Consider the following 69,589-nt stretch of genomic DNA (forward strand, 5'->3'; position numbering starts at 1 on the left):
CTGCATTTTATTCAGAAACAAGCATGCACTTAGAAAGCAGAATTGAGGATGTCCTATAGTTAATTAGTTAGGGTACAATAGATCAATATGAGACCAAGATATGCTATACTTGACATTGCCTACGTAGTGTTTTCCAATTAATTCTTGCACAGGGCTATTGTTTCATCTAACATATCCTCTCTTTCTCCCTCTTAATAAGTAGTATAGTTGGTGACATATGTGAATGGATAATCATGTAGTATGTACCTCAGGTCAAACGAAGTTCCACGGATGATGGAGTATGTGCAGACGGATTTCGGCGAATTCAACGGTGTACAACCACGGCGCTGTCGGAAACTTGAGGCACGACAATGAGCCAAATAACTACAGATTATCCCAAAAAGTTAGAACACATAAAACTGTTTGACCTTGCAATAGAATAGAAAGGATTCAGTAATGTGCGCCTCTCTTTCTGTTCTCTCTCTCTTCCTCAACTATCTCTGTTTTTTCTCCACAAGATCAGATCAGTAGGAATTGAACCCTGTCTCAGCCTATTTGTTCTCTCTCTCTCGCTCTCTTTCTAGCGGCAGCGGCCAATAGTAGCTCCATCAAGCCATCTATCTAAATGTGCAGCAATCAACGCATCTCTCTGCTCTCTCTATCTCTCATCTCTCTGCACTCTCTCATTCTCACATATTTCTCCAGCAGAAGTGCCCAGCATGCCCTCTGCTATTTCCCTAGAGCAGAAACTCAGCAGAAACCATCTGTATCCACTTGCCGCGGCGTCATCTCTACCTCCCCTAGATTCTCTATTTACTCGGATGTTAAAAAACTCGAGGGTGGAACAAACCTGTGCCGCCGTGGCGGATGTCAGGAACTTACGACACGACGATGCGGGAGCAACTTGCGATGCAATTAACGATGCCGGCAGCAACTTGCGATGTAACTGATTTGCTTTGGGTTGAGTTGTTCCTCTATGCATAGCAGCAATGTTCGGCCCGCGCTCCAGAAGATTTCCTCCTCCGCCTCGGTGTCCCGCTCCTCGACGACGATGAGGGCACGGAGGTGGTCGATCCCGACGGCGAAGCGCTGGAGCTCCATATGGACCTCAACCTTCTCCTTCTATAGGCGCCGCATCATGACTATGGCCTTGCTGGAGGCGCTGGCCGCGGCGAGGCGCGCCTCCTCCATCTCGCCCCACGGCGCCCGTGGTCTCCTCCTCCGCCTCCACCCTCGCCGCCTCTCTTCCTCCCCTTCTCCACCCCCACCCCTCTTCCTCCCCGTCCCCGCCCTGCCCCTCTCCCTCCCCGTCCCTGCCCCCGCCCCTCTTCTCCCCGCCGTGCATCCACCTCACGGAGCGGCCCCGCCCCTCTTCTCCCTGCTTCCGCTTCACTGAGCGCCGCCGGAGGGGGGAGGGGGGCGGCCGGCAGGAGTTGGCGACGAGCTGGAGGTCGAGATGAGATCGGGAGGCAGTTTTTTCTTTCTTTTATCTCGACCATACCGGTTGACTTATTAGATGTACTGCGGGTTTAATTATCAAAAGCACAGGGACCTTTTGGCAAAAAGCCTGCGACGGTGAACCCGGAGATTCAATCCGTGTTTTATTATTAGGGAGAGATAATGTGGATTTCTACAACTATTTATTCCGTATTTTTTGGAGGGTAAAGCCATGAGATCCTCGGAACGATATGCGGACTACTACTCGCGTAAGAGAAACCTACTTGGCCAATGTGTTTGAATATCCTCCAAAGGCAGATGCGCCACCAGACGATAGGCCAAGGATTCCATTTGGTAGGAGTTACTCGTACACAATTTGTTTCATTTTAGTTGACAAAAGTTGATAAGAAATTTTCTATAAGCTATTTTGCAATACGTTCGTGGCGGCGCTTCGGTGCTACCCTAGACGATGTCGAAGAGCTGACAACCTCGTGTTCTCCTTGGCTCTTTAGATCGACAAGTTTAGGGTTTGGTCGATGGTATCATCATTTTGGGAAGGTGAAGGCAATGTGTTGGCTGTTTGGTTCTCTGGCAGCACCTCTGACATAGTTAGTCGTCGATGCTTTAGGCGGGGTTCCACGGGGGCAGCTCATGAGCTTCCGTCTCATGGATGTGCACATCAGGATCCATGCAGTTTTACGGTGGCCTTCATCGGCAAATCTAGTGTCTGGACCGTCGATCCTTCTAGATCAACGTTGTCGACCTTTCTTCATAGAGTTTCGGGAACGGTGCAGAACTCCAGTTGCGACAACAATTGGCGTGCCATCGGCATGTCGAGCCCGAAGAGGACGGATAAATCCCCAAGGACCACAGTGCAATTTTCCTTTTTGAGGGCTTTCTTTGCAATGCTGTTTTTTCATTACGGAGAAAAAAATATATTCTAAATTGAATTGTGTTCTACGGAAGGAGCAACAAGAGCAACAGCAAGTGGGCCGGCGTCAGGCGTCGTCCACTACTACACACAAGTGAGCGGTTGAATGCTGTCATTAGTGTGCACCGTGAAGTATTATTCATGTTCGAGGAGCACGTTTGTTGAACAAATCTCACAGACAGGCTAATCACAAATCCCCCACACTCGGCGCTCGTATTCCGTGCCGTCTGCGCGCCCGTACTCCCCTTTTGTTTGCGCATGCCTCCACACACGCAACTTCACGGTCTAGCATTCGCACGACCGCGATCCCCATTGATTTGATTAGCTCTCTCACGTGAAAAGATGGGGAGGGTAATAAGTGGAGGCATGTTAAAATCAGTTTTTTTGAAAAGAAGATATTCCTACGCCCGTTCCAACAGAATTCCATAGCGCAAGTCATCGGGCCCGCTAAAAAGTTTTCAAAGACAATTGTGAAAATTCAGAGGAAAATGAAGGAGTTTACTCCTACGCGCCCGAGCGCTACAACGCTCGATCCTAATCTTTTCAGCCCCCCTGATTTCAACGGGTGAGGGGCCGGTGCGCCAAACCTTCTCCCCTCAATTACTTAAACAGGAAAGTTTTGACGCTGTCTGAAACCGGCCGCTCCAACGCGCGCCGCGTCAGATAGCCAAGCCCGAAAATGAAAGGGAAGAAGGAGATCAAACATGATTTTTGAGGCCCGCTGGAAAAAGAAGTGATCGGGCACAAGGGGTTGAAAACCCCAATCAATCAACCAAATCCAATGGGCTGCCGCTGCATCTTCGAGATAAAGAATGAGGGCGAGGCAACGAGCGATGATGATTAAAAACCTTCTTGTTTTATTGGCTAGGAACCGGTTGTGGTGGTGGTGGTGGTAGCGGTAGTCGGATCCAACCCAAAATTCTACTAGTACCGAGTATCCCTTGCGCCCCTCAATTCCTCGATTTAATGATTGGTTCATGGACGCCGTCGGCTCCATCATCAGGGACCATCGCCTTCTCACACCTCTCGGTTGGAAGCTTGGAAATATCCCCGGGTTCGGAAAAACGGGGCGCAAACAACCGTGTAAAATGATTTGTTATGTCCAAATGCTGCCATGTTTGTTTGCACTACTAGGCATTTTTTTTATGTTTGCATGCATCAATCAGGTCAACTCCATCGCACGGCCTTAAACGGACGTCCCTCTGTCCGTTGTGTCGTGAATACGTCCAACACGCGTCCAACACGCGGGCGCACCCTAATTGATGTCCTGGATGGACGTGATTAAAAGACATAAAACTAAAATAAAATGTCGAAAAAGTAAATAAAAAATATAAAAACATAAAACATAAACGGTCACAAAACGGCTCAGTTCCATGGTTCACATTCTCATAATTAACATTAAAAAAACGCCGCTCGCGCGCTTCTGCCATGTCCGTCGATGCCGTGGCCGTCGCCGTCTTCAGTGCCCGCCGATGTCATCGTTGTCGCTGACGAGACAAACATAGTCCGGTGGCGTCCAGAGGTGGGACGACGGTCCATGGTACACGGGGGCGGGTTGGAAGGTGGCAGGTACCTGCACCACCTCCTCCCGTGGCGACGCGTCCCGCTCCGGTGACCGCGGCGGCGTGGGGCACCAGTTCACGCCCCCCCACGGCGTCGGCCATCTCCGGAGCCATGCACGATCAGCTCCGGTGCTGGCCCACCAGGCCCGGGTGAAACGCGGCCACCGGCTCCTCCTCCATCACCTCCTCCGCCCTCACCATCTCCAGCTCGGGGAAGGCGACGTCGCCGATCGCAGAGAGGGCCATTGTCTCCTCGAGGCCCGGCCATTGGCGCTCATCGTGCGTGTTCATGGAGTCCTCCATGACACATTGCATGAGCCGGGCCTCCTCCTCCGCTGTCATGCGAGGAGGTGGAGGTGGCGATGTAGATGGTGAAGGCGATGGCGTGGGCATGAGGCCGCGCACCCGCGTACGCCCACACACCTCTCGACGTGGCCGCCGCGGCCCCGACGATGTGCCGGCGAAGAAAGAGGCGCGCTGCACGTTGTGCTCGTCCCTTAGCCATGTGTCCTAGAGCACGAAGTCGGGGGCGTATCTATCATCGTGGAAGAGGTCGTCGGGAAGGAGGAGGCGGCGGCGCTCGATCTCCTCGCACGCGCACGGCTGCTCGTCGAGACCGACGGGATCGGGACCCGGTTGGCGGAGAGGTGCCAGTTGTTGGGGAGGTGGACATTGCTCCACGGGACCGGCGTCCTCGTCTCCCAATAATGCCGGCATACATCCGCGTTGATATACTGCCGGTTGCGCTCGCCGCCGGCCCTAGGGCCGATGGTGAATGGGGCAAGCGCGGGGCCCCGACGCGGTGGCGATGCGGCCTCCTCTTTCACGGAGCCGCGACGACGTCCCGGGGAGGAGCCGGTCTCACGGTCATACTTCCCCTTGCAGCCGTGGTTCCATAGCCCCATGGCTGCGAGGCGGCTGGCCGGCGAGTTGAGGACAGGGAGAGGCTAGGGTTTGGAGTGGGGCGTGTCGGGTTTTGAGGAGGCAGCGTGCTGGAATGGGGAGTGTGGATGACGACCGGTTCACGGCCTCCCCATTTAAGAAGGACGGCGACCGTTTGCATGGGCGGATGACAGGTGGGGCCGGCCGCACGTGCGCATTGATGTTGGCGGGTGGGAGGTAGATAGCCGCCTGCCACGCGGCCCCGATGCAGACGAGCATCGTGTTTGTTTACTGTGCGCCGTGACCCAAACCCAGCGTATGTTTATGCTCGAAATGGGTCGGCTTGGACACAAAACAAACTAAATGGGCTCAGGCCGTCGCGCGTTGGGCCATCTGATTTATCCTTTTTACCCCAAACGAATCGGGACGGGTGGTGCGGTGGAGTTGGCCTCACCAAATGCAACGCACCCTTTTATTACCCCCGCGGTGAGCTGACCTCTCTCCGTCCGGTGCTTGTGTCTCCAGCCGGCTTCTTCCTCCCCTCCTTGTTTCATGGCGGGGAAGGGTGGGGCGATGATGCCCATAGCCCGTCCAATTTGACCCATGCCGTCCTGGACCTATATCATACGCACACGCGCGCTCTCTACCGCTCCCACCACGCTCTCCCGCAACCTCGGCTCGTCCCGTCTTCTGCTTTTTGCTCGCCTGCGGTGGGAGGGAGCTTTTCGCTTTGGTTTAGGTGCTTCTTTCCCACTCACCACTTTCCCCCCTCTCTCCTCCGCCCTGCGTGCGGTGTCACGCACACCAAAAGCTCCTGCCTTTGCCTTATCTCAGCACCGGCACCACCCTGCCCCCGCCCCTAGTGGGATTTGGTGGGAGCTGCTCTGCTCACTCCAGCTACTTGCCTCCCTCGCGCGCTTCTTTGCTCCGCTGGTGTCACTCTCGCCTCGTCACCGCACCTCACCTCGCCGCACCGCACCGCACGCACGCGCGCGCGCGCGGCGCTCTTCCCTTCTCCTCTCTTCCCGGTGGGCTCGGAATTCGGACGATTTCTTGGTTGCGTCTGCTTGGGGCGCGGCGAGCGGCGGATCTTTTGCGGAATTCCGGCGGGGAAAGGGCGGGGGATGAACTGCGGGCAGCCGGACCAGCTGCCGCCGGCCACGGCGGGCTTCCTCAACCTCAACTGGGACAGCTCCATGGACGCCTCCCATCCGATGGCCTCCTCGCCGGCCTCCAACTCCGCGGCGGCCACCGAGGGGCTCGCGCTCCACGGGATCTCGCCGCGGCCGCAGCCGCACTACGGCGCCGGCGGCACGCCGCTCGGCTCGCCCACCAAGCTCAACCTCTCCATGATGGGCCAGTACCGCCACCACCACCACCACAGCCCCTACCCGCCGCCGCCGCCGCAGGTGGGCGGCGCCGGCCTGCCCACCCTGGAGAACCTCATGCCCATGGGCTCCCTCGACCAGTTCCTCGCCGACCCGGGCTTCGCCGAGCGCGCCGCCAGGCTCTCCGGGTTCGGCCCCGCGCAGTTCGGCCTCCCGGACGACGGCCCCGTGGGCGCGCTCAAGGAGCTGGAGCTCGGGAGCGCCCGGGACGACTCGTCGGTGTCCGATCCGGCGTCGGCCGGCGCCGGGATGGCGCTCAAGGGCGCCTCCGACGGCAATGCGAGGAAGCGGAAGGCCGGCGGCGGCGGCAGCAAGGGGAAGGGCAAGGACGCCTCCGTGTCCACCACCTCCGCCAAGGATCTCCTCGCCAAGGTACGCAAGACACATACAGAATTCTGCTCTGTTCTCGAAGGAGCGAGAGGTCGATCTCACCCTGCGAGCACCGCCGTCGCCGTGGCCCTGCAGGAGGACTCGGCGTCGAAGCGCTGCAGGTCCATGTCCATGGAGGAGGCGGAGGAGAATTCCGGCAAGGGGAAGGCCGCGCAGAGCAGCAGCGAGAACGGCGGGAGGAGGCAGGGCAAGGACGGCGCGTCCAAGCTCCCCGAGCCGCCCAAGGACTTCATCCACGTCCGGGCGCGGCGCGGCGAGGCCACGGACAGCCATAGCCTGGCCGAGAGGGTACGTACAATTCTCGGCCTCTCCCTCCCTTGCATTGTGTCAGATCATTTTCACGGCGGAGTAGAATTTCTCATGCCCTGCTTCGTCTTGTGCTGTGCTCAGGTGAGAAGAGAGAAGATCAGCCAGCGGATGAAGCTGCTGCAGGACCTGGTGCCCGGCTGCAACAAGGTACCTGCTCATCATTTCGCAATCGTTGCGATGTGCCTCGGTGTGCCCCCGGATTTGAGACCTGGAGAAATGTTGCCCGTTTCAGGTGGTGGGCAAGGCCGTGATGCTGGACGAGATCATCAACTACGTGCAGTCGCTGCAACGGCAAGTCGAGGTACACGCACGCCCCCATTGCCAACCAAAAACAGATCATGAATTGCCATCTGAAACACTTGTTGCCATTCGTGTCAACTTCTGCCTGCAGTTTCTGTCGATGAAGCTGGCGACGGTGAACCCGCAGCTGGACTTCAACAGCCTGCCCAGCCTCCTTGCCAAAGATGTGAGGACCAAGCATCTACTCCATATGCATGCATACATGCGCGCTCCCGTTGCCACATCCGGCTCAGCTCACTCACTCGTGTGCCGATTTTGGGTTGTGATGATGGCAGATGCAGCAGCAGTCGTGTGGGCAGCTGCAGCAGGGCTCGTCGCATTTCCCGCTGGACGCGTCGGGCGCGCCGCTCCCCTACATGGGGGGCCAGGGGAGCAGCGACCCTCTCGGCTGCGGCATGTCCGACGGCGGCGGCATGGGCGACGACCACGGCGCCATGCACCCGCTCGACCAGGCCTTCTGCCGCCCCATGGGCTCCCAGCAGCAGCACTTCCTCAGCGACGCCGCCTCTCAGGTAACACTTTTTTCTTGAAAAATTCATGTCGCAGCTTTGTTTTTGTAGATGCTGAACAATCTGTGATTGTAAACGTGTGTGCAGGTTGGGGCCTTCTGGCAGGATCTGCAGAGCGTGGTTCAGATGGACATGGGGCAGAGCCAGGAGATCGCCACCTCCTCCAACAGCTACGACGGTGAGTGCAAATCCAGTTTCAATTTCAGCCTGAATTCTGAAGATCGACATCACTTTCAACCAAAGATCCGGATGCTGAATTTTGTTCGGTCCTGCCGATCAGGCTCGTTGCAGACGGTCCACATGAAAATGGAGCTTTGACATGATGATCGCCGGGGAGAAAGCTTGATCCGACTACCACCGACCGCCCTCGACGACCCCCGCTGTACATAGGGAGAAGCAAAGGCAGGCAGGCAGTCAGTCAAGCTTGCCATTGAACCATCCATGGAAGCGCTCTGAGATTCAACCTAACAGTGTTGGGCCCTTCTGGTGTAATGATTCTTTTGAACAAGAAAGGGACCCGGCCGTGCAACAGTAGCTTAGGCTAGCTCAGCGTATCATCATCATCATCATCATCTCCTTTCTTGTGCTAAGCTGCTAGCATGGCTTGCGCATGAATCCATCCTCGGCCACCCTTCGTGCCCATTCCCCCTCAAATGAGAGGGGATCGCATTGGAGATGTGTAATAGTATCATTTGTACTGCCATTATTATATATAATATATATATATTTCTAGCCTATAAATACCATTATTAAGAAGATCCTGCATACCAACCATCAGTATGCTAATCTAATATAAACACGCTGGTTTCGCTAATGAAATCGGAGCCCCTTGGAGAAGGCCAGGAGCCGGGATTGTGGCGGCTTCTTTGGAGCCAGGGCAGGCAAAGAGAGGGTGTGAGAGAGGACATGGACAGAAGGAACAAGCAAGTTGCTGAATGGGGCTGGGATTTGGGATTTGTGGGCGCCTTTCTAGCTGTTGGAATTGGACGGATGAGCAGCCGGACCCGGCGACGGGGACTGCACCGGCTCTGCCCGGCTGGGACACACACACACGCACACGCAGACGGTGGCTGTGCCGTGCCGTGCTGGGTGCTGATGAGGACGGCCTGTAGCTGCCCCATGATTACGAGTAAGTAAAGACGGCGGACTGGACTGATTCTACGCGCGTACTTGCAGTACATCAGACACGCCATTCACTGCGGATTGCCCTGCTCCTGTTCATCTGCGGCTCGCGCCAGTCAGTTAAAATGAGAGAGAGAGAGAGAGAGAGAGAGAGAGAGAGAGAGAGATCATCGGATCACCGCATTTACAACGCGGATCAGATGAGATCGGCACTGTCTCAGCCGACGACGACGACTGAAATGCTCTTCGTTTTGATAAAGCCGACGACGGACACGCAAGTGTTCTCTTTGTTGTTAACAAACATACATGCATCGCGGTCGATCGATCCATCTCGGCGTCGGTGCGTCCAAATCATCCAGGCTGTGTGCGATCGCGCATGCAGCTCGGCCGAGAGACGGGATCTGCCCGTCCCGGGCCGGAGGGGACGGACGGGCGCTCCTTGTCAAACCACACTGTCTGCGCGCGCTGTAGGCTGTAGGCTCCGAGAGAATCATGGCTAATCGGGGCGCCGGATCTCGGAGGCGATCGCAGCAGCAGTGATCGCTGCTCGCTAATTAATCCGAGCACTGCCGCCGCGACGTAATGCAGGCGTACATGACACTCCACGTCCAAATTACGCTTGATCATCACTACGTACCAAATAGCAATGCGGCAGGGGCCGTGGTAGTACAATATATACAGTGTGATGCCTGCTCCTGCTACGCATCATCTCGCAGGTTTAGGCCTCTTTTGGTTCATAGGATAGGATTATCATAGGAATAGGAATTTTGTAGGAAATGAGATGGCATGTATCTTAAATCCTATGAGTAGGAATAGGAAACGAGATGTCATTTGGTTGACATTAAAGGAATTTTTCCTATGAAATGTGAAGGATAGGAACCAATCCTATGTAGGAATAGGAATCTATTCCTATGAACCAAAGGGCTCTAAAGGAAAAAATCCTATAAGAATCCTATCCTCTAAACTTCCTATGAAATTCCTCCAAACCAAAGGAGGCCTTAGCAGGGTCACCATGACGGCTCCGACTCGTACCCGGAAGCCCTTTTTTTAATACTCGATCTGTTCCAAATTACTTGTCGTGGTTTTAGTTCAAATTTGAACTGAAGAACGAAGGGAGTATATAGCAAGTTAAGTGTACTTCATTATGTATCGACCATTATATGGGCGATCAGATTTGGTGCTGCGTGCGCGTGTTGCTCGTGCGCTATTACCTTAATCATTCTTCGTCCGTCCTGTTCTTTTCCGTTTGCAAGGGACGTGCATGCCGGATTGGAGGAAGAGTGGGCTGAAATAATGTCGTGTTAGCTTGGAGGCAAAGGCTCGGAGGGCGTCACATTCGGAGAAAAGTTGTGGATTAGAGAGGAGGGACGACGGCCACGGCAGCAAGGTCACACGTTTCGCTAGCATGGGCTGTTCGTTTCTATGTGTGGTTTCCAAGGACGACCATGCGTTACGTGGCTAGCCATGTCCGTTCAGACAGCCAGCCGATGATAACCTATCCCTGTGGGTATGGCTATACCTTTGCCTGTTGACATCACATCTTTTCATAGTAGTCTTTGAGGCACTTGTGCAATCATCTTTTCTCAAAACGGAATTTCGCCTTCCTTTATAATAAAAAAGACACAAACGGTTGAACCAATACATAACGATGAGAAAACCATCGTATAAGTAGGTCCGAATGAAAAATAAAGAAGCACCGGGCGAGTGGCACAAGTGCCACTAACCGACGCCAAACATGAAAAGCAGTAGAGGCCACCCCTAACACACTACAATCAAGACAACTGAAGAGGACCAGAGCCGTGCTGCCAAGAGAAACCACCGTGCCACGAGGACCCGAACACACCGAGCCATCTCTGGAGAGGGCTCACTCAACATCGAGACAACCCCTCGCCCCGAGACGTGGAGCGCCGCTCCTGCCAAGAGATAACAAGGACCGAGAACGGAGACCACAAGGACACCTCTACAGAATAGGCGATCATCGGAACCACCCCTCGCCAAAGGCAAGGATGCACTACGCCAATGAGAGGGCAAACCTAACGCCATAAGCCATATGCAACCGAGAGGAACCGAGGGTCTACAACGACGGCCTCAAGAGGGTGATGACACCAGGTGTCATCGTCGTCGAGTCGGAGAGATGGACTAGGATTTTCACTTCGGACCCTTGGCACCTTGAGGGGACCCATAGCAATGTCCCCTAAAGGGAAGCGACATCCATAAGTGTCGTCGTTGCTGGTGCCGGAGCACAGAACTTTCGCTCAGACCCACACAAGTATTACCTGCGGACTCAAGTTACCGATCCAACCCATGAGGGGGAGCCGTGGCCTTTCGCGCTAGGCCTCCAGATCCAGACAGGGGATCGCCATTGCCGAAGCCACGACGACACCAGGGCCACCTGCCACCCCTCCCCTTGCTATTCATATAGCCAAGAGAAGGTGCCACCACCGCTGCCACGGTGCCCACCAGAGAGCCACCCGTGTAGCCTCACCCATCCAGGGTCGCCGCCTCATGTTGTTTTTGAAAGTTTAGAAGTGACCTTTTTGAATTTAACATTGGGGCTCGATTAAAGATGCCCTTAGTAACAAAACCAAGAGAGAAAAAACAAATAAAAGGTCAAAGTCACATTTATTTAGGCTGAGCACCCTCCCCCTCTGCTTACTACTTTCCTTACCCGCGCCATCTTGTGTACACGGTTAAGGACGGCAACCCCTTGTTCTCTATTCTCTTTATCTATGAAATGATACGTAATCGTTGCATATTCGTGAAAAAAAACTTTCTTTATCAATGTCAAATCTTGATGCTCTGTGCGTGTTTCACCTCTTCGCCATTTGTGGCTAGGTTGAGCGAGTCAAATCATGTGTCGTCGTAGAAAGTAATGATGGGTGTGGTTGCTGACCCATTAGATTGGCGTTGCAGGTCCAAAGACGTTTTATCGTCCAGCTTCGATCCTTTTATCGGCCATCTTCAATCCTTTTATCGGCCATCTTCAATCTTGTTCTACGAGTAGATCTCAAAAAAAAAATTCTTGTTCTACGAGTAGATCTCAAAAAAAATAATCTTGTTCTACGAGTAGATCTCAAAAAAAAAAATCTTGTTCTACGAGTCTGACAGGTGAGGGAAGCGGATTTTCCTAACTCGTTGCGCGCGCAACGTATATCTGAGCCACCCATCCATCCTTGATGTCAAATCAACAATGCAGCTGGTCCCATGCATGCATGTCAACAGCAATAGGCCCTATGCTAAAAATCTGACACGAGGTACAGAAGCCATCGGTGGGCTACCTCATCATATTTGCTAGCAAAATTAATATGTCACCATAGCTTCTAAATAAACTGTGCAAATTTGAATTTGTTTATGTATTTGAGTTTCTCACGGCTAGCTCTACGAAACAAGTCTAATATCGATATATTTCCAAAAAAGTTTCATAAACTTTTCATCAAAGTTCAGACAAGTTGTTTATAAAGTTCTTCGGTCCCAAATACATTTTCTAGGAAAGTTCTTTAATATTTCTAACAAAGTGCAGAAAACCTATTTATAAAGTTCTCCAGCTCCTGGTCCTGTTTATTTATCACTTGCAAATGAAAATGAAAGTTCTTCACTATGCCCAGCAAAGTTCCTCACTAAAAACACAGATAATCTTCTAAAAAACCATAGTTCAATTCCAGTTAAAAAAATGTGTAACAAAATTATCCAAACCTTATCTTGTTCTGAAGATCTTAGTGTCGGGAGTTCAAATATATATAAAGTTTTAAAAACAAATTTTGATTAAACTGTCAAAAGACAACTAAAAGTAACAAAGTTTTTGAAGAGAGAAAAGACAACCTAGCCATGCATGTGTACTGTAGCCATGCATGTGTCAGTCTTTGGGAAAGAAAAGAGAGGCAGAGAGGCATGGACATGCAAAAGGCCACGATCCATGCGGTTGAACAGCGGCTGTGATTCGGGTTGCGCGCACAACCAGTTAGAGAACGCCTTATTCGACAGGTGAGGTATCTGAATACTAATGAGAATATACCTCTACATGGTATATTCTCAGAAAACTTTGTCAATGTCGAAACTCGGAATATTTGGTCATCCATATGCGCTGCGTGATTCTTCAGTACGCGTGCACATTGAACCCTGCGTTCGTATAATGAACAATGATCAAAACTGAACCAACCAGTACAAAAGTCACTTTGTGCATTTAAATACCGAACCGAAAAACCATACCGAAAATAAACCGATCCGAACCATTTGAACTTTGGCTTTTTATGGTATATACCTAATCGAATAAACCAAAGTAAAAAATAATTTTATATTTCTTGTGATGAACAACCATACAAGTTGTCATTTTTCTTATACATGAGTCAAATTCACTACTAAGAACATAATTTTTTCTTGTAACATAGTCATTTTTTGCTCTTTCTAAAATGCTAAGCAGTAAGCACGTCCATAACCATCAACAGATGAATCAATGCATGCATATAGCAATGCCCTACACTTATATATATAGTTATATACCATTTGTGTAAAACAGTAGTATGTGTTTTGAGTCATAAATTTGCAAATTATTACTACGTCATTTTCAAAGTCGCGTCAACTTTGGTTATCGTGGTATATATTGTAACCATACCGAAATAATTTGGTATATACTGAAACCGAACCGTACTTTAGTTTCATACCATATTTACCAAAATATTAATACCGTACAAACCAAAAACATATAAACCAAACCATGTAAACCGAATAAAGCGAACGCACAGAGTGCAGTACAAGAGAAGAGAAGGATGATTGTCTGCTCAATCAAAGCCATTTTTTGGTGTACCTCAAACACATGATTAGCTGGTACTGCACTGCACCAGATGAGCATCGACCGATCATGCGTTGCGTTGCGTTGGGCCCATCCGGAAGGGAAGGCGACCTCCATTAATCCCCTCCCCGGCCGCTGCTGCTGCTGCTCCACCATACCAACCCGACGCCGCCGCCGCCGATGGCCCCGTTCGTGGCTGGCGTGATGCCGATCCCCCTCCTAACAAGCAATGCGGTGTCTCATCTCTCCGTAAGCAAGCGTGGCGGAGGCGATCCGCGCGCACGTCCCCGTCGTCGGAAGGCAATTCACCATTAGGTTTTACTACTACAGTTTATTACCGCTGCTGCTGCCGCTCTACGCGTGGTGCGGCGGCGCAGGGGAGGTCGACAGGTGGCCATGCATGGCCCGGGCCGGATCGGGAGCCTTGGCGGGGTGGGGGCGGCGGGGAGCCAGGGCTGCCGCTGCGTTCAGGGACGGGGGGGAGGGGGAGGGCCAGCCGCTTCTCCTGTGCCGATCGGCGGACTGTCCCTCCCCAGCGGCGGTCTGCCTGCGCCCGTTCGCTGCTGCGGCGACGTCTCTGCCCGTCGTACGTACGTGGACCAGATACGGCGTGGTGCGCGCAGCTTGCGCCTGTCTCCGTGCGTCTGCGGATTGCAGCTTACGCAGATTCCGCGGCGCTGCCAGTGATGCCGGCCGGCCGGCCGGCCCCTGGTGACAGTGATCATGATGATGTCGCCGATGGCCGGCCCCCGGCCGAGAGCGACGTACGGCGCCGCGGTCCTCGCGTCGCGTGGTACCCCCGCGCCGTGCCTACCTGGCGGCTGGTCCCCGTCCGTGCATGCATGCATCCATCGCTCGGTGTCATCTCCGGATACGACTCCGGGTCGAGACACACGCGCGGGCGCGCTCCCGTCGCCGTCGGCCTCGCCGCCTCGATCGCCGGCCGGCCGGCCACCGCTGCCTGCCCGATCCCGTCGGCGAGGCAGGCCCCGGCTCGTGGGACTCGCTCGGGCAGGGCGCGCGCCGGACGCCGGTACGGTCATGGCCGATGACAACTGTTGGCAACAGGGCGTGGGTGCGTGCATGATATGATGCGTCGCCTCGGCCGGTCTCGGGCCGCGTGACGGACCGACCGACCGACCGATCGCGCCATGCATGGATGGATGGATGAAGGGATATGGCGGTGATTTGAGATTTGAGATGTCGATCACGTATGTGCCGTGTGGGCCGTGGTGGATAGATAGATCATGCAAGTGATAACGTAGTACTCCGGTACGTGATTGGTGCCGTCGCTTCCATGATCGATCGGGGCTCGTCCAGATATGCAGTACGTGGTACGTACCGCCGGGTCTCTCTCTCACTCTCTCACGTGGTCTGCCGCTTGCTACTGCCTCCTCTCCTGCTGCTGCTGCTGAGTGACCTGACCGGGTAGACTGGCACTGGCAGCCGGCCGGGTAACGGACGAACCCATCGTCGTCATGTACAACATGTACAGAGGCATATGCTACAGGAGTTCCACGGAGATGCTGCCAGAGCCTCACGTGCGTGCGCCTGCCCTGCATGTATACGCACGCCTTTTTCCTGTAAGCTGATTAGCCGATATACCAGTGTAAAAATAAACAGGCGCCTCGGACCATGCCCCAAGGGGTGCAACAGGCTTGAAACTGATCCATACAATATGGAGGTAAATCGCAAAATGAAGAATGGAGGCAGATCTTATGGTGTTTGCTTCTGCAATTTTCGATGATTGCTGGCATATGGCTTGCGATTTGGTCGTGTGCTGTTTGAGCACGCGCCTCGTGAAACAAACAGTGTAGCGCATGAATTACCAAAAAGTGCTGCTACACCCTTCGATCAGTATTTCTTGTTTTAGATTTATCTAGATGCGCACGAGTAGTACAGACCCTAGTTTCGTTTGGATTGATGACGAGAAGGCACCTATTCCTTCCATCTCTAATGGTGGACGGAAGCTAGAAAGCATTTGGAAACAGAGGAACGCGAGAGTGTTCGGATCGTGCCAAATCAAAAATGAACGGGAGACTGTGGACTTGATCTTCGACGACTTGGGCTATGGCAGGAGCATTTGGAGGACGACCTATATCTGAGTAGTAGAGTAGCATTAGGAGTGGGGTGGAGGCTTTGGTTGGGGTCAGCTTGTGACTACCAACTAGCACAATGTAAAAACTCTTGTACATATTTTCTCTCTTCTACAATATGGCTTACGATTTTCGATGATTGCTGGCATATGGCTTGCGATTTGGTCGTGCGCTGTTTGAGCACACGCCTCGTGAAACAAACAGTGTAGCGCATGAATTAGCAAAAAGTGCTGCTACTCCCTTCGATCCATATTTTTTGTTTTAGATTTATCTAGATACGCATGAGTAGTACAGACCCTAGTTCCGTTTGGATTGATGACGAGAAGGCACCTATTGCTTATTCTTGTAAGGATGCAAAGTGCAATAAAAAGAAAAAAATTGATACAGCATCTGCTTGACTAGTTATCTACATTATTATCTTGTCATCCTGTAGCCCAATCGCCGTGCTTCAATCAATACAGTACCGAGCGTCATCACGTTTATGCAACAAAAATGCAGTCAGGATTCATTTCTACAACCAACACTCCGTAGACCAAACTAGCCAAAATCAACCCAGGTTTGAAAAATGCATGACGAAATTGGCAGCGCTTTAGCATGAACCCAACAAGGGAATAAAAAACTTCACAACAAGAGGCCACAACATGTCTCTTGCCAATGGCAAACTTACATTTTATTCCGTCCGGTTCTAAAAGGAATTGACAACACAAAAGTATTTTAGCTTTCCAGTGTCCAGTCTACTGTATATGTCCAATATATGGGTAGAATATCAAACATCGACTCGACACGACAGGCCGCCCCCCTCCCTCTCCGAGCTAAACAAAACAACGCTTCTGGACCCTCTGGCCTCATCATGTACAAATTACACATCATGTAATAAACACATGTACACACACACTAGTCTCAACAAGAAAATTTTGCCATGCGAAAAAACGCAACAGGAAAATTACCCCGCAGACACGTCTGCCCATCAACCTGCGCCCAACTAGGAGGGGAAAGGACATGCCTTGCGACTCAAAACCAAATACACCGCTCGCTCCTGTGCTGATCAAGCAGCCCTTCACCGACAAGACCATCTTGGGGGCAGACTCATTTTGCCCCAACTTGTGCACACTGCAAATCTGCGGTATATTCTAGCCTAGAAGGTCCTTGAAAAGATTTGGGTTGTTCCCTGTCGGAGTCACGCCAACCTGCCTGGCGGTGGCGTCCTTCTGCAACGCATCTTGAAGGCTATGGCCCTTTTTCGCCGTCGCTCCTTTTTGTGCGGGTTCTGTGGATGCACTGGTGGCTCCAGTTTGTACATCATCCGAGAAGATGGACATAAGGTCTGGTGTGTTGGAAGCGCTGGGAGCTGAGGTTCCAGAAAGCGCGGGAGAGGCTGATGCTGGTCCAAGGAGCCCATCTAACTGTGAGAAGGGGTCAGCGGATGGAGCACTTGATGAAACAGGCTCTTCACCCAGATCCAACAGATCTGGTGGTGGGGCAGCAGGGGTTACTTGCTCCTTAGCAGGCTGAGGTGTTACTTTCTCAGTCGAGGAACTCTCTTTTGCTGCCTTCCGACCAGCATGTCCCTTGCGATTAGGTTTAGCAGCTGAGGAACCAAAAAGTGAAGCAGCCAGCCGTTGCTTTTCTGCTGAAACTTCTGTTCCCTGCTGCTGACTCTTAGAACCATACGAGGACTCCCTTGCCTGTGAAGTTACCAACCCTCCCCCGTCAGAGTTGGAACCCCCATTGGCTGCTTGTTGGCTAGAGGTCGAGCTTGAAGGTGTAGAAGAGGAGGCATATGATTCCCTTCCCCATTTCTTTTGAACCCCATCAAGACGAAGTTTGGCACCAAATTCACCAGAAACTGCATTGCCTGATTGCTGGGACCTTGCCTGATGATGGTCTTCCCTATAGTGACTTGGTTCTGGAACTGGAACAAGGTCAGTAGTCGGCAGGGAAACACTACTTTGTGAGGTTGCTGTGGGTAGTGAAGGTTTAGGTAGCTCATAGGCTTCAAATCTAAGAGCATGAGCAGATGTCTCATGTTGGTCTTGGGCTCTGTAGTTACCAACACTTACAACGCCTGAGCGTTCACTTTCAGGAATGTAAGGTGTCGCGCCATTTTCCAAGGCTTGCTGCACATAACTGTTCAGAAATGTGAGGTTTTTATCGACCTGCAACATAAATTAATATTCTTAGATTTATATTATTAGATAATTTCAGAACATTGTGCAGAGAAGCTAAATCACAATAAATGCATCTATTTTTCGATGCCAACACTTGCAAATGAGTCGTTTACATTGAGACTAAAGTAAACAAATTCACAACAAAAGCATGTTTATCCTGGTTTCCATGATACCTTAGGTAAAAAAAAATAAGACCACATTTGGGTTAATTACATTTTGTTGCAGTTTTATTTACTCTGGATGCTATATGGTCTGCTTCATCTTTTGGCTAAGGCTTCTTTTGGCATTTTGGTGAATTGCAGTAATCTTGTTTGGTTGAATCATGTTTACATATTTCACTGTTTCGCAACTTGTCAAAGTACTTCATTAAGATGAGACTAATGTGAGTGGAAAACCATTGGATAATGTAATTTATCAAACTTTAGTTTGACTAGTCAACAGAATAAACTTCTAGCAACTTCTTAGCACAAGCCCTTTAAAAAGCTTTGTTTAAAAAATCTACGCCTACTTGCAGTCAAAACATCCAATATATGCCACAACATATCCCAAATTATGCTGCCCAACTGTCCTTGGGTTTTCATAGGAGTCCTCCATCCGAACTTTCAGATGCCCCAAAAATATAGTGCACAGGACACAACTTAAAATCAGGTCGCTTTTTATACTATTAAAAACAAACATTTCCTAATTAAATAAACAGAACAATCGAAGTACCAAGCTTAGTACAAAAAAGCATAACATTACCTCAATATCTTCACAGCTTGCATCTATGGGCATCACACTTTCAACAGCCTGTTTGTCCAAGCCTAGTAAGGCTTGTACCTCATATGCACGCTGCTGCAAGTCTGTTGAATGTGAAGATGATAGTTCATCTACCAATGACTGAAACTGCAAACAGCAATAGGACAGATTTATAAAATATTAGAAATACAAACAAGATAAAGGTACCAAACCTACAAATAAGAGTTCTTTTAACTTATCGAAGAGCTTTAGTCTGAACCAAAGTTGACAATTTCTTTACTGCGCCTTCGCTAAAAGGTGGACAATATTTACATTACATGCATTCCAATGTTTTCTTCTCACATGAAATTATTTCCTTTACATCATTCAGCATTGAATCATGTACCAGACCAAGCAGTGGTTTTACTTCTTTACAACCATACTGTTACCATCACGAGAAAGAATTCAGGGAAAAGGTTGTCATACAGTTACACAAAAAAGGCACTGTACTATGACAACATAGATGACAAACTGACCATACTTCAGTTTTCTTTTAGTTGTTGGTGCTCAAACATCATACTGCAAAATGATCTCACCAAGAATCTGTGCTATGCTCAAATTAATAATAAATGAAAAGCGGAACAACTGCCTGCCCACAAAGGCAAATGCGCCAAGGATGAACCTTGGATATGCATGTCAATGTAATATAACAGAACTCTAGGCAACACAGTTTCTACTAACTTACCAACCATTGTTATACTTGTGAAAACAATATGTATCTCTTTCAGTGCACATGCAAAGCTTTTGTCTGAACCATAATTTGGCTCAAAAACATTCAACAACCAATGACGAGAAATGTTTAAATGAGGCTAAAAGAATGTGCATATTTTCATTTACCTCAGGCAACATATCAGACTTCCTTCCAACAGCAATTTCAAATGCAAATATCTTCAAAATTGCCGAGACTGCATAACCCTTGAAGAAGCGGAAAAGAACACATGTCAAGTAAAAAATATGTATATAAGCAACACAACATAGATTTGTACAACAACGGAAGTGGAAATAATAGCTTGCTTGAATATAAAGCATGCCATAATGTGGTTAGATTAGATGAAGCAGCTTCAATCATGGCATATAAAATTGACGGTCATGCATATTTGTGAAACTCAAAGGGAATACATATTTAACTTGGTACTTGATCAAAGTCGATAGTATTAGTAATACTCCCTCTGTTTTGATTTAGTCTGAATATTAGCTTTGTCTTAAGTCCGACTTTATAAAGTTTAACTATGTTTATAGAAAATAAAAGAAAAAATTAAAATAACGAATATATGGTACGAAAATATGTTCAATGATCAATCCAATAGTATTGATTTGGAATTGTAGATGTCAATACACACTTGGTCAAAATTTACAAAGTTTGAATTCAGCAAATATGCGAAGTAAATAAAAACAGAGGGAGTATTGAATAGCTATGCTGTAAATGTTTTGATTATAACAGATATGTACAACATGAAGTACTTTGTAAATTGCAAAAACTGTTCCTGAATGGTAAATGGACACTACAACCAAATATAACAGGTACTATTTCAGCTTGACCAAAGCAACTACAACTGTGTTAGGCAAAAAAAGAGCATACCCTGACAGTGTCATCAGTTGGGTGGGCCTCTGCCACATCACATAACTTCCCGATGATATAAGAAGCAGGATGCTTCCCATCTGCTGTTCCGTATTCCCCCAAAACCCAGCATATGATCTGAAAGTAAAGGGAAACGATATAAATTACCTCCCAAAACTCACCTTGGGATAGAAAGAAAAAACAAACCAATCAATTACCTGCAAAAATGAGGACGGAAGCTTTGGCTCCCCCAGAATCCGGAGATAGGAATTGACCTGTTAAAGAAGGAGAGAGTTATATAACTGATCAAGCAGTGAGAAAATCCTAAAACAAAGAATCGTGCATCCAGTTGAGGAGGCTCCTAGAGTATTGTTGGCATACTCCACAATATCAAGCACAACAACATAGCAGCAACTGAAGCATAAATAACATTTAATTTCCCTCCAGCACCCAATGTGGCCAATTCAGTGCGAACATTCTTTTTCCATCCCAAGATATATAGCTCATTAGCTGATCATGACAGTTAAAACTGCCCATACTAGCAGTATCACGTTTAGCATTAACAAACTCAGCTGCTAGGGGTTACAGGAATAGTTGAGAGTACATACAGCTGATGATCTCAATTGACTATCAGCACCTTCATCCTCCTCTCCAAATCCTTCAGCGATAAGCCGCATTAAATTGTGTGCAACTCTAATGTTGACAAGGTCCCCAGCATGCTCAAAGACTTTGTTCATGGTCTGGAAAATAATAGAAGGAATTAATGGACCTTCTAAAAAGTAAAAATTAAGCAACCACCGCATGAAAATTACATCAAGTGCTTGACAAGAAATACACAGATACTCATAGATTACCTGAATGAACCACTGATTGCTGGGCGCAAATTGTTCTGCTAGCTCAACACAACGTGATGCAATTTCTGCCTTATAATGGTGATCAGTTATGCTGATCATATACTCGATCATCCGATCAACAATCACTTCAACATTAGTTGATTTTGTCATCTTATAAAGAAGCTCAAAGGTCTTGCGCTTCAGAGTGTCATCAGGGTCCTATTCATAAGAGCATCTAACGGGTGAGAAATCGGAATACTAATGAGAAAATACAAAAACAGAAATGCTGATGCAATTACATGCATCGAACAAGACCACGGATAATAACTGAAATGGATATGACATAATGGCAAATAAACTAGGTAGAGTGGTAACTGGTAAGCACATTGAATCAAACAATTTGATATAGCTTTTACCTCACTATAATTACTTCCTCCTAGAGTTGATACAAGGGAACATGAAAATGAACAGCATGTCACCATTTCCAACAAAATTAAGTTCAGCAGCCGGAACATGATTTTAATGAAGGATTTTACATTAATTTTATTGCACCAAGCAACAAATATATTTGATATGGATGGCATCAGCATAATAGACAGCCTATTAATTGAAATATATTCTTAAGATGATAAGTTTTCACATTCCTCACCTCTAAGCAATCAATAACAGCCAGTTGGTGCTGTTCTGCAATATCAGGATTTATTTTTATTAGTCTTCCAAGAGCATCAATGCCCATGTACTTCAGATTATGGCTATCACTCTGCAAACAGGATTGGGGCAAGCAAGCGTTAGCTTAGTGAGGTAACAATCATAGTATCATGAAAGTATTTATTTTTCCCTAAAAAATGTCAAGACCTTCAAAAATTTCGATGTTGTTTCAGCAGCAGCGTCTAGCATCTTAGAGTTTGGGAAAATGCATGATACACAGCATATGCATTCATACAATATCGCATTGCCAATGTTGCTCGCTGTGTCACCCTTCCTGAATATGTCACCCAAGACAGTGTACATATGACCACTCGCTGACTTGTCACCGCTACCCAGCACAGCAAGTATTTTCAATAGTTTTATCTGAAAATAGCAACAGAAAAATCAGAGGAAATACGATGGTGCCAATTAAAGAACCCCAAATCAGAACCTACCTATTAACCTAGCATCACTGAACACATCGACCAAGTAAAAAGTAAAGCTCACAGACCTGAATAAATGGTGCGGGCATTTGATGGTAATCGTAGGAAGTTGGAAGCCTCCTCTCTGCAACTTGTTTGAGGATGTTAACAAAACTAACAACTAAGTCCTTGTACGCGTTTGGATCTTCCAAAATCAGGTCATAGAGTGGGCACAGAGTTGCACCCATCACCCCAGGATCATTATCACAGAGTCTCTGCAAAACAATAAGCACCACTACTCAAAACCCATCTCATAAATAATAACGCATTTACATCTGCTAAGAGTTCCTAAAAATCCCAAGGAAGCACTCTGGTTGCTTATCAGAGCTCCCTCTATGTCATGGTCTGAGATCAAAAAAATTGCTCTATCCTACATTAAATATAAACGGTAAATTGCATTGAACAGATACAAAAGGTGCATATTCAGGCTTAATGAACCCACATCTTTGCACCAGAATTGCAACACGAGACATGAAAGACCTAAGGTGTGTAGAACTCACATTTAACGTCCAGTTCAAGCTCAATAGATGCAATGGCAATAGCTAGTTGCTGCAACTCAAAATATAAATTGAACATATACAAAACATGAAACTTTAGCACGATTAACAGTAGCGCATGTTCCTTTGAGCACGATAAAATAACAGTACCCCATGCGCCTCTGGGATAATAAGCTACGGCATGAGAGGGACAAATTATTCTACTTCTATTGTAGTTGGGGAAAGAAATTCTAATTTGAACATGAGGTAAAATGTTTGGGGGGACCTTGCGGAAGTTGGAGACGAGGTGGGAAACGGAGGAAGGGGATCGCTGGTAGAAGCGGTGGAGCGCCATGACGGCCTTCTTCCTGACGGCCTCTTTGGGGTGCGCGAGAAGATCGACGACCTGGGGCAGCACGGCGGGGATGGCCTCCTCCCCGATGAGGCGGCTGGCGGCGGTGAGCGCGGCGCAGACGACGAGGTAGTTGTCGGACCTGAGGTCCTTCTGGATGGTGTTGACGACGAGGATGACGAGGTCGTGGCGCTCGTCGATGAAGAGCGCGACGGCGAGGTAGCCGGTGCGCTTGAGCGGGAGGGACTCGTCGTGGGTCATCTTGACGGCGTGGATGTGGCCGAAGGAGGCGTCGTGGCCGAGCATCTCGGCGTAGACGAGGCGGAGGAGGAGCTCCTTCATCTTGCGGCGCGGCACGTCGGGGTCGGCGAGGCGGCGCTTGAGGTGGTCGAGCTCGCGGGAGATGATGCGGTCCTCCTCCGCCTTGGAGCGCGCCTCGCCGATGGACTTGACCAGGTCCAGGAACTCCTTCGACTGCCCCCACCCGCCCTGCGACCCCATCGCCAGCTCCCGCCCGATCGTCCGGAGCTGCTCCATTGCGTGCGTGCGTGCGTGCGTCCGCCCGCCGGGACACGCGGGGGCCGGTGGGTCGCCGCCGGTGAGGGGGCGGGGGGAGTGTGAGATCTGGATCGGGCGGGGGCAGGGGGGAGGTGGGTTTCGTCTCGGGGTAGAAGGGGATCGGCCTGGTTTTCTTTCTTCTTTGCCTTTCTTTTTTGTTTTGTTTTTTTGCCTGGGTTGTTTTGCTTTCTCCAAGGGAGGCCTTGTTCTATTCATCTATTGTGCACCGGTTTGCAAAAAGAAATCATTTTTGGATGGAGAAATTTGTGAACTAGTAGAAATGTGTTTAATAATTGCACATATGACAAGGGTGCAGTTGGCACTTAGTGTGTGCAAGGAGGGGGCTTTTATGATTGTACATGTGACAAGCGTGCAGTTGGTACTCGTGTCGCGGAGGGTGAAGCACCGGCGGTGAGGAGGAGCACGGTCAAGGGGCGGGTATGGGGAAAGGGAACAAGGGCGGCAACAGCCACAGCGTGAGCGAGGGGGAGGGTGTGTGCGCACGCGTTAAGGGGGCAATGTCGGCGGCAACATGCGTGGAGGGGGGGGGGGGGGGGGTAGATAACAAAAGTGTATAATCAATCATATATCACATAAAGCATGTAAAACAAAAGACATAGAACATAGGGCTGCCAAGAGGAAGCCAGGCAAGCCAGAAAGTTACTTGTGATGGAGAGAAAGGGGATAAAGTGGCCAAGTGGCAGCAAACAGCTCTGGTCATTGTATTATTCACGAATGAACACCCTTAGGGCATGGCTAATGCATAGCCCCAGGGTGATGCCTCTCATGCCATGTAGGATCGGATAACAGAAAAAACAGGTTCGGATGGGGAAGCGGGATCCTCTTCATCAGGAGGGTGCTTAGAGACAAAAAATGTGGTCCAGTGTATAAAGTTGAAAAACTTAAAATGGAGAGGAGGGATGCACGTGTAGTGAAAGTCACTTTCCATTTTTTTGATGAGGTCACTAGTAGTAACTTGCATTGGGGAGAAAAATCAACACATATGCTTCAAATTACTTTTTTATCATGAGGCATATGTATCCATATGCCACCATTGTACATGCCCTAATTCAACAGTACAATAGTTTCAGTAAATAATAACATTTGCATGACCAAAAAAAAATTATCTTACAGTTTCCAGTACAAAACTCGCAGAACTCAAGCATGCCATACCATGGACACACTATTTGTAGGCAACAACCATAGTGAGCTACTGAGTTCACAGTGCAGTAGCCTGTCCAGCAGTGAGCTCCCTCATGATATTAGTTTTATCGGCTGATAAGGCGCAAAACCCTCAGGTGACCTCACACTGCACTAGCCTCGCCTCCGGCACTTGACTTGCTACAGGTAATAATTTACAGCTGATAATTTGCTTGTCTTTCTAGCTAGTAAGCTACCGATCGGCCAATGTTTCAACAACTTCCAAAAGGAGCGAAAGCCACCGGGGTATACTGGTTGCGGAGAGACCTCGCTGAGATGCTTAATCCGCTTCCCCGAGCCCATCACTGCCATCCCCTCTTTTGCTGATCGCAGACATACCGCCACGTTTCTTGCCGCCGCCAGATGCCGCCTCCGCATTTTTCCTCAACACGGCGCCGGGTGAGGGATACGGTCTTTGTTGGAACAGAGGTCCCTGTTAATCAAAGCGTAGAAAGAAGACTCGTTATTCTCAGTAGGGGATACTATATTATTAGCGGCTGATCTATATCTGGAATCACATGCATTGTGGTTCTTTAGGGAGATCCCATGTGCGATGACTTAACAGATCAAGAGACATGGGAACTGTGCACTGAAGTACAAACTAACAGTAATTAACAAGCGCTACCCAGTTTCCTTGGCTCAAGTAACCATGCTACATGGAAGCCTGATTCTAACATCTCACATAAGACGTCCTAGATCATTTCATTTGGCAGTCCTACATCATTTGGCACGATGAAGGTGGAGCAGGCGGTAAGGTTTGCTCCCAGAAAAACAGTATGTTATGCTACATCGGGTGTCTATGCACCGAAATAAATACTTAACATTTAAATGAAGTCAGAGGGTACACAAGTATAGTCAAGACTAGATAGAGGGAAGTTGCAAATCAGATGACGTACAGATGCAGTTGTATCCGCTGCTCGCGGCTGTACACCCTTCAGGCCAACAACCCTGACAAAGAAAGAGGATTAAGTTGTTAGTCCAGGGACAGTTAACTTAATATATACCTGCATTCTTCCTTGATTGGCCAAGCTAGACTGAAGCACATCGCAACTAGTAACCACAACTGCCAGGAAGATTATAAATTTAATTGAAATAATAAGCTTCCAGGAAGAGAGAGATCATGTACCAGCCACCCCGTGGAGCATCTGAGTAAGAGCTTGGATCCATTGGGTCAAGCTCATCCTCCTCAGCACGACCTCTTTTTCGGTTATCTTTTTTGTTTGCTTTACCTGAAGGGGGTTTTGAATTTGATCTGCACATATATGACACTCAGTAAATAATATGATGCTTGTGTGCTCAAGTATATGATGGGTGGAAATAGGTTAGCAGTATAAACTAGAAGCATAACCGATTAGGCTACCATTTGATGTGTCAAATGCAAATCTCATTTACCTGTCCTTAGCTGCGATGTTTCCTTGACTTTTGGGAACATTGGTACAACTTGAGGGCACGATATTGTTCGAGTAAGACGGATACTGTTGAAAAGGCAGATTTTGAACCCTGCAACATGAATCACAAGCCAACATTAGCTAGATTTCTTAAATTGTTTATTTGTTACATTTGGCAAGTGTATTGGTTGTTATACTATAATATATACACAGAAAATGGAAATTATGTAGCCGTTGTGTTGTATCATCTGAAAATGAAAATTGGTTCAGGCTTGGCTTTTGCTCGCCATAGTCGCCGTCAAAATATACACAGAAAACAGACATAAGTCAGATCTGATGTTTGATTACAAGTGCATCTGCGATGATATAGCTATTAGTTTGAAAATGCATATGAATCCAAAGTATGTGTGCTTTCAGATAAGATCATGCCATCCACACGATAGAGATAACTCCCACAAGAACTTCAGGATATTTACTCTACCTTACAAGATTAGATTATCAGCAGAGTACCTTGTGCAGTGATTGCAATATCCCCACGGCTGGACAAGACCGACTCCCCAGCCACCACAGCCTGAACATCTTTGTATGTGAGGGTTCCAAAGATCAGTATTTTGAGTGGTCGGCTGAACTGCAACAACGGTGGATGCTTGTGGCACAATAACTGGGTTCACAGAAGTAGGTGGCTCCCACTGTGTTGCCTGTGTCTTTGTGTTATAGTAGTATTTCTGGCCTAAAATAATGCACAAACCATATCAATGTGTCACCAAGAAAGTACTCCTTCCGTTGAGAAATATGTGGGGTTTTAGAAAGCACATAGACAAACTTCTCTAACTTTGACTACTAACACATCTATCAAAATGGCAGTAATAGATCTGTCACAAAATTATTTTCATGACATGACAACTTATAATATCATACTGTGTATTCATATGAAAAGGAAAAGTTATTCAAATAGCATCATATATTGTTGACGAGCATGATTTAAGCCACAGGTGTTTCTCTGGCCAAATGACGGTTGAATTTTACTTAAGCTGCATATTATATGTAACAAGTCAGCTTGAAATTTATAAAATTTGTGTCTTAACTTGTTTTCGTCCTTGGAATAGCAGAAGATTTGTTTTGGAATATTCCAAGAGTTCAGAGACAAAACAGTGACATATTTCATTCTAACAAATATGTTGAACTAAAACTACGACAAGTATTTTGGAACGGAGGGAGTGGTTAATACAATAATAATAATAATAATAATACAACACCTGTTGATTTGTCAAGTGCCTCCTCCCAATTTTCTGGCAATGATGGAGCAGCTTGATGCTGCACGGTATTCACGGTACCACCGGGACGATCCCATTGGGTTACTCCGGTGCTTTGGTTGTAGAAATAAGAAGCACCAGTCGTTGGATCCTTCGTCTCGGCCTAAAATAAAATAAGTTAATGCAGGGGAAAGAACTGTTGCTACTATCAACTCACCATAGATATAGCAAATATACAGCACAGCTGTTGAAAGATACCACATATACTTGCATGTCGAGGTTAGCAAATGAGAAGTAATAAACTGATGTCTCCAGATACACGTTTGTTAAATAACAAATGTACTGTAAATTGACCGAGAAAATTAGCGAGGCTATGTGCATCAGCTAGAAAAATTATTAACCACCTCACAGGAACATGTATGTACAAGAAAAGATTAGCATATACTCACCCAACCAGGAGGCAAATCTTGGGCAGATTTGTTGTGGCCTTCTTGAGAATTTGCCTGGAATCAGTGGTACAAGCACAAAGTGAATGCATGAGATAAGGATCAACTTGTGCATTTGGATTCTCAGAAGAGAAGTTTATACTGCTTAATACCAAAGACAGAAGGCAAGTTTTTATGTGTTTCAATAGACCAATAAGAGAAAAATATCACTGTTGGTACAAAATAGCAAATTTCCAATAAATTTTTTGAATTCATTTATAGGTGGCAGTGTAGTCAGAATATTTTTATTTGCCACATAACTTTGGTATTTCTATGTCTTTACATTTTCTCTCCATCTAAGTGACTCGTGCACACAGACCCAACATGACATCAATTGTTTTCTGTCTATATAATTGAATAATACTAAGATGGTGCTAGTACTAGTTCGAGGTTTTTCCATCTGACAGCATTCAGTTTGTAACATCCATGCATCCTTTCTACCAGAAAGAGAAGGAAAGTAAATGTAACATAAAGAAAAAGTTACGATTGTAAGTTACATTTTGTTTAGCCATGATGTTATCATTTGCTTCCTTGTCTTTAAGAATTCCCCTTGCTTTTAACCTCTGCTTCAGAAACTCGGGGAGACCGTCATCACCTTCTGCTTTCTCAGCATCATCTTTTGGTTTATCTAAAGGGAAAAAAACATTATTTGGCATAGTTGAAAGAAGCAGGTAATATAGAGAAAAGAGGCATGTAATACCACTAAACAGTGAGTAACTTAGAAAGAGGTGGCATACTCATTTGAGCACTTGACAAATTTCCAGCATAATAAGCACCACCTCCTGGTACACCATAGCCATTGCCAATCTCAACATTGCCTGTGAGCATGCTTAATCATCAGCTTTAGCAAAGAGCTGCCTCACTTTGACAATGTAACCAACAATATGTTATACAGAACAGGTACGTAACATAAGGAAATGACACCAAAATGTTAACACAAAATAAAACTGAGACTAATTCTCGATAGAATTAAAAATACTAATCACTGGATTAAAGAGGTACTTACACACTTTAGAAGTGTGAAACTGAAAAGAAGAGGAGAATAAAAATAGACAAATAGAGTATTAATATGGAAGAATAATGACCATTATCTGGATGAAGTGACTTTCCCCTTTTATTTGCCATCTCTGCACGATGGTCAACCGTCATCTTCAGCAAGTGTTCCTAAATAATCAAGATAACAAAGCTGAACTAACTAAAGAAATTCAAATTTCAATGAAGACCAAATTTAGGAGAAAATGACACAAAAAAAAGGATTATAAATTACTCACCTTCAGTGCATTAGGGTCGCGCCGGCTCGAAAGTATGTCCTCCCCATATTCTGCAGGGTCGTTTGTTGATTTTGCTTGCCTAAATGAAAATGTGCACAGAAAACAGCTTCGTCAAGCAGCGGCGGACAAGCAGCACAGAAGGAAACGGTGGAGAAACAAACCTTTGATTTTGTATTACTTGCTGCGTCTCAATGTCCTGGTTATCATATAGACAGCCAAACAGCCAGTTAAAAACAGAAACGTAAGTGCAGGTACAGTCTAGTTCTTCTGGAGGATATATGAATACCTGTTCGTGAAGAACAGCCTCTTGCACAGCAGATTCGATGTTTGCCGCACTTCCATTGTGGTTAGCAACCACATGAGCGCTCTGATGGCCATTGAGATCTGGTTGTCCATTCCCAGCTTCTGCGGTAACACTAGGAGTACTTTGAGCGGGAGCAAAAGGCATTTTAGGCTGTGTAGCATAGAAGGGGCCTGCTGTATTTTGATTGCTGCCATTATTGGGTCTGGTGTCGTATGGTGTTGGATAAGCATGTGGATGTGGACTAGGATGAAAATGTTGTGTTGCATAGTACATGTTTGCTCCATTTTGATTGTTACCACCATTAGGTCTGGTATCATATGGTGCTGGATAAGCATGTGGGCGTGGGGTAGGTTGAAATTGTGGAGGATGCTGAAATTGTGGAGGAGGATTTGGAGGTGGTGGCTGCCATGCTCCAACACCAGGAGGTAATGGCTGACTCTGAGAGTTGTTCATCGGTACGCAGCAGGTAAAGTTGATGCGTGACTTCCCAAATCTCCACCAGCTTAAGTTCGCTAAACAGATCTGCAACACAATGCAATCAGTGTAGCAACATCAGCACACAATTAGCTTCACAGCAATTGCCATTTGGTATTGAAATCGAACTCATGTGTTTCTATGGACCCATACAATCCTAATGTAAATGTAGGAGTATACAATTAGAGGGTGTTCAGTTCATGTACTGACACTGTCAGGCCTATTGCAAGCTTGCTTCACTGCATAATTTCTTTACATCTTTGATTTACTTTTTATCCGTGCACATTGAAACCTATGAACAGAAACCGCACCTGCGCCGATATCACCACGTCTAAGTTACTATTAATCTGTCCCAAAACATAAACCCTAACACCCAAATTTCACGAAGATGCAGAGAAAATCAACAGGGCTGTTAGGCTTGTCACCACACCTAATTATATGATGACGATACCAAACGCAATAATCAGATATTAGAGCCCAAAACCGCCTCTGTAGGATGCCTGCGCGTCTTTGAGCGCCTGGAGCTCGTAGCTAGGGCGCAACTACACGATTCCCAGCGGTCAAAGTGTTGGAAGGTTCGAGTAAACACGGAGATCGAACGGGCGAGGAGGAGGGAAGGGGAGAGGGCGTACCTTTTCACCGGCGAACTGCGCGGCGGCCGCGTGCCTCCGGTGCCGAGCGGGCGACGGCCGGCGGTGGGGGAGGGATAGAAGGGCACGACGGGTCGGGTGTTGTTCCTGCCGCGAGCCGGTAGCCGGTAGACGGTTCCCTACGGTTTTCTCTGCCGTCAGATCACAGCCGCTGCTTGGTTCAACAGCCAAGATGGCTTAGCGTTTGCCAGGTAAGAGCATCTCTAGCAGATCTTGTATAACTATGGTGAAGTGCATTTTTCCGGCAGTTTTATGAGATGGCCCAAAAAAACGGCTCGAGCAGGTCCGCTAAAAAAGAAACCCGGCCCGTAAATTATTTGTGGGAGGCACACAAACCGCCCGCGGTTTCGGTATATATACCGGATCTGGAACGATTCAGGGTTCACATCCTGCTTTTCCACCATCCGCCTCCACCGCGATTCCCCTACTTCGACAAAAACTCTAGCTGTGATTTGCGCCGCGTTTAACCATCGACAGTTGCTAGAGATGGCGTCAACGGGTGCCGGGCGTGGTGGCTGTGAGGGGTTCGGAAGGCTCGGCGGTGACCCGTCCCACAAGCGACACAAATGATGCGAAGGACGGGAGCTCCTCCCTCTGCCCGCCGGTGGACGAACGACGGAGGGAGCAGGCACGGACCCGCGGCGCCCACTCCCGCAGCACCGACACTTGGGCGTGGGAGAATTTCAATCGCCTCAACCGCATCTTCTCCCCCGTGCTCAAGCGTCTCCGGGAGGCGGAGAAGGCGTGGTGGGAGGCCAAGGAGGTCGCCGCCGCCGGAGACGAAGCTGCGACCACGCACATGATACGTCTCCAACGTATCTATAATTTTTTATTTTTTCATGCTATTACATTATCTGTTTTGGATGTTTAATGGGCTTTAATATGCACTTTTATATTATTTTAGGGACTAACCTATTAATCGGAGGCCCAGTGCCAATTTCTGTTTTTTTGCCTATTTTAGTGTTTCGTAGAAAAGGAATATCAAACGAAATCCAAATAAAACGGAACCTTCGCGAGGATCTTTCTTGGAACAAACGCAAACTATGAGACTTGGAGTGGAAGTCTGGAACTCCGCGAAGCTTCCACGAGGCAGGAGGGCGCGCCCAGGGGGGTAGGCGCGCCCCCCACCCTCGTGGGCCCCACGGAGCTCCACCGACGCACTTCTTCCACCTATATATATTCTTATACCCTAAAAACATCGGGGGGGCACGAAATCACTTTTCCACCACCGCAACCTTCCGTACCCGTTAAATCCCATCTGGGGCCTTTTTCGGTGATCTGCCAGAGGGGGATTCGATCACGGAGGGCTTCTACATCAACAACATAGCCTCTCCGATGATGTGTGAGTAGTTTACCACAGACATTCGGGTCCATAGTTATTAGCTAGATGGCTTCTTCTCTTTCTTTAGTTCTCAATACAAAGTTCTCCTCGATGTTCTTGGAGATCTATTCAATGTAATACTTTTTGCGGTGTGTTTGCCGAGATCCGATGTATTGTGGATTTATGATCAAGTTTATCTGTGAACACTATTTGGTTCTTCTCTGGATCCGTATATGCATGATTTGATATCTTTGCAAGTCTCTTCGAATTGTCGGTTTAGTTTGGCCTACTAGATTGATCTTTCTTGCAATGGGAGAAGTGCTTAGCTTTGGGTTCAATCTTGCGGTGTACTTTCCCAGTGACAATAGGGGCAACAATGCACGTATTGTATTGTTGCCATCAAGGATAAAAAGATGGGGGTTATATCATATTGCTTGAGTTTATCCCTCTACATCATGTCATCTTGCCTAAAGCGTTACTCTGTTCTTATGAACTTAATACTCTAGATGCATGCTGGATAGCGGTCGATGTGTGGAGTAATAGTAGTAGATGCAGAATCGTTTCGGTCTACTTAACACGGACGTGATGCCTATATTTTATAATCATTGCATAGGTATTCTCATAACTATGTGCTCTTTTATCAATTGCTCGGCAGTAATTTGTTCACCCACCGCAATACTTGTTATCATGAGAGAAGCCACTAGTGAAACCTATGGCCCCCGGGTCTCTTTCCTATTATATTGCATCTCTTTTATTTACATCGCATCTTGTTACTATTTTGTTATCTATACAACAAAAATATCAAAGATATTTACCTTACTACCTTTATCATATCTCACTTTCGCAACTGACCATGAAGGGATTGACAACCCCTTTATCGCGTTGGTTGCGAGGTTCTTGATTGTTTGTGCAGGTACTAGGTGACCTGCGTGTTATCTCCTACTGGATTGATACCTTGGTTCTCAAAACCTGAGGGAAATACCTACGCTACTTTGTTGCATCACCCTTTCCTCTTCAAGGGAAAACCAACGCATGCTCAAGATGTAGCAAGAAGGATTTCTGGCGCTGTTGCCGAGGAGATCTACGCTCAAGTCAAGACATACCAAGTACCCATATAAACTCTTCTCCCTCGCATTATATTATTTGGCATTTTCCTCTCGTTTTCCTATCCCCCACTTCACCCTTGTCGTTTTATTCGCCCTTTTCTGTTCGCCTCTTTTCGCTTGCCTCTTGTGTGCCTGTTTGCCCTGATGGTCTTGCCTAAAAGCGTTGATCCTCACCTTAGAAGGTTGAAAGAAATGGAGAACAACGTTAGAAGCTTTATGTCTTTGCAATTTGAGTATAGTAATTTCTTCAGAAACGAGCTTAAAGAACAAAAAAATTATGGAGTACATGAATAAAGAGTTCGATGATATGTCTAAAGAATTTTATGGCTTGAAATCTCGGTTTGCTCATCTTGAAAATTTAGTAGGTCAAATTTCGGATAAGCAAGCCACCTTAGTTAATAAGATGGCCGCTAAACTCGAGGATCTACATGATAATAATGATGAAGATCTAAAAGTGATTGATGTGTCTCATATTAAATCTTTGCTTTTCAATATGAATCTTGATAAATATGAGACTGGAGATGAGTCAACTTTAGTTAAAAGGTGTTCCAATGATTCAGAGTTTTTAGATCTTGATAATAAAAGTGGGATTGGAGAGGTCAAAACTTTACTTAGCGATGAACCCAGTATTTTAGATTTCAAGGAATTTAATTATGATAATTGTTCTTTGATAGATTGTATTTCTTTGTTGCAATCCGTGTTAAATTCTCCTCATGCTTATGATCAAAATAAAGTTTTTACTAAACATATTGTTGATGCTTTAATGCAATCTTATGAAAAAAATCTTGAACTAGAAGTTTCTATCCCTAGAAAACTTTATGATGAGTGGGAACCTACTACTAAAATTAAGATTAAATATTATGAATGCTATGCTTTGTGTGATTTGGGTGCTAGTGTTTCCACGATTCCCAAAACTTTGTGTGATGTGTTAGGTTTCCGCGAATTTGATGATTGTTCTTTAAATTTGCACCTTGCAGATTCCACCATTAAGAAACTAATGACCCACAAGTATGGGGGATCTATCGTAGTCCTTTCGATAAGTAAGAGTGTCGAACCCAATGAGGAGCAGAAGAAAATGATAAGCAATTTTCAGTAAGGTATTCTCTGCAAGCACTAAAATTATCGGTAACAGATAGTTTTGTGATAAGGTAATTTGTAACAGGTAACATGTAATAAAAGTAAATAAGGTGCAACAAGATGGCCCAATCCTTTTTGTAGCAAAGGACAAGCCTGGACAAACTCTTATATAAAGGAAAGCACTCCCGAGGACACAGGGAATTATCGTCAAGCTAGTTTTCATCACGCTCATATGATTCGCGTTTGGTACTTTGATAATTTGATATGTGGGTGGACATACTATCTCTCCTTTGTTACGGAGTTATTTCTGAGAGTTCGCTTTTTAACCAGGACTGGCTAATAAAGGCGAAGTTGATTCGGTGTTCGGCCCCCCTCCCTGAGGATTTGGAAAATCCGGTATTGGAAAAGATGCTCCAGACCGCACCTTGCCCGGAGCTCTTGAAGGAAGATACTGTGGAGGATAATGCGGGCGGACGCAGGCCCCCAACGCTGCCCATTCTAGCCGAGGGAGCGAGCGTCTCCATGAAGGAAGACAACCAGAAGAGGAAAAAGACTGCGCCCGGGGATTCGGAAGCCGAAGCTTCCAAACGAGAGAAGAAATCTCCCACAAAGGGTCATACCTTGGGGGGCGCCGTTGCCGCACAAAGTTCGCGGGAGGATCAATTCTCCCTCGAGTCGTAAATGACCCGAAATACTTTAATAGTACAGATATGTCATCTTTTTCTTATGAGAAGATAACCACCGCATATATTTTTGCAGTTCGGGCCTTGGCCCCTCTCGTCGACGGCGTCGTCCTCTCAGGCGCAGGCGCAGTCGGACTTCGGTTACCTGTTCAAGCTCCTCCTCATCGGCGACTCCGGCGTCGGCAAGAGCAGTCTCCTCCTCCGATTCACATCCGACTCATTCGAGGACCTATCCCCAACCATCGGTACGCACATCCCTAATTTCTTTCTTTCTTTCCCCCATCTAATCAAATCGAATCGAATCCAATCCAATCCAATCAAACCCATGGAATCCCTAATTGGATCCCTGATGAGATGAGATGAGATGCAATTGCAATTGCAGGCGTGGACTTCAAGGTGAAGATGGTTAACATTGCCGGCAAGAAGCTCAAGCTCGCCGTCTGGGACACCGGTACCCTACTCCCATCTCCACTAGTTTCTTACATTGAACCGTCTCCGATTGCTTAGGCCCACTCCACTCCGCTCGCATGTCATGTCATGTGAAACTACACTACATATACTCTGTTTCTCCAATCTCTTCACTACTCTCTGCTTGCTTTTTTAATTCTAGTATACTGTAAAATTGTCCTGTCCTGTCCTGTCCTCCCCTGCCCTCACTCCTCAGTAAAATTATTTCATTGCATTGCATTGGGGTGGAGGGTCATCTAGGATGTTATCCTCTAAACAAAGTAGAGCAAGGAAGAATAGTCCCTGGTTCCAAGCTTTTAGTGTTATGTCACATCTAACACATGACAATTTTGACCGCCTGATACTTTTGTAGAATTTCCCCTTTCCTTTGTTTCCGAGTAGATTATGTGTGCAATGCGATTCAGTTTTTTTCTCGTTTTCTTAAATGCCCCAGTTTACCCTTTTGAGTTCTCATGATTTAGCTGCTGATGCCGTGTGCCTCTTGTGCAGCTGGACAGGAACGGTTTAGGACCTTGACCAGCTCTTACTACAGAGGGGCACAAGGGATCATCATGGGTAATATGTTTACCGTCTCATACTCCTTCCTTTCTTCTCCCCGTCCTATGTATGTATATTCATGCAACTTGATGGCACATTAAATAGCCTAGTTTTGCAACCAAACTACTCTGTCAATTGCCTTATACAGTATTATCAAAACTACACATCAGCTTAAGATTCAGTTATAGATGATTAAGACTTTCGTGACAGAAAATTACTGCATCTATAGAGCATCCTTTCAGGCTTGTTGCAACTTTTGAGATCCTCATACAAGGAGGGTACAACAGTTTTTCACTACATGGGGTCGCAAAGCCTTTTTTTTTTGTTGCTGTTTCTTTTATTTGTGTGTTCCTTGCTGGGTTCTAACGAGCTGTCTAATTTGGAGAAATGCCACTTAATGAACGTCTCTCTGTTTTCCAGTGTACGATGTTACTCGCCGAGAAACATTCACCAATCTCTCTGACATATGGGCCAAGGAAATTGACCTGTATTCGACCAACCAGGACTGTATAAAGATGCTTGTCGGAAACAAAGTGGACAAGGTACCGCTTCTGTCCACACCTCTACATTCTTATGTCACTTATCTGTATTTGTGTCGAGGCATGCTGCATAGTAGGTTTCTCGGGTGGATGTTTTTTTTCCTGTCTGTGTTTAGAGTTGACTTGAGAGCAGAGCTGAATGTGGATAATGCTTGGTTTGGCAGGAAAGTGAGAGGGCTGTCACCAAGAAGGAAGGCATTGACTTTGCCAGGGAGTATGGGTGTTTATTTCTGGAATGCAGTGCGAAAACCAAAGTGAACGTGGAGCAGTGCTTTGAGGAGCTTGTGCTCAAGGTATGTATACATGATGTTGTGACTTCCAGCTCTCGATTCCTTCTGTATCTGGCATGGTTGTACTACTGTGAAACTGCCCTTCAAACGGCTATTCATGCATCAAGGCGTGTCCGTGCACACTAGTGGAATGCTGCTTGTTCTGTTTATGTGTCTAGAAAAGGACCGGTATAAATTAGCTCTTGTTGGTCGGTCTTGTTACTTACACGTGGAACACTCTCACAGATAGAATAGAAATATTTACTAGTGCAGATGATTCAGTATAAATTTTCTGTATTGAATGGAGTTTTTCTTTCCCATGTGTTGAAACTGACATGAATGTTGCCCGCACGATGGTGCAGATATTGGACACGCCGAGCCTGTTGGCGGATGCATCCTCTGGGGCGAAGAAGAACATCTTCAAGCAGAAGGCGCCAGAGGCTGATGCTGCGGCGAGCGGCTGCTGTTGATTTCATTCACGCATGCTAATCTCGGACATCTATCTATGATCTATCTTAGTGGAGGATGGATGACAACGTTTGTTGGAGAAAGTGATGATATCTAGGCAGCTTGTTTGTTTCTGCCGGTTTTATTTCGCTTTTGTGTTGCTGTATATGAATCAGTCAGTCGGTCGGTCGGTCAATGCTCCTCATGTTGAAGTTGAATCTGAAAACAAAACACAGTACCTTGGCAGCTTTCAGCTCTCTCTATAATGTACGTACGTATTATTAAGAAAAGCTCTATAAATTTAGTCACGAGGAAACAATTGATTTGTGCTGAAATTTAGTTTATAAAATCATCCAGGTGAGCTCGTGCATACAAACAGACGTGGTCGAGTTCCTATACTAGGCTAATCAGTTTTCTGTTACATCAAGTTTGTATGCATCAACTCTATCAATCTGAACTCGTGCTTGCAGAGAGACATCAAGTCCATCAGTTCGGAATTATTTGTCCTTGGACATTATTTTTTTGTTCCTTGAGAACATGTTTGGACAGTTGCATGTTCGGACAAGTACATGTCTCCCTCCAAACACGTTCAGAGAAGATGATTTTTTTTGCATGCTCAGACAAGTTCTCCCTCCGTAAAGGAATATAAGAACGTTTAGATCAGATCACTAAAGTAGTAATCTAAACAACACTCTTATATTTCTTCACCGGACGACGGAGGGAGTACATGTCTTGATTTTTGCATCTTCAGACAAGTTCCTTTCAAAATGGCTCAGAGAATATTCCTGCATTTTGCATGTCTCAGTTCAATTTTGCTCAATTCCAGCACTGTGCATGAACCAACAGTTGCTCTCAGTTCAATTTTGCTCAATTCAACCAACTGCCATTAGTTTAGGGTTCAAATGAAAATGACAAACAGTACGCTCGCTCAGATTATTGCCAAGACCACAGAAGGTGCACTGCATCTGCATGAGAGGAAGGGTGGCACGAGCTGCTTCAGGAAGCCAAGGTCGTTCGTTCCTGTGTCTTGTCCATCTGCGCTGGCGCAGGAAGCCGTTCCACAACTCTGACAAAAGTACAATAACAACCCAACTGATGGACAACAAGGAGTTCTTGACCGCATACATACTATATTACTGGAGCTTGCAAATGCGTTTAATGATCCGCAGTTTCTACCTCCCCATGGGGATGTACCTGAATGAGTAGAAAGTGGTTTCTCATTGTCAGAAGAGTCAGCCACAAGACCTACAGAACTTGTCGGTGAAGAATCCCAAGCAGTCAAGCAGGCCTCGCAGCTGCGCAATCTCATTCATAGGCAGAGACACAGCGGTAGAGATCGTGGTAGAGACATATCTGCTGATGAAGAGCGGACACCACCACCCGTGGAAGCCGAGTGTAGTGTCGACGAAGAGCAGCGAGTCGACGTAGAGCGGCATGTTAAAGCCACCGGCGGCGGAGTCGGCGTAGATCGACGATCACCATATACGGAAGCCGCCAGAGGAGTCCTCCTCGATGTAGGGCGGTCACCATCACGTGCAGAAGCCATCAAATAAGTCGTTGTAGAGCGGCCACATCCGTGGGCGGAAGCCGCGAGAGGAGTCGACGTAAAGCGGCCACTACCACATGCAAAAGCCGTAAGAGGAGTCGACGTAGAGCGGGCACTACCACCATGAATAGATGCCGCGAGAGGAGTCGACGAATAGCGACCAACACAGCCTGCTGAAGACGCCGTATGTAGGCAACATCACAGACGGACGAGGACCAAACACCAAGCGACGACGTATGTGCGAGATGGTGCCAATGTAGGGAACACCGTGGAAAATCAGGGACGTTTTATCTCTCTGTGCATCAACAATAACATTTCTTCTAAACATATAGCAAAATAAAGCCAGCTGATTGCAGAAATAGCAACGAAAGACTTGTAGAACTATCAAGTCACATAGCTTTGCAATCACTAGTAATAGAACTAATAAATATAGTAGTAGAAATGTGTCTAGGCTTACTAGCTGCTCAACCCTGACAGGAATGGTACAACACCCTGGACTGGAATGCAAAGAGAATAAGTAAGACATGAGCTATAAGAAGAAGATCCAATTAAGAGGGGTATGATGAAGTTGAGTTGCCAATTAAGAAGATCCACAGCGTTGCTATCAACCATCTCATAAATACATACATGATTTTATTTTACTTACGCCACAGCCATCATCTGTTTCATAATACTACTACATAGCATAGCATAACATAGGAGCTGCTGCTCTCCACTTTCGCCACAGATCCGGAGCTTCTGCCCAACGGCCTTATTTTCGCAGATTTGGCGTCTCCTTGCTGTGGATGACCCCGGGCTCGCGCCGAGCCAGGAGAGTGGGGTGAGGAAGGCAGAGTTATTTGTCTCGATTCCAGATATCTTTTGGGCGCTATGAGGGCCATCGCCTGGAACTGCCGAGGTATGGGCAGAAGCCTTGGTAGTGAGAGGATGCTCTATCTTGCCAACTTGATGCGGTCTACGAAGACACAGGTAACATTTGTTTCAGAAATCAAGTCTTCCAAAGTCCGTTCTGTCGATCTTGTTAATAGGTTTGATGTTGCCAACGGCTTTGTTGTTCCTTCTAGAGGTGCCTCAGGTGGCCTTTGGCTTATGTGGACCGATGAGCTCAAAGTTTCTGTGCATGCTGTTGCTTTTCACTATATTTTAGCAAATGTAGTTCATGTAGCTTCAGGGGTCAACTTTTGTCTTATTTGTATATATGGCGACCCGTATCACAGGCAGACTAATGCCATCTGGGACCAAGTTGCTGATTTTGTCTATGATAACCTAGGAAAGCCCATGGTTTGTATGGGGGACCTTAATGATATCCTTTATGATGTGGATGCGTGTAATGGTAATATCAACTTCTATCGTATGAATGCTTTCAGGTCTCTTGTTAAAAATTGTGGGCTGTTTGATATTGGTTATAGTGGTCCTGCTTATACTTGGCGTGGTAGGCAACATACTTCTAAGCCCATTCATAGACGTCTTGATCGATACTTGGTCAATTCTGATTGGTGCGCTTTTTATCCTAATACTAAAGTGCTGAATCTTCCTATTATTCTTGGTGACCATGCTCCCATTTTAATTTCCTCGGAAGGTAAACTTGTTAGGCCTAGACAATCTTTTAAATTTGAAAACTGGTGGCTTATGGAAAAAGATTTTCACTCTTTTGCTAAAAATAATTGGATTTCTAGTTCCCTGACCTCTTTTGCTGCAAAGTCATCTTCTTTGGCAGGATCTTTAAAAGTCTGGTGCAAGAAGAAAAAACCTCTCCAACAAGAACTTGCTGAGCTAGAATCCAGAATCAAGGATTTGCAACAGCTGCCTCTCCACCAACAGGACCATGTTTTGGAAAGTACTCTTACTAATAGGTATGAACTTACGCTTTCCAAACTCAATCAGTTTTACAGGCAAAGAAGTAAAAAGTCTTAGGCTGTAAAAGGTGATCGCAACACAAAATTCTTCCATCAGACTGTGCTCAAACGTAGAAAAAGAAATACTATTTGTTCTATCAAAGATGAGCATGACAATATTCATTTCAAACCGGAGGCCATGATGCAAACGTTTGTTAATTATTTCAGACACATATTTTCCTCTCCTAACACTTATGCTGGCAGGCCTTTTTCTTCCCCTATTTGGACTAAGGACAACAATGATCCTACTTATTCTATTCCGGACAAGACTGAACTTTTGCGGATTCTTAAAGACATGAAGCTTAATGCTTCTCCTGGTCCTAATGGGTTCAATGTAGAATTTTATTTAGCTACTTGGGATTGGATTGGGGATGAGGTAACTCAGCTTGTCACTCACTTCTATAATACTGCTACACTTCCCCCTCACATCAATGATACCAATATTGCTCTTATCCCTAAGAAGTTGGTTCCTCTTGTGCCCATGGACTACCGTCCTATTAGTCTTTGTAATGTGCTTTATAAAATCATTGCTAAGTCTCTTGCGAATAGACTTAAGCATCATCTTCCTGATTACATTGACCAAGCTCAACAAGCATTTATTGAGGGTGGACGTATTAGTGACAACATTATCATTGCTCAGGAAATTGCTCACTCGTTTTCTCTTAAATCCTGGAAATATGATGCCTTTATGCTTAAGATTGACCTTGCCAAAGCTTTTGATCGTTTAGAATGGAATTTCATTGTTTCTGCTCTGGCTCGTAAAGGGCTGCATGGTCATTTTGTTAATTTGGTTCATGCATGCATCTCATCTCCCTCATTCTCTGTTCTCATTAATGGCCAGCCCTCTCCTAAATTTAAGAGCTTCAGAGGAATACGACAAGGCTGTCCCATGTCTCCTTACTTGTTTGTTCTTGCAATTAATGAACTTTCCATCTTGCTTAATGAAGCTTTGCAGGCTAACCAATTGCAGGGAATTTCTCTTGGACCAAACTGCCCCTCTGTCCATTCTCTTCTATTTGCAGATGATCTTCTGGTGTGTGGGCACGCTACTTATCAGGAGGCTCAGACGATGGCCAGTCTTATTCAACACTTTTGTGCTCTTTCTGGTCAAACTCCTAACTGGAATAAATCTGCCATTCTCTTTAGCAATCATGTTTCTCAGAATATTATTAATGATATTAAGCAAGTCTTTCCTGTTGCTAATCTTGATGCTAATTTCACTCATCTTGGTCATCCTCTAATTTTGCCTGCTAAGAATAGGGGTGCTGCTTATAACTTTGTTTTGGATAAATTTTTAAATAAGCTCCCCTCTTATAAAGCTAACATGCTATCTCATGCTGCCCGTCTTGAACTTATTCGCTCTGTCTTTTCTGCTATCCCTGTTTACTATATGGCAAACATTCTGTTTTCAAAAAAATTTATTGCCAAGCTCACTTCTATCATTATGATTTTTTGGTGGACAGGGATTAGAGAAACAGATTCTAAAAGGAGTCTTTGTCTCAGAGCATGGAAGGATATTACCAACTCCAAGTCTGAAGGTGGTCTTGGAATCAGAAATCTAAAAGCCGTCAATGAGAGTCTTATTCTTGCTGCGGCTTGGAGGTTAGCTAAAAACCCCTCCTCCCAATTATATTGTGTTCTTCAAACCAAATATTTTTCTATCACTTCTATTTGGAAAGCTACTAATAATCCACCTAAATCTGCCTTTTGGTCTTCCATTTCAAAAATGCTTCCTAAACTTAAAGAGCATGCCTTCTATCAACTCACCCAAGGTAATGTTTCTATTTGGAGCATGCCTTGGTGCAATCTTTGGAACTCTATTCATGATTTTCTCATTCCTCAACCATCAGGCTTTATTTATCCCTCCTTGGTTAGGGATCTTTGGCAGCCTGGGCAAAGGCATTGGAACCGTCAGCTCATTTTCTCTCTTTTTCAGCAACCTTTGGCTACTCAGATTATCAACATTGATATTCTCGATGATGATAATGCTGATATTCTTTGTTGGCCTTTGGCTCCCAATGGTATTTGCTATTCCAAAGCTGCTTATAAACTTTGCTTACAAGACATTCATACTAATCCTAGAACTGCTCCTCTGGATGTTCCTTTGGATTTGAAAGCTTTTCTTAAAACTATTTGGAAGCAGAAAGATTTATTGCCCAAGGTTAAAACTTTTGCTTGGAGGATGCTTAGCAAAGCTTTGCCCACAGGAATGAGAGCAGGCCGTTTTTCTATTCACATTTCGCAGAATTGTTGTAGATGTGCTCAGCAAGAAGATGAGTTTCACCTTTTCTTTCTTTGTGACTTTGCTAGAGCGGCCTGGTTCTCTGCTCCTTGGTTTCTTAGATCTGACATCCTTGTGCAAGGTCACTCTTCAATGCATTCCCTTCTGATTCACTTTGCTTCTATGGGCCATCCTTATGCATCTTTGCAAAATATTTTCAATTTTATGTGGTGCATTTGGAAGGCTAGAAATGATTTCCTCTTTGAGAGGAAATTTTCTTTTCCCTACCAAATTAAAATTGCTGCTGCTAGTTTGAATAATATTCTCCAAGAGGAGATTCTGCCTTCTACTAATATTCAGTCTTTGCAGGCTTCTCAATCTGATAATTCTCCTCTTCCTAAGCAAGGCAATACTATCAAATCAGACCTTCTCATTAATGGTGCTAAAGTGTTTTCTGATGCTGCTTTCAGAACTTCTAGAGTTCCAGGATTTCAGCAAGGTCAATTGCGCACATGTGTGGGAGTTTACTTTTGTCTTCTTCTAATAGGGAAATAAATATTCAGGTTCAAGCTTCAGGCCCTTCGACGGACACTCCTCTTCAAGCTGAAGCAATTGCTCTTGCTTGTGCAGCTCAATTGGCGGCTTGCCTTAACATTCAAACTCCTACTTTTTTAACTGATTCTCTTTCTCTTGCCACTGTTGCTGCTGCCAGGAATATTGCTCACTCTTCCACTCCTTGGAATATTAGAAAAGAAGTGGCTTCTTTTGTAAACTCTACTTCTAATCTTAATCCCCAAGTTTTTCATATTTCTAGGAATTTGAATGGGGTGGCTCACAATTTAGCTCATCAAGTTTTTCAAATGGCTGGAGGACCTACACTCAATTGCTCTTCTCACTCTCATGTCACTGAATCATGTCCTGTAGCTGCCTCTCTTGTTGATTTTAATTTTGTAGGAATTCAGCTTCATAAGGTGTATTGCTTTTAGGAGAAAGTTGATAGCTCTGGGAAGTTCCTCATCTCAACATGATATGATGGTCTATGCTCGGTTGTTGGAAAGAAGGAAATTGCTGTCAAAGCTGGAATTTTCTTTTCTCCTTCTCTTCCTTTGTTTCTTAGGACATGCTGTTCTTCAGCAAGGATCTTGTTCCTTGCTCTCTCATATGTCTTTATTCAGCTCTTCTTTCTTTACATCTGCAGTTCTTCTTTCTCTTTATTCTAGCAGATGGTGTAATCTCGACTGTAAAATGTTCTGTGAGCTGAATATATTGGTATCTTCGGGTGCCTTTCTCTGTTCAAAAAAAAAAAGGGCATTCCACCCGGGAAGACATAATTAATATGCAGCAGCACAACCAACAACCTAAGGCATGTCATCATATTACAAGTCTTCCGTATCCACAAATGATATATAGATTGAGTGCTCAGCCAGCTCTGGTCATCATTTTCCAAACGCAAATTTTTCTGGCGATGGATGCAGCACTTCAGACTGAAGATAGCACATTTGACAAACACACTCTGCCTTGTAATGTCCACACGGAAATGCTTTCCCCACACAAGGAACCTCGCTATCAACAAGACGGTTGCATGTATTGCAAAGGCAATCCGCTGAAAAAACAAAGACACTAAGTCAACAAACATGCACAATAAGCAAGAGAACAATTGTGCACTTGTGTTCTGTCATCAATCAAAGGATATATAAAAAAGAGGAAGCGAGGACATACAACTGCCATCACGACAAGTTCCCCACCCAAGATGAAGGCCAAACAAACTGTAGGCTTCAGTAACTGGCTCATCTGTATGTAAAACAAACACAAGCAAGGAAATAAACAAAGCGGAGTCAGCATAGAAAATGCATGGTGTAACAGCAAAGGCACTAACAAGGTAGGTCCATGAATATATATTTTTATAAAGCAAAGTAATAACCTAGCTAGTGGAACAATATGGAATAAAGACCAGGAGCCTAGCTAGGTTTGTAACAACAGCCATCTTGATTGTACCAGGAAAGATCCCATAAACAAGTACCCCCTCCGTCCCACAATATAAGACGTTTTTGCTTGCAAAAAATCTTATATGGTGGGACGGAGGGAGTATGTATCAGTCACCTCATGCACAAAAAAGAGAAGAAGAAAAAGGGAAATACCACAAGTTTATCCCAATTGAACAATCCAAAAAAAATGCATAATAATTGTAAAAACATTGCAAGTACCTCAGATTCACCACACCCCAGAAAGACAACATAAACAAGTTTCAAAACAGTGGTCACCAGAGCACATTTTAATGAATATAAATATACAATAAGCTAAGGTGGTTTTCGGCATCAAGCACTAGCTACCTTCCTGTATATGATTATGATGACATGCATGCCACATGGTGGTTGGTTGGGTTTTAGCACTGAAAGAGATTTGAGCTTCCAGATCCAACATGTGGTATGTATGATATGTGATGAATGAAGATAGCAATAGTACATGCATACCTAGCGGGGTGCACGAAACAACTCCCTGAAAACCATCTTTGGTAACAAGCTCATAAAAGAAGAGAGTTGGTCTAGGGGGCAGTAAGGAGAAGTAGCTGGAGTGCTTGGGGCTAGCGACGAAGTTGCCATGAGTCCAGCAAGAGCCATTGTGAGGACTGCTGTACCTGGTCACCTTGCCAGGGGCAGGTACATACTCATTTTCCTGGGCAACCAACGAACCAACCAAGCAACCATGGAAAATGGAATGAGTACATGTAGCAATAAGTAAGGTAAAACAAAAGCAGAACAAAATGACTGAATGACTAGGGTTAAGTTGTTCAGTTTTGCAGTTTCTACTTAAAAAAAAACTTGTAAGTATATGCCAGTCAGTGGCCACAAACATCATCTTGTCGGGATAACTGTTTTATATATGATATGACAGTAGGAGCGATCAAAATTGAAATTGTTTGAAGGCCGCTTGACTTGAGATTTTGTAAGAGTTATTAATGATTGCATATAAGGATGGGGTTGTTTGGTTGTGGGACAAATTTGCCAAATGCTAGAGACGACAAAATGAGGTTATCCATTTTAATCAGTGTGCACATAGATAGATACTCCCTCCGTCCCAAAATTCTTGTCTTAGATTTGTCTAGATACGGGTGTATCGATACATGGATGGGAAGCAAGCAGCAAGCTGCAAAAGAGCAAAGTGAGAGGAGTAGAAATATACATACATACCGGATGATTTAGGTTATAGTGGCGAAGGCATTCCTCCATGACAAGTTGATGATCTTGAGCTGCTGCTACCTCGGAGGGGCTCGGCATCATCATCATCATAGAACTATCAAGATTTACAAGATAAACACGGATGAGTTAGTTAGGTAGGAGGAGTAGGGAGATGTGAAGGTTAATAATGTCTTGTTACCTGTTCCAGTTGTGTTCCAACCTGTCGAATTGCTCAGGCTCTGGAGCAGGCTGTAGGGATGATGGTAGGCAACGGGACAAGATGAGGGACCAGAGGGGCGACGACGAAGCTGCAGGGAGCGGCGGCGAGGGCGAAGGCTCCGACGAGAGCGAGGCCAACTCCGAGAGCAAGGCCTCCCTCTTGGCAATCAGATCAAGAGCATCCGGAGAAAGGCTAAGGCTGAGGCGAGGCCCCATCGCCTCCCCTTCCGCGGCCGCGACCTTGGCCTTGGCCTTGGCTGACTGGCGCGCTCCCCTTCCGACGACGGCCTCCCCTTCCGCGGCGGCGCCGGCCATCTCTCTCGCTCCGATTGGGGATTGGGGATTTTTTTTTTGTTGGCTAGGGTTTGCGTCCGTGCGATTCGGCCACAGACAGAGAGAGTAAAGTAAATAGACGACACGGCGGAGGAGACCGAGTCGGCCCAAAATAAACCAACACACGGACCGAGACGGCCCACGACCCGAGTCGGCCCACGACTCGAGACCTAGCTCCTGCCGCCGACCACCATCTCCGTCTTTTGGACTCAGTCCATGCAGGAGTGACACCAGAAATGAATGCATCCCTGAATGCTGCACACACGGGTGATGAAGTTAAAAGGGCTTTGTTTCAAATGTTCCCATCCAAAGCGCCCGGACCCGATGGATTTCCCGCTCACTTTTTTCAGAAGCATTGAGATGTTTATGGTGAAGAGGTAATTAAAGCTGTTATCCGTATTGTGGAAGAGGTTGAGAGTGTTGAATGTATCAACAACACGTTTCTGGTACTCATACCAAAGGTGAAAAATCCTACATCTCTAACTCAATTCCGACCCATAAGCTTATACAATATTCTTTACAAAATAGCTTCAAAAGTCATTTCCAATCGTCTCAAGGAGATTTTACCAGATATTATATCATCGGAGCAATCTGCTTTTGTTCTGGGTAGGTTAATCACTGATAACATCATAATGGCGTATGAATGTTTGCACTTTATGAAGAGAAATAAGGCTCTTAAGCATCGTCATTGCGCTTTGAAATTGGACATGATGAAGGCCTATGATAGAGCGGAATGGAGTACCTAGAAGCTATAATGCTCAAATTGGGCTTCTCAGGTGTTTGGGTAAACAGAGTAATGAGCATGGTGAAGTCAGTTTCGTTCTCGGTTCTGTTTAATGGTAAGAAATTGGAGGATTTTAAACCTTCAAGAGGTATTCGGCAGGGAGACCCGATATCACCCTACCTTTTCTTGTTAGCGGCAGAGGGCCTTTCAGGTCTCCTCAAATCAAGAGATCAGTCATCGCATGTTGGTGGAATTCAGGTGGCCCCCACGGCACCTCCAGTTAACCACCTCTTATTTGCTAATGATAGCCTGCTGTTTTTCAAGGCTAATGGTGCAGGGGCGACAGAGGTGTCAAACTTACTGAACTCTTATTGTCAAGCTTCAGGGCAGAGGATCAATAACAGTAAATCTTCAGTGTTTTTCAGCAAAGGATGCCCGGAAGTGGTCAGAGGTGAGGTAAAGGACATCCTCAATGTACAAACAGAGACACTAAATGAAAAGTATTTGGGGATGCCTTCTGATGTAGGAGCATCGAAAACTGGAGCTTTCAAATATCTAAAGGATAAACTTTGGAGCAAGGTGACGGGGTGGATTGAGAAGGCAATTTCAGCTGCGGGCAAGGAGATTTTGATCAAATCAATAGCACAGGCGGTGTCGGTTTTCTCGATGTCATGCTTCAAGCTGCCGAGGGGTCTGTGTGAACACCTAAACAAACTGATTCGTCAATTCTTATTGGGGCAGTAAGGCCGGGCAACGAAAACCTCATTGGGTGTCATGGAGCACTATGACACAACCAAAAAAATGTGGAGGTCTGGGGTTCAGAGATCTCGAGTTATTCAATGTTGCACTCTTGGCACGACAGGCTTGGAGAATCCTGACAATTTCTAAATCCTTATGTGCACAACTACTCAAAGCAATCTACTTCCCAGAAGGAAATATTCTTACTGCCGCCTTGGGGACACATCCATCTCAAGTGTGGCGATCGCTGCTGGAGGGTAGGGATGCAATGTCTTTGGGACTGATCAGGAAGATAGGAGATGGAAGTTCTACACAAATATGGTCACAAAATTGGATCCCGAGGGATCATGCTATGAGGCCGATTGTCTGCCTCGGTCAGAATCCACCAACGCTAGTGGCCGAGCTTATTGATTCATCTACTGTCACATGGCGAGCTGACCTTCTGCAGCAGTTTTTTCTGCCGGTCGATGTAGCAGCAATACAAAATATCCCGTTGTGCACAAAATCCATGCCTGACTTCTGGTCTTGGCAGTTCGAAAAGAAGGGCCTTTTTCGGTAAAATCTGCCTACAGAATGCTATGGGAGACAAAGAAGAGAGGAGAAAATTTATTAGGCGGCAGAGCGACAGTTTTAAATCAAAGTTCAGAGGAGAGGGGATGGACCTCTTTGTGGAATACCAAGGTCCCTGCAAAGATTAGAACATTCATGTGGAGACTGGGGAGGCAATCTTTGCCAACTGAAGATGTGAGGAAACATAGACACATGAGTATTGTGGATAACTGCCAGTTATGTGGTAATTTTGATTCGTGGAGACACTCCTTGGTAGAGTGTTCGATGGCACGATGTGTTTGGGCTCTAGCTGATGAAACGATTGTGGAAACAATGGCCGAGACAGTGGAACCAAGTGCTAAACACTGGTTATTCCAACTACAAAGTTCTTTGTCACATGCTCATTTTATCGAAATGGCAGTCACTTTGTGGGCGATTTGGACCGCGAGAAGAAAAGCGATCCATGAGGAGATTTTTCAAAGTCCTTTAGCGACACATATCTTCGTCTGGCATTTTATTTCAGAACTCCAAAGCATTGACGTTTTGGCGAACACAGCAGGGCCGAAGCGGCAAGCTAATAGCGCAGTTGGCTCTCGTTCTTCATGGCGATCACCACCGCCGGGTCATGTGAAAATAATGGTAGATGGTGGGATTGCGCAGGACCGTGGTGTAGGAGCAGCTGCAGCAGTATGCAGAGACCAACAGGGTCTGTACTTGGGATCCTCATCGCTGGTCATTCTGGGAGTTTTAGACCCGACAGTTTTGGAAGCCATTGCCTGTCGCGAGGCGCTAGCGTTGGCCGAAGACCTATCTCTCCAGAACTTCGTGGTGGCTTGTGATTGCAAACAGGTGGTAGAGGATATTAAAGGAAGGACTGGCGGAGCTTACTTATCGGTCATCAGAGAAATCTCCCAAAGGAGCCTCGTTTTTAATAGCTGTACCTTTATTTTTGAAAGCAGAGCTTCAAATAGCGATGCTCACAGTCTTGCTAAACACTCACTTTTGCTTAATCGGGGTCGCCATTTGTGGCTTTTATCTCCTTATGGCCCGGCATGTATTCCTCTCAATGCTACCGTAGATCAATAAAGTGTTAGCACCCCTAAAAAAAAATACCATCTCCGTCTCCTCCTCCTCCTCCTCCCCGCCGCTTACCGGACTGCAGGTCGTCCGATTCGAGCTCTTCCGCCGACCAACCCTAGCCTGCCTGATTCCGCCCTACTAACTCCTTGCATTTCATCCAGTGAGTCTGGTGGTGCGGCTGCTTTGCTTAGTGGAGCGCCGCCATGTTCGAGCCAACGACCCCCGCCCTTGCTGGGAAGGGCTTCGGGGCGCGGCACCGCTGGAAGATGCTTCTCTCGCTGGGGCTGGGCGTCGCCGGCGCCGGCTACGCCGCCTACCGCTTCTACAACGCGCACCAGAAGAAGCTAGTCCAGGTGGAGGAGGAGGAGGATATCATCAAGCAACAGTAAGAACACACACGACCACCAGATTTTATTCTTTTTCCATGCAAGTGTGCATTTTCCTTCCTGCTTATGTGTGTGTTTGTCCATCTTAGTGGTATATATGGTAGCAAACAGCATTGAGTTGATGTCTTGGTGGTGGTGATCTGGGGCAGTAAGTTCTGTGATCGATCGGTTGATCGAATTCACTTTGTGCATTGGGTTCCTGTGATGCTGTTTACAACGCTATTGCGGCCGCTAAGCCATTTAGCGGCAAGTAAATAGAGTGCATATTCATCAGTGAAACGGGGTATTCTCATCAGGAAAATAGAAATAGAGGATTTCTTCAAGAATGGATATTAACATGCCTTGGTGCAGATCCATTTTCAGAAGAATGGATGTTAACATCTTGTTCAAGTGCCTCGCGCCGAGCAAGTGAGTCCTTCATGACCGTTCTGTGCTATTCTCTGTTAGGTTGCAAGGCCAGTTTGAAGAGGTGAAGGAGGAGCAGGAGGAAGGGAAGGAGGAGCAAGAGGAGCAAGGGGAGGAGGAGGAGCAGCAGCAGCAGCAAGTTCTTCCTCCTGTGCCGGAGGCAGACAGAGATTGGAAGTCTTACTACTACTGCAGCTGGGATCACGTTCTACCTCCACCAACATTGCAGCTCGCAAGTAGTCTGCCTCGCATCCCCAGACAACCACACAAGACAAAATGGAGTAAGTAACAGATTATCCATCCCAAGGAAAAACCTTTGGTCCAAATTCTTTCATGATTTGACACTGACACCGCTCCAAACTTCTCCGTTCGGATGATGAGCCTTACAGGTTAAAAGCAAATGGAGCCTCAGACTGGCATCCCAGCTTTCTTACTCCCAAGTGATGTTGTGCTGGAGCCGCAGCATCGGGCGTACGCTCACGGTCTGTCGATAACGTATGGCTCAGCCCAGACGCTTCCACTTACTCAGGAGCCGTGGACCGAAGAGGCGATTGCTCAAGGGCTTGCCGTGACTCGACACGTGACCTGTTTGAGAAGGTTATGAAATTTCGCGAGTCACTATGCAAGGTCATCGATTCCGGTCCCATTGCTGTCACGCTGAATCCGCAGCGCCACTATTATGACATCCGTTCGGATGATGAGCCTTACAGGTTAAAAGCAAATGGAGAATACATTATGATCAAGTTACCCAATGGCAATGAGATAAAGGCAGGGCATGTCGTAACAGTGTACGGGTACGCATGCCCGGGAGGCGATGTGCGGAGTTTACTCCTCAACTATCAAGAGAATACAGTGAGGGCGCCAGCGCGAAACCAAGATGAGGCCGCGGTGCCACAAGACAAAGTCAATCCCGGCCGACATCTAATGGATCCGGATGCGATCTATGGCTACTACACACCGGGCGGCCTCAAGAACATCAAATTCACACTGAAGTAGCTACTCTGGATGATGGAACCTGATCTATTTATGTCGTTTTAGCTACATTTGCTAGTATGTGCTGAACTATGTAGAGCTGAACCCATTGGTAGTCGATGAAAAGCAAAGCATCACATGTAATGGAAATACACATTTTTCATTTCAGTCATTTCCAGTATGCTATGCACGTGGATGGACAATATGTGTGATGACACCTGAAGCATTTTGTTTTTCTTGGTGGGCTCATCATCTTTAGCTATTGAATCATTTTGTCCTCATCTGTGGCTGGGAATGCCTTATTACCTGAAATGATATGTCTTATTATCTGGTGTGAAGTGCAAACTGACACACCTCCGGTGTTACGGCTTGATATCTCTTGGTCTTGGGATGTACACCCGGCATCTAGTCAGTAACCTCCCATGGGCCATGGTCCGTTAATTTCAACTCACCGGCGAGAGGCTGTCTGTATGCTTAAAAATTTATAGTAAGAGTGTTCAATGTCCTTTCACTTGTATGTAAATTTCTTGTTTGAGCGCGAGGATTGATTGCTGCTCAGCTGGGTCAGTAGATTTATTGTTCAGTCTAAGCATGTAGTTCGAAAAAAAATCTAATCTTTTGGCTGCTGATTTGTACGGTTTCAGTTTCAGTTTAAGTTTGGTACAGTGGCGTTGATGTGAGAAGTAACAAGACTAAGATGGTGTTCTGTTTTGCAGGTAGCTGGTGTGGGTCCCATCTGTCAGCTCTATCTTGTTCCTCCTCACCCCGTTGTTGCATGCGTGCTCTAACTCTCAAGACATGGGCAGTCGTCTATGGTTGGTTGCAGTTGGCGATTAACTCACTGACGAGATGAAATTTTTCGCCTGTAACGCCATCGGACGTCCCTATGCTCAAGTAAGATATGTAATAAGGGAGGTTATGTGAATACAATTTCCGGATGGTTTGAGTTTGGTACAGTGGTGTTTGTTCATTTTAAGGCTGACAAACTAGCTGCCAAGTTCCAGTAAAATCTTTTAAGGCTGACAACTAGCTGCCATTTTAATCTGTGGCGAAGCAGCCTACACACATTTTAATTTGAGCAAGCTTCGTTTGGGCACATCACATGGATAGATGAATGGTCAAATAAATAAATGGAGCCAAAATCTATAAGTTATGACTTCAAACTGAATGACACCTCAGTCAGTGAGGTCAGTTTCAGGTTCTGAAACTGAAACTGAATGCTGCTGATTTGTTGAGTTTGAGTTTGGTAATTAGGGTGGTGTGGACGTAAGAAGAGATGACCTCTCTTCTCTTTGTATGCTATGCTACTTAATATGTCAATCTCAGATTAATCAGTACAGTACCCCAACTAGTTCTGTGTTCCTAGTATACTTTTTTTTCTTTGAAAGATTAGTTTGTACTTTGTAGTATGTCAATGTGCTGCTTAATATGGGGCACTTAATAAGTAACTAGATTTTCTAAATTTTGAAATTTTAATTCTGATTATGCATATCACTGTTTTTCATCTAAAATGTGTAGTATTTTCATATTTATGGACACCACAGAATTTCAAAATTTTACTATGGGGCATTATATTTCTATAGAAGTACTACACGTGTTGTTTTGATCAAAGATAATTTTCTTCTTTTCTATCCAAAAAGATGTAGCTCATACATCAGTACTAAGTTGTCCTATACTGTTGGCAGGTTGGTGTGGAAGTGATTTTGATGAGCTGAAAGATATTGGGATGAAGGTTGTAAAAATATGTGGCAGGTTACCACTTGCTATTAAAGTTATGGGTGGAGTCTTAAGCAGAAGAGATCCTATGGAACGTGACTCGGAGATTGTTTTACACAAGAATCTTGGCTGGAAAGAAGAAGACGGGTCACAAGAGGAACTAAACTACTCAGTAAGCTTAAGCTACGATGATTTATCTCCAAAGTGGAAGCAATGCTTTCTGTACTACTGACTTTTGCCAAAGGGTTCAGGTTTTGAAAAGGATACAGTTATTAGCATGTGGATAAGTGAAGAGTTTGTTCAACATGATGGTAGGTCGGGGTCAGACCTACTATTCATGTCGAACAAATAGGGGCTGGGGCTGATTATCATTGGGAGTTAGTCGCGAGGAATCTTTTGGAGCCCGATGATTCAAATGAGAACATATGGGAGTACACCTTGCATGATGCCGTCCGCTCATTTGCTCAATTTATGGCTAAGGAAGAAGCATTGGTGGTTCACAAGGATGAAGGTGACATAAGAAATCTTCTTTCGGAAAACCAAAAATTTCACCATCTCTGTATATTTCATCCCAAACTAGAGTTGAGCATCCTAGAGAAGCAAGAAACATTGAGGACATTATTATTGATAGACTATGAGCTCGATTAAACCTGGTGGTTCATTGGCAAATTTTGCTAGTCTACGGGTATTGGATATAGATGCTCCAGCCATCGAGCATGTCGGGCCTGACTTCCAGACCCATGATGCAGCAAGGGGAGACAGAGATGTCGCATTCCCCAGTCTGAGAGAATTGGAGTTACGAGGGCTGTCCGGATGGAAGGAGTGGGGCTGGGAGGAGGAGCAGAGCAGAGCAGTGTCATAGCCATGCCAGCTCTGGAGCTTCTCTACCTCAGGGACTGCAAGCTGACACACCTTCCCCGAGGACTTGCTAGTGACCGCAGGCATAATCTGAGAACCATGCATTGTGCGTCCTAGAATATGTGGAGAACTTTCCTTGGGTTGTGGAGCTGAATGTGTACTAGTGCCCTGAGATGAAGCGGATCAGCGGATTGCCCAAAGGCCAAAGCTGAAGCTGCTGGAGGGCGTTCTGGCACTGGACATCATGGAGCTGGATTGGGAACACTGGGAGGTTGCTGGACCAGATGCCAGGTGCACACCCAAGGCCAAGACCAAGTGCCGCCTGAGCTCCCAGAAGACCTTCCTGGTTATAAGAGAATCAGGTGGGCATGCATGCAGCTTTGAACTCACTCACTTACAATTAATTTCATCTGTCCCTCTGGACTTGACTCCACCTGCTGTATGTAAATTTCTTGGATGGTTTGAGAAGGAGCATATTAATTAATTGCTCAGTTTCGTTTGAGTTTGGTAGTGTAATTAAGGTGGTGTTGATGTGACAAGTAAGACTAACAAGTGTGGGCTGGTCTTGATGTTGCATGCGTGCTCTGAAACTGAATCTCAAGACGGTTGGTTGCAGTTGGCGATTAACTCTGAATAGATGGAGTTGGATTGGATTGGATTGGGTCCAAGCTCAAGCCCAAGACGAACTACCGCCTGAGCTCCCAGACAATGCCACCTTGGTATATATTTGCTTGTTCAGATTCAGAGAGTGAACTGTCTGACGAGATGAACAATTTCGCCTGTAATAAGAGAGTGTACCCTTTGTATTTCTCGATGGTTTGAGCACACAAAAGAGTACGCACTGCTGCTCACCTGGACCTGGAATGGGTCAATATATTTCCGTTTGTTTTTATAAGACGTTCAGACAACTTGCTTTGTGCTGTTTTTGAACAGTGTCTGAAAGTCTAAAACATCTTGTAAAAATAAACAGAGGTACTACTTAAGGTGGTGTCGACGTGAGACGCCCTTCTTCTCTTTGCCCGCGACGGCGGAGTCGTCGGTCCGTACGTGTACGTCTGATGTTGATCCATTCCAAATTAGTTAACTTTCTTCGGTCCTAGGATAAACATCGCGCTGCCTCCAAATATGTTTGGCGGTCCTACACTAGGCAAATTAGTTAACTTTTCTTCTTTTTTCAAAAAGGAGGTGAAACTAGTACTAAATACTATCTCCGTTCATTTTTATAAAACGTTTTAGACATCCAGACACTGTACGTAAAAAGCAAGCAAGCTGCCTGAAATGTCTTATAAAAACAAACAAAGAGAGTACTAAATGGAGCCACAATCTACTTATGAATCAAAACTAAATGACACCTCAGTACTGAAAAACAAACGGAGGGAGCCACAATCTACTTATTCCCTCCGTTCCAAATTACTCGTCGCAAAAATGGATGTATCTAGAACTAAAATACATCTAGATACATCCATATTTGTGACAAGTAATTTGAAACGAAGGGAGTATGAATCAGGTTCTCAAGATTGAAGCGGCAAATCGATCGAGCCATACATACATACGGGCCCAATTGCAGAGCCCAGACCGCATCACTCAGTTTCACTCCCCCGCACATCACGATTGCTCGATGCTATGTATCGCACGTTATGAGCAATACCTAGCGGCTGCCTACAGTTCGCGGCTTCACGCCAATGGACGTCCTAGTAACAGCATAGCGTAGCTTCTTCTGAGTTTCCACGCATTGATATTCAGAATAGTTGAAGTCTGGTTTTATTTTCCTCAAAAAATGTTAATGAAAGTTCACAAATTTTTAAAAAAGTTCACATATTCCAAAAATGCTCACTAATTCAAAAACTATTCATGAACAATTTTTCAATTACACACTGATTTTTTTAATATAAGCTTAACATTTCTTAATATGCGACGAACATTTTTTTCGAGAACACACTACACAAATTTTTAAATGAAATAATGAACATTTTTTATACACAGTGAAACTTATTTAAATATCCAGTGAAATTTTAATACACATTAAACAATTCTGAAATGCACACTGAACATTTTAAAATAATTAAATAAATATAAAATAGAAGAGAAAAATAGCAGAATCCGGTCAGAGTTTCAAAACCCGGTCAGAGTTTGAGAAAAGTCGGCCGATTTGAAACTTTGTAATCATATTTAAAAATGACAACCACCATGTATTTTTATTTCATAATATGTAAATTGGTGTAATATAGTTGTCACGTCCAATATGCAACCTTATTCTAAAGGAACTCGAAGGTTCCACCAAGGATAGAAACGTATATTGGAGACGCTTTTGTAAGGTGGATATCATTACATCGTACCATTACATAATAGTTGGGGATACATACAAAGGCACACAATGCCACATGAATACAACAATACATCATACTTGAGAACCACATCCGACTATGGATGCAACACAAAGCAGAAACTCAAGCAATATCCATCCTGCTAGCTCAGGCTGCCGACCAGAAACCTATCCCTCAATCGAAGAAGAAGCAGAAGAAGGACTCCAAAACAAGTAAACATCGCTCTCACGTCATGATCATCGCATAACCTGCACCTGCAACTGTTGTTGTATTAATCTGTGAGCCACGAGGACTCAGCAATCCCATTACCATGGGTATCAAAACTAGCAAAGCTTAATGGGTATGGAAAGGGTAAGTGGTGAGGTTGCAGCAAACGACTAAGCAATGTATGGTGACTAACTTACGGGTACAAGAATAAGATGAGAAACTACGCAATCAGTCGCAAATTAGTAATGATCAATAAGTGATCCTGAACTACTTACGTTCAAACATAACCCCACCGTGTTCTCTTCTCAAACTCATTCGAAAAGAGACGATCATGGTTACGCACGCGGTTGGTGTATTTTAATTCGAGTCTGATTTCAAGTTCTCTACAACCGGATATTAAAAATTCCCATCTGCCACATAACCGCGGGCACGACTTTCAAAAGATTAAACCCTGCAGGGGTGTGCCAACTTAGCCCATGACAAGCTCATGATCCGCGGAGACAATCCTCCATCGCGGGACATTCGATCAACCTCGAGATCCCGGTGCACAAGACATTTCGACAATGGTAAAACAAAACCAGCAAGACCTTCCGACTGTCGACACCCTGATAGTAGCCGCGCGTATCTCGTCTCACGCCACGACGGATGAGCTAAGCTTACGGTCGCTGAGACCCAAGTTGCCCAAGGGACGCCACAAGGTGCTCTAGTTTGGGCAAACACTCATGAGGAGCACTGGCCTGGGGGGTTGATTAAGTCCACGGGGTCCGGAAAGTCCCTATACAAGTTTTAGTTGTTATTAGGCAAATGGTAAAACCAATGTTGGGCCTTGCTGAAAGAGTTTTATTCAAAGCTAACTGTCAAGAGGGGCCCATAAACCCTCATCGTGTTAGGGACGCAAAATCAAGGGACATAACACCGATATGACGGAAATTAGGGCGGCAAGAGTGGAACAAAACACCAGGCAAAAGGCCGAGCCTTCCACCCTTTACCAAGTATATATGTGCATTAATTAAATAAGAAATATTGTGAAATCCCATGATATCCATGTCCCAACATGGAACAAACTGCAACTGCACCTGCAACTAGCAACGCGATAAGAGGGGCTGAGCAAATCGATAACATAGCCAAACAACGCTTTGCTAGAATGGGTGAAAAGATTAGAGGCTAACATGGCAATTTGGGAGGCTTGATAACAAATGGTAGGTAGCGCGACATAGCGATAGTATCAAGACAACTAGCATAGCATCGAGATAACAAGTGGCATTGATTCTCTCTGCTGCTGGCCGAGGGTTCCTTAGGGAAACTGAAGCAAGTATTTATAACATATCCCTTTTGATTACTCAATTTGGAATTCCATTCGAGGCCAGCAATATCCGAACTTTCTTACCCCCAAGTGGTTTTTTTTAAAGGGGAAGATCCCTGGCCTCTGCATCAGCGTGATGCATACGGCCACATTTATTAATAAGCATTACTCCCAAGTGATGTTGTGCTGAAGCCGCACCAGCGGGCGCATGCTCTCGGTCTGTCGATAAAGTATGGCTCGGCCCATACGCTCCCACTTACCAAGGAGCCATGGACCGAAGAGTCAACTGCTGAAGGGCTTCACTGTGATTCTACCCGTGAGCTGTTTGAGAAGGTCATGAAATTTCGCGAGTAGCCGTGCAAGATTTTCGATTCAGGTCCAATAGCTATCACGCTGAATCCGCAGCGCCACTATTATGAAATCCGTCCAGATGATAGGTTAAAAGCAAATGGAGAATACGTCGTCATCCAATGGCAAGGAGACAAAAAAAATTGCCGTCTCTCTATCGACTCAATGGATTCAAAACTAGAGTTAACCATCCTAGAGAAGCAAGAAACATTGAGGACATTATTGATAGGCTGTAACATCAAATTAACCTGGTGATTCGTTAGCACATTATGCTAGTCTACGGGTATTGATAAGCCAGCGATGGTTAGCCAGGATCAACTTACTTATCCCTTTTGGGTGCATAAGGCTCATGGCATGTCCTCAATATGCCTAAATGGAAACTTCAGAATTCGGAAGGCTCATGTCATGTGCTTATTGTGCTGACTGAAATGCTGAAGATGGTATCAGGTACTTGATCAGAATTCTTTGGTTGTAAGCGTGCGTGTCGATTTAGCTAGCTTTGTTACCTACCAGCCAGCTGATGTGTGTAAGGAATGGATGATCAAACACTCACTAGTTTCGGTTTGTATTTGGTACAGTGGTGTTGATGTAACATGTAAGAAGACTATAAGAAGGTCTTGTCTTTTGCAGGTAGCTGATGTTCCTCCTCGGCAATCACAGATCATGCGTGCTCTGAATCTCAAGACATGCGTGTTTCTTAGTACTGAAACTGAAATGAAAAGGCAGAGCCATGCATGCATGTTCCAGTAAAATATTTTAAGGATACATGAATGAATGGCCTCACAAGTAAAAAAATGGAGCCACAATCTATAAGTTCGACGCAGTTCGGGCCAGGGGCGTAGCTTTCGATCTGCTCCAGACGGCCAAGTGAATTGGCCCGCAGTGCGAAGCCGCCGAAGACGAAGATCTGTCCGGGGAGGAAGGTCTCACCCTGGACTGCATCGCTATTGATGATCGTATGAGCCATCGAGCCTGACGGCGACGACGCAGAGGAACTCTCAATGAAAGCACCAATGTCGGTGTCAAAACCGGGGGATCACGAGTAGGGGGTCCCGAACTGTGCTCTAGGCCGGATGGTAACATGAGGCAAGGGACACGAAGTTTTACCCAGGTTCGGGCCCTCTCGATGGAGGTAAAACCCTACGTCCTGCTTGATTAATATTGATGATATGGGTAGTACAAGAGTAGATCTACCACGAGATCGAGGAGGCTAAACCCTAGAAGCTAGCCTATGGTATGATTGTTGATGTGTATGTTGGCCTACAGACTAAAACCCTCCGGTTTATATAGACACCGGGTAGGGTTAGGGTTACATAGAGTCGGTTACAATGGTAGGAGATCTGCATATCCGTATCGCCAAGCTTGCCTTCCACGCCAAGGAAAGTCCCTCCCGGACACGGGACGAAGTCTTCAATCTTGTATCTTCATAGTCCAGGAGTCCGGCTGAAGGTATAGTCCGGCCATCCGGACACCCCATAATCCAGGACTCCCTCAAAAAGATTTAAAAACCACAACTTTCAAAATAAATCCAAATGAATCTCAGGAAAAATAGAGAGGGCAAAAATCAGGCTGTCACAACCAACATAAGCATTAAAATCTACTTGCTTAACCATAAAGTTATCAAATTCATCCAAACATTGGCTAGCAAACTTAGCAGGAGGGATTTCAGCTTTATCATATCTATAGTGAGAATTTACCTTTACTACCTGTGTCGGGTTATCGAGACCATGTGTTTCTTCAATAGGTGCTGAATTAAGACCATCTATTTCTTCAACAGGAGGTAAATTCTTAACATCTTCAGCTTTTATACCTTTTTCTTTCATAGATTTCTTTGCCTCTTGCATATCTTCAGGGCTGAGAAATAGAATAACCCTTTTCTTCGGAGTTGGCTTAGGAGTTGGTTCAGGAAGTGTCCAATTATTTTCATTAGTCAACATATTATTCAATATAATTTCAGCTTGATCAACAGTTCTTTCCCTGAAAACACAACCAGCACAACTATCCAGGTAATCTCTAGAAGCATCGGTTAGTCCATTATAAAAGATATCAAGTATTTCATTTTTCTTGAGAGGATGATCAGGCAAAGCATTAAGTAATTGGAGAAGCCTCCCCTAAGCTTGTGGGAGACTCTCTTCTTCAATTTGCACAAAATTATATATTTCCCTTAAAGTAGCTTGTTTCTTATGAGCAGGGAAATATTTATGAGAGAAGTAATAAATCATATCCTAGGGACTACGCACACAACCAGGATCAAGAGAATTAAACCATATCTTAGCATCACCCTTTAATGAGAATGGAAATAATTTAAGGATATAATAGTAGCGAGTTTTCTCATCATTAGCGAACACGGTAGCTATATCATTTAATTTAGTAAGATGTGCCATAATAGTTTCAGATTCATAGCCATAGAAAGGATCAGATTCAACCAAAGTAATTATCTCAGGATCAATAGAGAAATCATAATCCTTATCAGTAATAAAGATACGTGAAGTAGCATAAGCAGGATCATATTTCATTCGAGCATTCAGAGATTTTTCTTTAAGCTTAGCTAATAGTTTCTTAAGATCGGATCTATCATTGCAAGCTAAGAAGTCTCTAGCAGTTTCTTCATCCATAACATAACCCTCAGGAACAACATGCAAATCATATCCAGGGGGAGAATCTTCATCATCACTTTCATCAATATTATCAGTTTCAATAATTTCATTCTCTCTAGCCCTAGCAAGTTGTTCATCAAGAAATTCACCAAGTGGCACAGTAGTATCAAGCATAGAAGTAGTTTCATCATAAGTATCATGCATAGCAGAAGTGGCATCATCAATAACATGCAACATATCAGAATTAATAGCAAAAGCAGGTTTAGGTGTCGCAAGTTTACTCAAAACAGAAGGTGAATCAAGTGCAGAGCTAGATGACAGTTCCTTACCTCCCCTCGTAGTTGAGGGAAAAATCTTGGTTTTTGGATCTTTCCAGTTCTTCATAATGATAAGCAGATATAGATCCCAAGTGACTCAAAGAGTAGAGTTATGCTCCCCGGCAACGGGGCCAGAAAATGGTCTTGATAACCCACAAGTATAGGGGATCCCAATAGTTTTCGAGGGTAGAGTATTCAACCCAAATTTATTGATTCGACACAAGGGGAGCCAAAGAACATTCTCAAGTATTAGCAGCTGAGTTGTCAATTCAACCACACGTGGAAACTTAATATCTATAGTAAGGTATTTAGTAGCAAAGTAATATGATAGTAGTGGTAACAATGGCAAGAGTAATAATTTTGGGTTTTGTAGTGATTGTAACAATAGCAACGGAAAAGTAAATAAGCGAAGAACAATATATGAAAAGCTAGTAGGCATTGGATCAGTTATGGAGAATTATGTCGGATGCGATCGATCATGTAACAGTAATAACCTAGGGTGACACAGAACTAGCTCCAGTTCATCAATGTAATGTAGGCATGTATTCCGAATATAGTCGTACGTGCTTATGGAAAAGAACTTGCATGACATCTTTTGTCCTACCCTCCCGTGGCAGCGGGGTCCTATTGGAAACTAAGGGATATTAATGCCTCCTTTTAATAGAGTATCGGACAAAGCATTAACACATAGTGAATACATGAACTCCTCAAACTACGGTCATCACCGGGAGTGGTCCTGAATATTGTCACTTCGGGGTTGCCGGATCATAACACGTAGTAGGTGACTATAGACTTGCAAGATAGGATCAAGACCTCAGATATATTCATGAAAACATGATAGGTTCAGATCTGAAATCATGGCACTCGGGCCCTAGTGACAAGCATTAGGCAAAGCAAAGTCATAGCAACATCAATCTCAGAACATAGTGGATACTAGGGATCAAACCCTAACAAAACTAACTCGATTACATGATAAATCGCATCCAACCCATCAGCGTCCAGCAAGCCTATGATGGAATTACTCACGCACGGCGGTGAGGATCATGAAATTGGTGATGGCGGAAGGTTGATGATGACGACGGCGATGGATTCCCCTCTCCGGAGCCCCGAACGGACTCCAGATCAGCCCTCCCGAGAGAGTTTAGAGCTTGGCGGCGGCTCCGTATCGTAAAACGCGATGAATCCTTCTCTCTGATTTTTTTTCTCCCTGAAAGTGAATATATGGAGTCAAGGTTGAGGTCGGTGGAGCGTCAGGGGGCCCATGAGGCAGGGGGCGCGCCCAGGGGGGCACGCGCGCCCCCACCCTCGTGGACAGGTGGAGCCCCCCTGACGTGGATTCTTCTTCCAGTATTTTTTATATATTCCAAAATAATTCTCCGTTGATTTTCATGTCATTCCGAGAACTTTTATTTCTGCACAGAAATAACACCATGGCAATTCTGCTGAAAACAGCGTCAGTCCGGGTTAGTTCCATTCAAATCATGCAAGTTAGAGTCCAAAACAAGGGCAAAAGTGTTTGGAAAAGTAGATACGACGGAGACGTATCAGTGTGTCTACAACAGGTTCACTAGAATCATGCAAGTCCTATCATTTTTCTTTTTCTTCCTCTTAGAAGGACTAGGTGCATCAATATTAATTCTCTGAGAATCTTGCTCAACTCTCTTAGGATGGCCCTTAGGATACAAATGTTCCTGAGTCAGTTTACCTGCTCTAGTTGCAACTCTAACAGCAAAGTCATTATTCTTACTATTCAATTCATTGAGCAAATCATTCTGAGCTTTAAGTACTTGTTCTACTTGAGTGGTAACCATAGAAGCATGTTTACTAATAAGTTTAAGTTCACTCTTAACACTAGCCATATAATCACTCAAGTGTTCAATCATATAAGCATTGTGTTTCAGTTGTCTACCGAAATAAACATTAAAATCTTCTTGCTTAACCATAAAGTTATCAAATTCATCCAAACATTGGCAAGCAAACTTAGCAGGAGGGATTTCAGCTTTATCATATCTATAGAGAGAATTTACCTTTACTACCTGTGTCGGGTTATCAAGACCGTGTGTTTCTTCAATAGGTAATGAATCAAGACCATGTATTTCTTCAACAGGAGGTAAATTCTTAATATCTTCAACTTTTATACCTTTTTCTTTCATAGATTTCTTTGCCTCTTGCATATCTTCAGGACTGAGAAATAGAATACCATTTTTCTTCGGAGTTGGCTTAGGAGTTGGTTCAGGAAGTGTCCAATTATTTTCATTAGTCAACATATTATTCAATAGCAATTCATCTTGATCAACAGTTCTTTCCCTGAAAACACAACCAGCACAACTATCCAGGTGGTCTCTGGAAACATTGCTTAGTCCATTATAAGAGATATCAAGTATTTCATTTTTCTTGAGAGGATGATCAGGCAAAGCATTAACTAATTGGAGGAGCCTCCCCCAAGCTTGTGGGAGACTCTTTTTTTCAATTTGCACAAAATTATATATTTCCCTTAAAGTAGCTTGTTTCTTATGAGCAGGGAAATATTTATCAGAGAAGTAATAAATCATATCCCGGGGACTACGCACACAACCAGGAGCAAGAGAATTAAGCCATATCTTAGCATCACCCTTTAATGAGAATGAAAATAATTCAAGGATATAATAGTAGCGAGTTTTCTCATCATTAGTAAACAGGGTAGCTATATCATTTAATTTAGTAAGATGTGCCACAACAGTTTCAGATTCATAGCCATAGAAAGGATCAGATTCAACTAAAGTAATTAACTCTGGATCAACTGAGAAATCATAATCCTTATCAGTAATAAAGATAGGTGAAGTAGCATAAGCAGGATCATATTTCATTCTAGCATTCAAAGACCTTTTTTTGAGCTTAGCTAATAGTTTCTTAAGATCACTTCTATCATTGCAGGCAAGAAAGTCTCTAGCAGTTTTCTTCATCCATAACATAACCCTTAGGCACAACAGGCAATTCATATCTAGGGGGAGAATCTTCATCATCACTTTCATCAATATTATCAGTTTCAATAATTTCATTCTCTCTAGCCCTAGCAAGTTGTTCATCAAGAAATTCACCAAGTGGCACAGTAGTATCAAGCATAGAAGTAGTTTCATCATAAGTATCATGCATAGCAGAAGTGGCATCATCAATAACATGCAACATATCAGAATTAATAGCAAAAGCAGGTTTAGGTGTCGCAAGTTTACTCAAAATAGAAGGTGAATCAAGTGCAGAGCTAGATGACAGTTCCTTACCTCCCCTCGTAGTTGAGGGAAAAATCTTGGTTTTTGGATCTTTCCAGTTCTTCATAATGATAAGCAGATATAGATCCCAAGTGACTCAAAGAGTAGAGTTATGCTCCCCGGCAACGGGGCCAGAAAATGGTCTTGATAACCCACAAGTATAGGGGATCCCAACAGTTTTCGAGGGTAGAGTATCCAACCCAAATTTATTGATTCGACACAAGGGGAGCCAAAGAACATTCTCAAGTATTAGCAGCTGAGTTGTCAATTCAACCACACGTGGAAACTTAATATCTATAGCAAGGTATTTAGTAGCAAAGTAATATGATAGTAGTGGTAACAATGGCAAGAGTAATAATTTTGGGTTTTGTAGTGATTGTAACAATAGCAACGGAAAAGTAAATAAGCGAAGAACAATATATGAAAAGCTAGTAGGCATTGGATCAGTGATGGAGAATTATGTCAGATGCGATCGATCATGTAACAGTAATAACCTAGGGTGACACAGAACTAGCTCCAGTTCATCAATGTAATGTAGGCATGTATTCCAAATATAGTCGTACGTGCTTATGGAAAAGAACTTGCATGACATCTTTTGTCCTACCCTCCCGTGGCATCGGGGTCCTATTGGAAACTAAGGGATATTAATGCCTCCTTTTAATAGAGTATCGGACAAAGCATTAACACATAGTGAATACATGAACTCCTCAAACTACGGTCATCACCGGGAGTGGTCCTGAATATTGTCACTTCGGGGTTGCCGGATCATAACACGTAGTAGGTGACTATAGACTTGCAAGATAGGATCAAGACCTCAGATATATTCATGAAAACATGATAGGTTCAGATCTGAAATCATGGCACTCGGGCCCTAGTGACAAGCATTAGGCAAAGCAAAGTCATAGCAACATCAATCTCAGAACATAGTGGATACTAGGGATCAAACCCTAACAAAACTAACTCGATTACATGATAAATCGCATCCAACCCATCAGCGTCCAGCAAGCCTATGATGGAATTACTCACGCACGGCGGTGAGGATCATGAAATTGGTGATGGCGGAAGGTTGATGATGACGACGGCGATGGATTCCCCTCTCCGGAGCCCCGAACGGACTCCAGATCAGCCCTCCCGAGAGAGTTTAGAGCTTGGCGGCGGCTCCGTATCGTAAAACGCGATGAATCCTTCTCTCTAATTTTTTTTCTCCCTGAAAGTGAATATATGGAGTCAAGGTTGAGGTCGGTGGAGCGTCAGGGGGCCCATGAGGCAGGGGGCGCGCCCAGGGGGGCACGCGCGCCCCCACCCTCGTGGACAGGTGGAGCCCCCCTGACGTGGATTCTTCTTCCAGTATTTTTTATATATTCCAAAATAATTCTCCGTTGATTTTCATGTCATTCCGAGAACTTTTATTTCTGCACAGGAATAACACCATGGCAATTCTGCTGAAAACAGCGTCAGTCCGGGTTAGTTCCATTCAAATCATGCAAGTTAGAGTCCAAAACAAGGGCAAAAGTGTTTGGAAAAGTAGATACGACGGAGACGTATCAGTGTGTCTACAACAGGTTCACTAGAATCATGCAAAGTCCTATCATTTTTCTTTTTCTTCCTCTTAGAAGGACTAGGTGCATCAATATTAATTCTCTGAGAATCTTGCTCAATTCTCTTAGGATGGCCCTTAGGATACAAATGTTCCCGAGTCACTTTACCTGCTCTAGTTGCAACTCTAACAGCAAAGTCATTATTCTTACTATTCAATTCATTGAGCAAATCATTCTGAGCTTTAAGTACTTGTTCTACTTGAGTGGTAACCATAGAAGCATGTTTACTAATAAGTTTAACTTCACTCTTAACACTAGCCATATAATCACTCAAGTGTTCAATCATATAAGCATTGTGTTTCAGTTGTCTACCGAAATAAACATTAAAATCTTCTTGCTTAACCATAAAGTTATCAAATTCATCCAAACATTGGCAAGCAAACTTAGCAGGAGGGATTTCAGCTTTATCATATCTATAGAGAGAATTTACCTTTACTACCTGTGTCGGGTTATCAAGACCGTGTGTTTCTTCAATAGGTAATGAATCAAGACCATGTATTTCTTCAACAGGAGGTAAATTCTTAACATCTTCAAATTTTATACCTTTTTCTTTCATAGATTTCTTTGCCTCTTGCATATCTTCAGGATTGAGAAATAGAATACCATTTTTCTTCGGAGTTGGCTTAGGAGTTGGTTCAGGAAGTGTCCAATTATTTTCATTAGTCAACATATTATTCAATAGAAATTCATCTTGATCAACAGTTCTTTCCCTGAAAACACAACCAGCACAACTATCCAGGTGGTCTCTGGAAACATTGGTTAGTCCATTATAAGAGATATCAAGTATTTCATTTTTATTGAGAGGATGATCAGGCAAAGCATTAAGTAATTGGAGGAGCCTCCCCCAAGCTTGTGGGAGACTCTTTTTTTCAATTTGCACAAAATTATATATTTCCCTTAAAGTAGCTTGTTTCTTATGAGTATGGAAATATTTATCAGAGAAGTAATAAATCATATCCCGGGGACTACGCACACAACCAGGAGCAAGAGAATTAAGCCATATCTTAGCATCACCCTTTAATGAGAATGAAAATAATTCAAGGATATAATAGTAGCGAGTTTTCTCATCATTAGTAAACAGGGTAGCTATATCATTTAATTTAGTAAGATGTGCCACAACAGTTTCAGATTCATAGCCATAGAAAGGATCAGATTCAACTAAAGTAATTAACTCTGGATCAACTGAGAAATCATAATCCTTATCAGTAATAAAGATAGGTGAAGTAGCATAAGCAGGATCATATTTCATTCTAGCATTCAAAGACCTTTTTTTGAGCTTAGCTAATAGTTTCTTAAGATCACTTCTATCATTGCAGGCAAGAAAGTCTCTAGCAGTTTTCTTCATCCATAACATAACCCTTAGGCACAACAGGCAATTCATATCTAGGGGGAGAATCTTCATCATCACTTTCATCAATATTATCAGTTTCAATAATTTCATTCTCTCTAGCCCTAGCAAGTTGTTCATCAAGAAATTCACCAAGTGGCACAGTAGTATCAAGCATAGAAGTAGTTTCATCATAAATATCATGCAAAGCAGAAGTGGCATCATCAATAACATGCGACCTATCAGAATCAATAGAATGTGCAGGTGTCGCAAGTTTACTCAAAACAGAATGTGAAGCAAGTGCAGAGCTAGATGGCAGTTCCTTGCCTCCCCTCGTAGTTGAGGGAAAAATCTTGGCTCTTTGATCTTTCAAGTTCTTTATAGTGATAAGCAGATATAAATCCCAAGTGACTCAAAGAATAGAGCTATGCTCCCTGGCAACGGCGCCAGAAAATAGTCTTGATAACCCACAAGTATAGGGGATCGCAACCGTTTTTGAGGGTAGAGTATTCAACCCAAATTTATTGATTCGACACAAGGGGAGCCAAAGAATATTCTCAAGTATTAGCAGTTGAGTTGTCAATTCAACCACACCTGGAAACTTAATATCTGCAGTAAGGTATTTAGTAGCAAAGTAATATGATAATAGTGGTAATGGTAGCAAAAGTAATTTTTTTGGGTTTTATAGTGATTGTAACAGTAGCAATGGAAAAGTGAATAAGTGAAGAACAATATATGTAAAAGCTCGTAGGCATTGGATCGGTGATGAAGAATTATGCCGAATGCGATCGATCATGTAACAGTCATAACATAGGGTGGCACAGAACTAGCTCCAGTTCATCAATGTAATGTAGGCATGTATTCCGAATATAGTCATACGTGTTTATGGATGCGATCGGTCCGTATATTATCCAACATGTCGAAGAACAGGTCTGCATTATTCGTGAGAATCTCAAGACTGCTCAGTCACGTCATAAGAGTAAGTATGACCATCATCACAAAGACATGGTGTATCAACCTAGCGAAAAGGCTTATCTTCGTGTTACACCAATGAAGGGTGCTCACCGCTTCGGGATCAAGGGCAAGCTAGCTCCTTGCTATATCGGTCCCTTCACTATTATAGAAAGGCGTGGAAAAGTGGCATATCAATTGGAGCTTCCACTGAACCCTTCTCGGGTTCACAATTTGTTCCACGTGTCACAGCTCCGCTGTTGCTTCAAGGATACAATCCGAGCAGTGGATCATGAAGTGCTAGAATTGCAACAGGACCTCTCCTATAAGGAGCATCCGGTCCGCATTCTCGACCAAGCTGAACGCCGCACACGACAGAAAGCGATCAAGTTCCTCAAGGTCCAGCGGTCGCATCACTCTGATGATGAAGCCACTTGGGAGCGCGAGGACCGCCTGCGTGATGAATACCCCGCACTGTTTCCTTCTACCTCCTAAATCTCGGGATGAGATTTCTTGTAGTGGAGGAGTTTTGTAACGCCCGGATAATCATGCTACAGTAATCCCACATTAACGGTGCCACGTCACCCCGGTTACTATTGCTAATCTCGCGTTGGATCAAAACTTTTCAATTTCAAATGTTTAAATAAATGTCAGACATCAAACTTTTCTAAAGTTAAAACAGAAATGTTCGGGAGGTGCCATATTTTGCTTATGTAAATATGGTATAATAAACACATGTTTAGAAAATGCATAAATATTTTAAATTGAATTAACACATAAAAGGAAAATAAATAAAAGAAAAGAATAAAAACACAAAAACAAAACAAAAAATAAAAGGAAGAAACCCCCCTCTCCCTGGGCCGAATAGCCCAGCTAACCAGCTGAGCACCAGCCCAACTGGCCCAGCCGGCCAGCCCATCCACCCCACTCCCTCTCCATAACCCCCCTCCCCACTCCATCGGTCAACCCAACCGCTCCACTCCCCCCACGTCGTTCCTCTCCCCCTCCCGATCCGATCTGGATCGGGATCGATCCCGTTGCCCCGGACGCCCTTCGCCTTCCACCTCCGCCCGGAACGCCGCATCGCCGGACCTCACCGCTGGACTGCCTCCCCAACGCCGACGTCCCCATCTTCCCCCTCACGCCCTGCTGCCCCGTACCCTGCATGCTCGATCTGAGCCACCGTCTTCTTTTCCTCTTCTCTCGTGGCAGATCGCGCGCCCGCGTTGCGTCCCGTGCAGCCTCGCCCTTGCCACGCTGCTCGCCACCGCGGCCGCCCCCTACGGGCACGCTCACCGCGCGCTCCGCCTAACCCCCTGCTGCATGCTCGCGCGTGCCTCCACCCCTGCTGCTGCACTTGCTGCTGCTCCGTGCCACTGCACTGCCCGCTCCGCCCCCTAGCACGCGCCCACGCTGACCACGCCCTGCGCCGCCCCACTGCTGCTCCCTGGCCTCGCCGTCCTGCTGCGTCGGCCGTGCCCCGCGCCATCGTGCTCACCG

At 45.2% G+C, this 69,589-nt stretch overlaps 6 protein-coding genes and 1 pseudogene across 8 annotated transcripts; 4 read left to right on the forward strand and 3 right to left on the reverse strand.

The window, feature by feature from the left end:
- The first annotated feature begins 5,284 nt into the window (after positions 1 to 5,284).
- Positions 5,285 to 8,428, forward strand: LOC125545769 (uncharacterized). Of its 3 annotated transcripts, XM_048709803.2 has the most exons (8): positions 5,289 to 6,551; positions 6,645 to 6,857; positions 6,960 to 7,025; positions 7,111 to 7,179; positions 7,270 to 7,344; positions 7,454 to 7,690; positions 7,775 to 7,865; positions 7,968 to 8,428. In XM_048709803.2, exons 1-8 carry the CDS (start codon positions 5,916 to 5,918, stop codon positions 8,003 to 8,005), a joined length of 1,425 nt encoding a protein of 474 aa, XP_048565760.2. In that variant the 5' UTR covers positions 5,289 to 5,915; the 3' UTR covers positions 8,006 to 8,428. The 3 variants fall into 3 exon arrangements, with proteins under 3 accessions (XP_087369895.1, XP_087369896.1, XP_048565760.2); XM_087513770.1 differs by having other exon boundaries at positions 5,287 to 6,857; XM_087513769.1 differs by having other exon boundaries at positions 5,285 to 6,857; positions 7,775 to 8,428.
- Positions 8,429 to 16,261: 7,833 nt separating this feature from the next.
- LOC125545771 (Adaptin family protein) lies at positions 16,262 to 23,753 on the reverse strand. The gene is made up of 11 exons (XM_048709804.2): positions 22,959 to 23,753; positions 22,226 to 22,411; positions 21,883 to 22,098; positions 21,677 to 21,787; positions 21,049 to 21,246; positions 20,803 to 20,934; positions 20,413 to 20,469; positions 20,216 to 20,332; positions 19,474 to 19,551; positions 18,601 to 18,744; positions 16,262 to 17,847 (listed from the first exon to the last, which is right to left on the reverse strand). The coding sequence occupies exons 1-11, from the start codon at positions 23,559 to 23,561 to the stop codon at positions 16,822 to 16,824; spliced, it is 2,868 nt and encodes a 955-aa protein (XP_048565761.1). The 5' UTR covers positions 23,562 to 23,753; the 3' UTR covers positions 16,262 to 16,821.
- Positions 23,754 to 24,571: 818 nt separating this feature from the next.
- Positions 24,572 to 30,748, reverse strand: LOC125545772 (WW domain-containing protein). Its single transcript, XM_048709805.2, has 14 exons — positions 30,590 to 30,748; positions 29,466 to 30,005; positions 29,341 to 29,375; positions 29,180 to 29,258; positions 28,994 to 29,072; positions 28,646 to 28,726; positions 28,406 to 28,536; positions 27,873 to 27,926; positions 27,427 to 27,586; positions 26,681 to 26,900; positions 26,175 to 26,282; positions 25,909 to 26,034; positions 25,679 to 25,730; positions 24,572 to 25,215 (listed from the first exon to the last, which is right to left on the reverse strand). The coding sequence occupies exons 2-14, from the start codon at positions 29,934 to 29,936 to the stop codon at positions 25,063 to 25,065; spliced, it is 1,749 nt and encodes a 582-aa protein (XP_048565762.1). The 5' UTR covers positions 29,937 to 30,005; positions 30,590 to 30,748; the 3' UTR covers positions 24,572 to 25,062.
- Positions 30,749 to 34,859: 4,111 nt separating this feature from the next.
- LOC125528340 (ras-related protein RABC1-like) lies at positions 34,860 to 37,358 on the forward strand. Its single transcript, XM_048692816.2, has 6 exons — positions 34,860 to 35,039; positions 35,177 to 35,245; positions 35,752 to 35,817; positions 36,220 to 36,341; positions 36,503 to 36,631; positions 36,970 to 37,358. Exons 2-6 carry the CDS (start codon positions 35,197 to 35,199, stop codon positions 37,075 to 37,077), a joined length of 474 nt encoding a protein of 157 aa, XP_048548773.2. The 5' UTR covers positions 34,860 to 35,039; positions 35,177 to 35,196; the 3' UTR covers positions 37,078 to 37,358.
- A 1,697-nt stretch (positions 37,359 to 39,055) lies between these two features.
- LOC147981034 (uncharacterized) lies at positions 39,056 to 43,286 on the forward strand. The gene is made up of 2 exons (XM_087513771.1): positions 39,056 to 40,453; positions 40,700 to 43,286. The coding sequence occupies exons 1-2, from the start codon at positions 39,471 to 39,473 to the stop codon at positions 43,269 to 43,271; spliced, it is 3,555 nt and encodes a 1,184-aa protein (XP_087369897.1). The 5' UTR covers positions 39,056 to 39,470; the 3' UTR covers positions 43,272 to 43,286.
- Positions 43,287 to 43,950: 664 nt separating this feature from the next.
- LOC125528342 (uncharacterized) lies at positions 43,951 to 46,508 on the reverse strand. The gene is made up of 5 exons (XM_048692819.2): positions 46,092 to 46,508; positions 45,905 to 46,007; positions 45,188 to 45,389; positions 44,436 to 44,507; positions 43,951 to 44,319 (listed from the first exon to the last, which is right to left on the reverse strand). Exons 1-5 carry the CDS (start codon positions 46,424 to 46,426, stop codon positions 44,153 to 44,155), a joined length of 879 nt encoding a protein of 292 aa, XP_048548776.2. The 5' UTR covers positions 46,427 to 46,508; the 3' UTR covers positions 43,951 to 44,152.
- Positions 46,509 to 49,738: 3,230 nt separating this feature from the next.
- On the forward strand, positions 49,739 to 58,804 carry LOC125528343 (uncharacterized; annotated as a pseudogene).
- The last annotated feature ends 10,785 nt before the right edge of the window (positions 58,805 to 69,589 follow it).

The sequence above is a fragment of the Triticum urartu genome, chromosome 3A, assembly GCF_056163025.1.
Source record: "Triticum urartu cultivar PI428250 chromosome 3A, HENAU_Tu73, whole genome shotgun sequence".
NCBI classification, from domain to species: Eukaryota; Viridiplantae; Streptophyta; class Magnoliopsida; order Poales; family Poaceae; genus Triticum; species Triticum urartu.

Excerpts from the sequence above, each read along its gene's own strand:
- LOC125545769 (XM_087513769.1), top strand. The coding sequence starts at position 5,916 with ATGAACTGCGGGCAGCCGGACCAGCTGCCGCCGGCCACGGCGGGCTTC. Across the intron at positions 6,858-6,959 it reads GCCATAGCCTGGCCGAGAGG|GTGAGAAGAGAGAAGATCAG; the intron begins GTACGTACAATT and ends TGCTGTGCTCAG. Across the intron at positions 7,345-7,453 it reads CCAGCCTCCTTGCCAAAGAT|ATGCAGCAGCAGTCGTGTGG; the intron begins GTGAGGACCAAG and ends TGATGATGGCAG.
- LOC125545771 (XM_048709804.2), bottom strand. The coding sequence starts at position 23,561 with ATGGAGCAGCTCCGGACGATCGGGCGGGAGCTGGCGATGGGGTCGCAG. Across the intron at positions 21,247-21,676 it reads CTGTTATTGATTGCTTAGAG|GACCCTGATGACACTCTGAA; the intron begins GTGAGGAATGTG and ends TCTTATGAATAG. Across the intron at positions 19,552-20,215 it reads CAACTGATGACACTGTCAGG|GGTTATGCAGTCTCGGCAAT; the intron begins GTATGCTCTTTT and ends CGCTTCTTCAAG.
- LOC125545772 (XM_048709805.2), bottom strand. The coding sequence starts at position 29,936 with ATGAACAACTCTCAGAGTCAGCCATTACCTCCTGGTGTTGGAGCATGG. Across the intron at positions 28,727-28,993 it reads GTCACTTCATCCAGATAATG|GCAATGTTGAGATTGGCAAT; the intron begins GTCATTATTCTT and ends GCATGCTCACAG. Across the intron at positions 26,901-27,426 it reads GGCACTTGACAAATCAACAG|GCCAGAAATACTACTATAAC; the intron begins GTGTTGTATTAT and ends GCATTATTTTAG.
- LOC125528340 (XM_048692816.2), top strand. The coding sequence starts at position 35,197 with ATGGTTAACATTGCCGGCAAGAAGCTCAAGCTCGCCGTCTGGGACACC. Across the intron at positions 36,342-36,502 it reads TCGGAAACAAAGTGGACAAG|GAAAGTGAGAGGGCTGTCAC; the intron begins GTACCGCTTCTG and ends TTGGTTTGGCAG. Across the intron at positions 36,632-36,969 it reads TTGAGGAGCTTGTGCTCAAG|ATATTGGACACGCCGAGCCT; the intron begins GTATGTATACAT and ends ACGATGGTGCAG.
- LOC147981034 (XM_087513771.1), top strand. The coding sequence starts at position 39,471 with ATGAGGGCCATCGCCTGGAACTGCCGAGGTATGGGCAGAAGCCTTGGT. Across the intron at positions 40,454-40,699 it reads GAAAGTACTCTTACTAATAG|GCCTTTTTCTTCCCCTATTT; the intron begins GTATGAACTTAC and ends TTATGCTGGCAG.
- LOC125528342 (XM_048692819.2), bottom strand. The coding sequence starts at position 46,426 with ATGGCCGGCGCCGCCGCGGAAGGGGAGGCCGTCGTCGGAAGGGGAGCG. Across the intron at positions 44,508-45,187 it reads TGTTTCGTGCACCCCGCTAG|ATGAGCCAGTTACTGAAGCC; the intron begins GTATGCATGTAC and ends TTTTACATACAG. Across the intron at positions 44,320-44,435 it reads AACTTGTCGTGATGGCAGTT|CGGATTGCCTTTGCAATACA; the intron begins GTATGTCCTCGC and ends TTGTTTTTTCAG.